The 60,948-nt window shown below is 43.6% G+C and overlaps 7 protein-coding genes and 1 long non-coding RNA gene across 9 annotated transcripts in view; 5 read left to right on the forward strand and 3 right to left on the reverse strand.

Annotated features, from left to right (window-relative positions):
• LOC306822719 (protein SSUH2 homolog) overlaps window positions 1-2,688 on the reverse strand; it is a 13,497-nt gene extending 10,809 nt beyond the window's left edge. The window contains exon 1 of one of the 2 annotated variants that reach the window (XM_079341901.1): window positions 2,547-2,688. In XM_079341901.1, coding sequence (XP_079198027.1) covers window positions 2,547-2,571 — 25 coding nt within the window. In that variant the 5' untranslated portion in view covers window positions 2,572-2,688. The remainder of the gene's footprint in view (window positions 1-2,546) is intronic. The other variant, XM_079341900.1, reaches the window with a different exon arrangement.
• A 2,693-nt stretch (window positions 2,689-5,381) lies between these two features.
• Window positions 5,382-8,351, forward strand: dynlrb1 (dynein, light chain, roadblock-type 1). Its single transcript, XM_079341935.1, has 4 exons — window positions 5,382-5,519; window positions 5,801-5,876; window positions 6,039-6,206; window positions 7,766-8,351. The coding sequence occupies exons 1-4, from the start codon at window positions 5,517-5,519 to the stop codon at window positions 7,807-7,809; spliced, it is 291 nt and encodes a 96-aa protein (XP_079198061.1). The 5' UTR covers window positions 5,382-5,516; the 3' UTR covers window positions 7,810-8,351.
• A 1,491-nt stretch (window positions 8,352-9,842) lies between these two features.
• On the forward strand, window positions 9,843-17,356 carry map1lc3a (microtubule-associated protein 1 light chain 3 alpha). The gene is made up of 4 exons (XM_079341934.1): window positions 9,843-10,036; window positions 14,160-14,215; window positions 14,750-14,856; window positions 15,253-17,356. Exons 1-4 carry the CDS (start codon window positions 9,997-9,999, stop codon window positions 15,413-15,415), a joined length of 366 nt encoding a protein of 121 aa, XP_079198060.1. The 5' UTR covers window positions 9,843-9,996; the 3' UTR covers window positions 15,416-17,356.
• A 1,522-nt stretch (window positions 17,357-18,878) lies between these two features.
• On the reverse strand, window positions 18,879-23,160 carry eif6 (eukaryotic translation initiation factor 6). Its single transcript, XM_079341930.1, has 7 exons — window positions 23,054-23,160; window positions 22,651-22,799; window positions 21,573-21,658; window positions 21,292-21,467; window positions 20,299-20,475; window positions 20,039-20,223; window positions 18,879-19,917 (listed from the first exon to the last, which is right to left on the reverse strand). Exons 2-7 carry the CDS (start codon window positions 22,755-22,757, stop codon window positions 19,908-19,910), a joined length of 741 nt encoding a protein of 246 aa, XP_079198056.1. The 5' UTR covers window positions 22,758-22,799; window positions 23,054-23,160; the 3' UTR covers window positions 18,879-19,907.
• A 2,770-nt stretch (window positions 23,161-25,930) lies between these two features.
• On the forward strand, window positions 25,931-33,314 carry LOC306822740. The gene is made up of 3 exons (XR_013778933.1): window positions 25,931-26,495; window positions 31,664-31,796; window positions 32,659-33,314. It is a non-coding gene; the product is annotated as an uncharacterized lncRNA (long non-coding RNA).
• Window positions 33,315-38,503: 5,189 nt separating this feature from the next.
• Window positions 38,504-39,955, reverse strand: LOC306823032 (nuclear factor 7, brain-like; the record flags this gene model as incomplete). Its single annotated transcript, XM_079342397.1, has 1 exon — window positions 38,504-39,955. The coding sequence occupies exon 1, from the start codon at window positions 39,917-39,919 to the stop codon at window positions 38,504-38,506; it is 1,416 nt and encodes a 471-aa protein (XP_079198523.1). The 5' UTR covers window positions 39,920-39,955.
• Window positions 39,956-43,255: 3,300 nt separating this feature from the next.
• On the forward strand, window positions 43,256-44,647 carry LOC306823033 (nuclear factor 7, brain-like; the record flags this gene model as incomplete). The annotated part of the gene is made up of 1 exon (XM_079342398.1): window positions 43,256-44,647. The coding sequence occupies one exon, from the start codon at window positions 43,256-43,258 to the stop codon at window positions 44,645-44,647; it is 1,392 nt and encodes a 463-aa protein (XP_079198524.1).
• Window positions 44,648-48,175: 3,528 nt separating this feature from the next.
• Window positions 48,176-57,054, forward strand: LOC306823034 (uncharacterized protein; the record flags this gene model as incomplete). Its single annotated transcript, XM_079342399.1, has 2 exons — window positions 48,176-49,552; window positions 55,665-57,054. 2 exons carry the CDS (start codon window positions 48,176-48,178, stop codon window positions 57,030-57,032), a joined length of 2,745 nt encoding a protein of 914 aa, XP_079198525.1. The 3' UTR covers window positions 57,033-57,054.
• Window positions 57,055-60,948: the final 3,894 nt, after the last annotated feature.

Here is a 60,948-nt window from a genome sequence, read left to right on the forward strand (position 1 = left end):
TCTCCAAGATCTTTGAGTCCAGGTGCCGCTGGAACAAGCTTTGAATTGAGTTCTCCCTCATTGAGCGTCTGCGTTGAACCCAGTGTGGACGCCGTGGACGGCGGCCGTTTAGCAGAGAAAAATGACATTAATTTCCAGCTTATCTGCACCCTGACAGTAAAGACCCCACCCCTCCCTTTGTCCGTGCAACGCTAAGACAACTGCAATAACTACATAATGCTATGCAAATACTTTCCCACCCACACTCTGAGTATAAATAGATCATGCATTCAGCTTTTGAGCCCTTCAGACAGGATAATTAACCTCACACACACGGTATGTTGACTTTGTGTGGTTCGCTTATTTTGGTTCATAAGTTTAAAGAGCATGTTTGGTTTATGAGTTGAAATATTTCTTTACCAGCTTGGATCATCGACCAGGACACGGAGACTAAGACGACTTAAATGTACCTTTCATAAAGCCTCGTCCATTATATGTAAAAGCTTCATCACCAAAAAATATGTTAACACAGTTTTCAGTTGGACGTGACCGACTGACGTCAGGTCCTAAAATATCAAACTTATGTCACCTTGACCTCCCTGACTGCAGCTAATGGGCAGCACTGCATACCACCATGTTTTTACACAACAATGTAATATCACATACACACAATAGCACCTTGATTGAGACGCTTCCGAGGCACCGAGCGGCCGAGTGCGTCATGGTTTAGCCGAAACAAACACTTTCACCCCGACGACGGCCGATCCTCTGGGACGCTCTCATTGGTCCTGTTTTCTGTTTTATGCCAGACGGATAAAAATATGACCGAGTGTTTGTTCCAAGCTGTACACAATAACTCCGTCTGAGGGCTAAAAATATCAGCGAGAAGGTGTTTCCTCAAAGAGACGTCGAGATGGACAGAGTGTGAGAACAGTAAGCTGGACGCAGGGAGGGAGAAGGAAGAGGAGAGGGGAAATAAAAAGAGAAGGGGGGGAGATAAAAAACAGGAGCGAACAAAGCCGGACTGATTACTGAGGACTTTCAGTGGACGATGCATGGAGAATACTCCTGCAGCACGCCTGCACCTCTTCTCTTTGCCGGCCTCAAAGGTCACCGAGACATGCAGACTTCACTGACGAGCCGACTTTTAACACAAGACACGAGAATCTCCTGCTAATCCGACAGGGAACTTCAGCTAAAACTACAAATTCAGGGTTCAAACACTTTCGTGTCAGTCCGATTCAGTGACTTGGAGGAAAACTTTCATGACCGTAAATTCTCTCAAATGTTGGAAAGCAGGTTTAAAAATGAATGTTGCTTTAGTGTATGACTCTAAAGACAAGCTGGATGTCATTTCACGTCAGCTCGTGCTCTCTCTGTCGCTCTGCTTTCCTAACACACACACACACACACACACACGTCCTTCTGCTCTCTGCCCGTCAGCACACACAAACTACACTCTGTATGTGTGTGTGTGTGTGTATATATATATATGTCAGTATTTCGCCATGTGCTCCACATACATGATTCGGTGCAGATCTTAAAGAGACTGTAAAGCTCTGTTTTTAAAGACAGTATTCCCGCGGTGCAGCTCACGTTAACATCTTAGCCGTAACTCTGGGATTCAAATATTTTCATGTGTTTCTGGATCTGTGACGACCGGAGGGGAAGTGTTGAAAGTTGTCGGATCTTTAATACGCCTCTGCTAATAACGAACAGCTGTTGGAGTGAATTTTGCGTGGGACACGCCCATTATCTAAAATCAATGGATGTATCGTATCGTGGCGTCTGTATCGTCATGCGTATCTTTTTGTATCCAGCCCTACTCTGTGCACGCGTTGCCCCCTCGTGGAGTGTGTGGAAATTGGGAGTTTGTGTAGGCTCCCCAATTTCGGACTGTGGTGCTCGCTGTGGAAACAGGACCATGAGTGTCAATGAATGGCGGCATATTGCGTGGCACCAAAGACCAAATTCTTACTTGAAAATGTGAAACTTGATTAGTTGAACTGCCAAAAAATGTTATTAGAATTTTTATATTTTAAAAAAAGTAGTTTTTTTGTTGTTGTTTCTAATCTTTTTCCATATAATACAATCCATAATAACCAGAGTGCAAATTACGTAACATTTAATGATGCAGGCAGCCAAATCATAAAGTCTTATCTGCAGAGCACTGAACTCAGAGAACCAGAGACTTAAAGACGCAGTGTTTCAGCTGTAACAACATGAGACCCTGAATGCAACACTGTGCAGAGTGATGAAGCAGTGTTAGGAAGTTATTAACGTGTCTGAAACTGTGGTTAATACTTTAAAATACGGTCTTTGAACGCATCAAAGTACTGTAGAACTTTTTTAAACCTGAACGAGTTTACCAAAGTTGACCTCAGGAAAAGTCAAAGTAAAGCAGAAACAGACGAGTCTCTGCACGGAGGGCTGAAATGTTACAGGACGAGAAGGGATGAAAACATGAACACAGAAAAACACACAGAAAAACAAACCAAAAATAAACAACTGGACACGAGGTCAAAGTTTTTTCTTTAGTTATTTAAAAAAACACACATTTTTCTCACCTAGAAAGTCTTCTCTATCGTCCATTTGTCTGCAGCTTCAGGCGTTTAGACGTGAATGAATCCTCCGAGCGTAAAGAGGTTACAACTCGGTTACTACAACGATGACAACACGAGGCGAGGGCAACTTCCGGTTGGTATTTTCACAACAAAATTCTAAATGCGTGTTCAAAACGGTTCGTTGTTTTTCAGTGTTTTCCTTTTGGATTATTTAAAGCCCTTAAATTAGATTTTTTTAAACACACACACACACACACACGCACACACACGCACCTACGCACGCGCGCGCGCGCACACACACACACACACACACTTTCTAAAACAGTGAGGGCAGCATTACTGACTTCAATACTTAAAGGGGGGGTGCACTTTTTAATAGGGTTATTCCATTCATGTACCTACTTATCTGTAGGGATGTAAAGACTAATTGTGAGGCAGTGAAACATCGATTCAAAGGTGTCATGGTCTGAATCGGTTCTCTGATAAATGAATCGCAGTGATCTTGTGCAGCGTCAGCAGCTGGAGAGCAGAGGAGGTTGGCTGTAATATACAAGCGTTACCATGGCAGTGGAAACATTTTGGCTTCCAAAGACAGAAAATAAAAGACACAAACTGTGAGTAAATATTACAAGAAAACAGAGAACTTCACGCGAGCTGCTGTGAGCCTTAGTCAATAAACACTGGTTGTTCCTCTGTGAATACTTTATTAAGTGCCTCTTATATTCTCATTGTGTTGCTCATGTACTTTTGTCCTTTGTCTTTTTACTGTCTTGTCTGTTGTCATCGTTCTGACTTGCTGCACAACAAATCGTCCTCCGGGGACAAATAAAGTTAAAGTTGAGTTTAGAGCCTGCCTGGTGGTTGTTTAAAATGAACATTTGAACTGGCTCTACCTGTTGAATTGTAATGTTTTCCAGCTCTGTTTCCTTCTTTCTTCACTGCACAGTCAGGTGTTGAGCTGGTACACAAGATCAACTTCAAGTCAACCTAACGACAGGCCGAGAGCTGGATCTGAGTTGGGTTTTAAGCCTCCTGACAAACTGTTACCCGGCGCCCACCTGGCTTTTTTATAAATGGGTGTGTATGTGACTTCCTGTGCTTTCGCAGCCAGCCTCTAGTGGGCACTCGAAGAACTGCAGGGATTTACACTTGGTTTTTCTTATCTTCAATACATTTATTTTGAAAGCGAACTGTTTCGACTTCCTGTCCAGTCTTGTCCATTTATGTTTAACTTGATGTAGCTGCTGGCCGCGCCCACCTTGTTTACGTCCATACAGATATGTAATCATTGACTCAAACCCTTCAGAAACAAATCTGTGTAACACCATCACTTGAAGAAGCTGCAGTTTTTAAAACCTACAAACTGATTCTGATGGTCTTTAACACATTAATAATCTACTTATTAGATGGTTTTAAACTGGTTTATTTTAGGAAAGGAATGTAAGTGTGGGGTCAGAAACAGATGGCAACGTTGCCTAACATCATTTCTAAGAAGCTTTCTGAAAGTTTTGTTTTTCTGTTGATTGAGTTTGAACTTTACTGCGTGAACAGACTAAAAAGAAACAACCTGTTATTAATGTTAAGGTTATTTTAAAGACCTCATATGGACTTGTTTGTTTTTTAACTTCCTGTAACGAATCATTAGTCTTTAAGGTAAGTTTATTGATATATTCCCTTTCAAAAACCAGACGATTCAAAGTGCTTAACCCAACACATGCAGGCACAAAGAAGCATTTCGTCAATCGCAAGATCATAAGAAAAAACAATCTATACACTTTAAATAATTATGAAAAAAGTTCTGTTTTAAGTCTCCACATCAGTGGTGTTGATTAAAGTTTAAAATAATTATATATTGATTTGTATGTTCAAATGAGGAGTTCTTAACACAGTGTATATTTCATACACAGTTATTTACAGGGAAACTGAAGATATTAAATCACTCCATGATATCTATTATTTAGGATATTTTTGTTGTCTTATTTTGTATGTTTAAAGTTTATGTTGTAATCCATCATTGTTTTCTTTCTGAGCCTTTAAAGAACTTTTTCCCATCATCTCGTAAATTGGAAATAAAGTTCTGTTTTAACTGGATTTCTTCAGCTGTGTGGTCAGTTTTTTTACACAAAGTCTACTTGACCAAATTAAAAAAAACATTCTTCAGCTTTTTAAATTCCAAGTGTTGCTGATAGAGTATGAAAACATTTTTATAAAACATAGGTTGATAGATACTTTATCGAACCCGAGGGAAATTCAAGAAAAAGATCATAACAGAGAAAGTGTTAGATTCTACAAGGAACAAAAACAAACCCATTAAGACAGTTTTCTGGGTGTTTTCAAAATAGAACAAAATGCCTTTGTTGTCATTATACAATTTTACAACTAAATTATTTGGCTTCACCTTACAGTGCACACAGCAAAAACCAATGACAACAGAAGAAAAATATAAAAAAGTAACTCTCATTAAAGAAAGATGGACTATGTGTGGTAGGAGTTATATACAGTTAGAAGTATAATAAATTATGGATAGATATTGCAGAAATATAAAATAAATATTTGCATTGCATGAAGTAAACAATTGCAGAAATATAAAATATAAATATTGCATTTCTCTGGTCATATAATAAAGATATTTTACAAGCAGCTTTATTTATTTCTTTTGTGTGTTGATGCTGTTTGACCTTTGAATATATACATGAAGTCTTTACAAAACAAATTCATTGTAACTAATATTTTTTGTGCTTTTTATTTATTTATTTATTTTACCGAAGCAGAACAAGCTTTTTTTCATTATTTATTTATTTTTATTTTTTTCATTTTTTGTAATGGAACTTGGACGCAGCGTTGCGGCAGCTGACCCGGAAGTGTACGTCACTCGTCTTGTCATAGCAACCATAGCTGCTCAGTTAGCTGTTATTGTTGTTGCTGCGCTCGGAGACGCGTTTCTAACTCAGATTTCTCCACATTTGATCAGAAATGGTAGGAAGCGACGGCTGCCCCGTGTTTCTTTTTAAACACGCCCATGTTGCTCCGAACACTGCTGTCAATATTTTTATCTTAAAGAGTTTAATATCGGATCAATGATGCTGTTCGGGCGTTGTCAGTTTAGCATTGTGGAGCTAGCTCGTTAGCCTTGCAGAGAGAGAGATAGAGAAAGGCTGCAGCTTCATGTTTGTTTTGTTGGACTTTATTTCTCAGATATGTGATTAAATATTGTGTTTCTTTTTGTTATAAATTAAATCCTTCTTCCTCGTTTCCAGGCTGAAGTAGAGGAAACTCTGAAGAGGATTCAGAGTCAGAAGGGAGTTCAGGGGATCATCATCGTCAACTCAGAAGGTCAGAAGACTCAAATAAAAACACTTGGACTTATCTCTGTGTCCCCAAAAATACACTATTTAACTTTTCTTCACCGCTGGTTACTGTTTACTTTACTGTTCTGGTGACTCAGAAACTCTTTAGCCTGAATGGAGATGAACTCTCTCTCTCTTTCTCTGTCAGGTATTCCTATTAAGACCACCCTGGACAACGCCAGCACGGTGCAGTACGCGGGACTCCTCCACCAGCTGGTGATGAAGGCGAGGAGCACGGTGCGAGACATCGACCCCCAGAACGACCTCACCTTCATGAGGGTTCGCTCCAAGAAGAACGAGATCATGATCGCTCCAGGTGAGAGCGGGGAGAAACGCACACCTGTCCCACCCAGCACGCAGGAAGTGAACATTTTTATCTCTCCTGTTGACGTCCAGACGTCTGTCTTATATACCTGTGCAGCTTTAACTCTGAAGCTTTAGGGTTCAGTTATGACTGAAATGTTTCTGCACAAATATCCAGATTAATGTTTGAAAACACTTTGATAAGGAGGCAAATCCAACTCATCCTGGCAACACCATTTCTGTGATGTGTTCAAGGACTCTTCACTCTTTCGACAGACTGAGCTGATTATATAATGGCTGTCATGGCCGACCTTTGACCCTGCGGAAATAAAATGTTCAGAAACACAAACGTACATGACCAAACCAGAGTGTAACAAAGATCCTCGATGTCTTTGTTTCGCCTCGAGGAAACTGTCTTTAAAAATAAAATAAGAATCAGCCGTCTGAGATAATTGAAGTCAGTCGTTACACAGTCTATATGTCCTGATGTGCATTAAAAGCATTTTAACTTCCCGCTGTCTTTAGTAACCGTGTTGAACAAAACGCTGAGTTTAAAGTTGAGCTGAAGCCGGGATGGTTTTTAAATTGCTGCTTTGTTTGAGCGTCGCAGCCTGGAAGCACAAAGAGGGACATTCATCCTCCTCTGAAGATACCAGCGTGATCGTCCGGAGTCAGACTCCTGAATCCTCGGGTTAGCTTCATGTGCAGAGGGGAAACCTGAGAGCTGCAGCTTTCAGTTGACTTGTCTGTGTGTTTCAGGTTAACCTGAAGGAATGTGAGCCGATGGATAAAGAACATTTAACAGCTAATAAACATGGATGCTGGTTTGTTAAAGGTTCAACAACAATAAAGTAAAGACGCTTCAGAGGGTGTGAGAGGGAGAGTCAGTGACTCTGACCTCACATCATGAGCCGTGACCGTCGAGTACACTCGCACAAAATATCTGAGAAACACAACCTGTGCGTTTCCTTCAGTGACATGCGATCCAATCACGACACTCTGCATCACACACGGGCGGCGTTCAGCTCTGTGTCACGCTGCTCCCTGAAGAGTTAACGTGACGATGGCGCTCTCACGCTATGCTGAGGAGTCCGACTGTACTCGGTGTTTTTAATATTCCCTTTGCAAGCAGGCGGAGAGATTCATCCACTCATGTGCCGACACAGACGGGACGCGATTGTTCGTCGTGCTTCCTCGTCTGTAAGGAGAGATTTCAGGCTTCACTATCGTTAAACCGTCCTCACACTGTGTGCAGGTCGGTTTGGTTTTCAGATGCATTTTTTTGGCTGAGAGTCTGCAGATGACAACTAGCTCTAAGCTAACTCTGCTTCAACACATGGAACAACAACATCTATGTTTAATATTGTAAGAGCAGGAGGTGAAACGGAGGAAAGATCTGACAGTCAGCATGGTTTTGTTTAGGGAACGATCTCGTGGAATCAACACGTCTTGTTTTGTATCAGCGGCTGATGTTTGAAACTCGACATCATTATGAGTTCAGATCTTAAAGTGTGAAGTTGTTTCTGACCATGTAAGAGTTTAAAATCTCTCTCTCTCTCTCTCTCTCCTCAGATAAGGACTATTTCTTGATCGTCATTCAGAATCCCTCAGACTGAAGGAGAAGCACCGGCTGCGCTGCTCTTTACTCTCTCTCTCATATCAAAACCGCCAAGCGTTTCTCTTTGTCTTGTTACGTCTGAAGAACCCGAAGTTATCCCGAAGCTTTCGCTGCACCAGGAAGTGAAGGTGGCTCATCTGCACGCCATGCTGTCACTCTGCAGTGCAAGTCTTTTTCTTTTCTGTCTGTTAGCATTCCAGCGTGTTCCCTCTCAACACGCATCCTGACGTCACGTCTCTGTGTTCTTGTTTTTTTTCTGCAAAACCCGAAGAAGTAAAAAAAAAAAAAAAACTGGACGAGTACAAATAAATTAAAGAGAGAGGCTGCAGCTCATCGAGAAGTTTGACGGCTGTTTCTTTTTCTCACGGTGGGAGACTCGGGTTTGTTATTTATTTTTTGGTAAAAGAACGTTCAGGATTTTACCGCTGAGCAGAGAAAACACACTAAACTGAACGTCTCTGCTGTCGCTGTAAGACGTCTCTGATGGTTCTTTCTAACTCGGTAAGAAACAACAAAAAAATTAAAAAAAAGTCACAATGCTCATGTGTCCTGTTCTTTGTGTTTTATAAACAGCAGCTTTATAACGTTTAAAGCACACTGACTGAACACTTCACGGTGTGTTGGCGACGTTATAAAAAGCATCTTTAAGACTCTCACATCATCCTTAGTCTCAGCTGTTACTGATCCGCACATTCAGCAGGAATTCTTTTGAGGTGGTGTTTCTAGTTTACTGACGATCACAAGTCCCCGAATTCAGACGACAGAATGAAACGATGAGCCGAAAGATTCTGAGCAGAACTGCAAAGAAAAAGGGAATGACTAAGTCCTTTAACTGTTGTACTTTCATAAATCAATTTAAGTGCTAATGGCCTGGTGGTCATGTCGCCCGATGTACAGAGGCTGCAGTCCTCTTGGCAGTGGCTGAAGGTTTGAATCTGACCTCGGCCCTTTGCTGGATGACGTCAATGTGTCCCTCTCTCTTCAGCTGTCCTGTCTAATAAAGCCAAAAAACAAACAAAAAAACAACCCCTGAACGTGAATAAATAAAGATTTACTCTTTAAGTCTAACTGGATAAATGGAGATCTTAAGGTCTGATAAGATGCCTTTTTAGGTGAGGACTGAGGAGGCGTTAGTTGGTGCAAACCAGAGTCAGAGCACAGGTGCTGACAGGAAGTGATCAGAGGCAGAGCACAGGTGCTGACAGGAAGTGATCAGAGGCAGAGAACTGGCGCTGACAGGAAGTGATCAGAGGCGGAGCACAGGTGCTGACAGGAAGTGACCAGAGGCAGAGAACTGGCGCTGACAGGAAGTGATCAGAGGCGGAGCACAGGTGCTGACAGGAAGTGATCAGAGGCACAGCACAGGTGCAGTGCAGATAGGAAGTGACCAGAGGCTGAGCACTTTTTTCTTACAATAAAAGTTAATATCCATTTACATGAGGAGAACTTATATGAATAATATTATTTATATGCCAAAAGAGCTTGTTAGAATTTGGAAAGTTTAACTGGAATAAAAATCCAAAGACACCCTCAGTTTTTCGAGCCAGTTAGTATGGACTACTGTTTTCATTCAATGATGATGAAGATGATGGTTTCCACTCAAAGTCCAGGAATAAACTGTAGTAAATGCTTTTACAGGTAGTGTCAAAAACACAGACAACAGAGTAGACAAAACTAGAAACTCAATCATCTTTAGATCATATTTAGAGAAGATTGTTGAATGTCTAAAACGTGTTCTAAATTTGTGTGTGTGTGTGTGTGTGTGTGTGTGTGTAATAACAGCTTAGTAATGACAACTGAAGGCATGAAACTTGCATCACTTCCTGTTAGCGCAGCGTGACACAGCACTTAATTACCTTTATGTGGCGTCAATTAAAAAGACGCGTTCGGACATTGAACACTTTAATAAATTGGTTTATTCATAAATGCAATGATCAATAATAGTGACGATAATAAAAGTGTAACAGAGAGGGGCGGTAATAATGGGCGCACGTCCCCTTTAAATCCACCTGATGACGTCACCTCCTCGGTTTACTTGCTTTTGTTTGTCGCGAGCTGTTTTGGCTTCAGACTGAGGCTCGAGCAGCGACCTGAAAACAGCGCAGCGTCTCTGCGATAGAGCCGCTCTGTGAGCAGATAAACTGCGCAGTAAGAAGCTTGTATCTGTGTAATAACACCGAGCGAGATGCCGTCCGACAGACCCTTCAAACAGAGGAGAACATTCGGTGAGAAAAAACGTTTTTATTTATTATTTTTAACGCGCTAACGGTCACCGAAGAGCCGTTAGCTGGCCTGCTAGCTCACCTAGCTCAGCCCAGTTTGTTATGAAGAGTAGTTACATGTTGTTATTGTGCTTTTATGTGGTGTTACAACTGCTTTAAATCCACTTTCATGGTTTAGACACACATCAGCACGTCCCACAACCCTACAGCAGTCAAGTTAAGATGTTTTAAATGCATTATTTAGCCCTAATAAAGGATGGAAAATAACAATAAAAGCAGCGTTAATCCTTCGACGTGGTATCTATTAGCTCGTCTCTCTGCCAGTTATTGTTAAATTAAAGGCCAACTGGGTCACTGTCACTTTAAGCTGGGTAAGCCTTGAAGCCATCGAGGCCTGTCATTACACAACTGGCTGACTTTAAAGGTGAGCTACCCCGACTTTAAAGCAGTAAACATAGTGTGTGCTCGAAGAGAAAACAACAACATGGGGTGACACATTACAGCAACAGCACACGTGTTCACTGATTTATGTTGTAACATGAAGCCTGTGCAGGGAGGAGCTCACACTCTGTGCATTACATAATAATGTGGTCACAACAACAGGAAGAAACTACTGTGTCACTGTGACTTATTCACTGTGTTGATTTGTTGGATTATAACATCTGGATTTTTGGAATATGCCCCCTTTCACAATAAGAGACTAAACAAACACATGCAACCTTTAAACACACCTCAAAACAGAAACACCAAGTCTGTTACCACCATGAACCTTTACCTTCTGTTATTCTCTTGTATGACTTTGTATTTTATGTGTAATGTGTCTCTGTTACCTGCCTATAGGGACAACAGTTTGAAAATAACACTTCTGCTGTAATCTGACATTTTTACAGCTGTTCATTTATATGCACTACTGTCCCGAACAAATAAATAGAATTGAAGAAATAAATCAAGTTGACTCCATTGAGAGAAGTTGAAATTATGATCCAACAGAGTTTGCACAAAGATAGTCAACATTTCATTAGTTTTTGAGTACATTATAGGGTTAAATAGGGTTTCAAAACTCCATAAAGTAAAAAAAAAATGGATGTCTGCTTAGGACAACACTATACTTAGATATGATACAGTTAAATTATTAAATTACCCTAAATTTTCGGTTAATTACCATAAATTCCCATGGAAAGTTTCCGATTTGGAATATTTCCAAAGTTCCCCAGCGTCACTTCACATTGAAAGTTTCCGGGAAATTTACTGGAAATGTACCGGAACGTCCCACCCCTTTGCTACCCTGGTTTTAAAACAAAACAGTCTCTGTTAAGTATAATTTATGTGGAGGATAATTTTAAACAATTGAGGGAAATTAAGTCTGAAGTGGTTACTGGAGAAATAGACTTAATTGGACCAGCTTTAGGAAACAGGCTCTGGAAAAGTTTAAGCTATCGTGGAGTTATTGCACCTTTCCATACAGCAGGTGGTGACACGCACCTGTCAAGATGGTTTGATGCAAATATTTACACGAAGAAGTCACAACCCTACACTAAGTATTAAGGTTATTATTGCTGAAGAAAAACAAGATAATAAAACATTTAGTCATAATAAATAAAATATTTACACTAAAATATCTGAATTAATTCAACAGATTAAACCTAGGATTTGTATTTTTTGTTGTTGAGTACTGACATTACCTCAAATATTTCCAACAGTTAATCAAAGCCAGATTAATCCTCCATTTTCTAGTTGTAACGGGACGTGTCTTGGAACGGCCAACGACGTGACAGACACGGCGTGTTTAGCTGTGGAAAATAACATAAAACCAAAAGCACTTTTCAGACAGTTTTATTTAAACAAAAGTGCCGTGAGTAAACCCAGCCTTTGGATTCAGGGACAACGTAACGATTGGTGTCCCAGTCTATGATTGAAGCACAGCTGGAGCTCCACACACACACACACACACACACACACACAGCGCTGTCTCGTCTCGGTTACACCCTCTGAAGACAGTGCAGAGGGGATGAGCTGCTACTGATGTAAATTATTCTCACATACATCAGCTCGTCTGTAAACATGGACTCTTCCTCGGGTCGGTTTCGCCCGGTCATCTTGACTACAGTCCACTCAAGAGTTCGTTATTGTCGGGGGTGGAGGTCGAGTAGCAGAGAGAATCACTCCCGTGATTCCCCGCCAACCTCGGCATCTTTTGTTCTGGTTTTGATTGAGAGCCCCCTGGTGGAGGAATTTATAAACTGTAATGTTTTTTTACAAAATAAATTAAAACACCATAAAATGGTTAATTTTTGTCTTTGATACGAGCGCACAGCCTCTCGTTACGATTTGTCTCGGCCGTGTCAGGTTCCCTCCGGACGAGTTCTTTGACTGAAGAAGACTGGAGAACATTTTATCGGGCATCTTTAAAGAACTTTCTTGATACCATTCTCTAAACAACTTGTGATACAAAGACCAAACATTTTAGACACTAAATCTACTAAAAACAACAACCTGCCATTTTAAACTGACCCGTTTACCTGAGTTGTTGTTCAGCTCATGGCTGTGTGCCTGTTGCTCTCTGCCACGCTGACACACATCACTAATAAATTTAACAAATACTAAAGCTTGCCCGCCCAGAGGGAACAGATGGATTAGACTAATAGGTGGATTAATTAGTTTAATAAGTGCTCAGGTAAAGAGACGTGTTTTCCTGACAAAGATGGGCCAGCCCGTTGAGAGAAAACCTCTCTAAGTGTTGTTGTTAATCTTGAAAGTACTCCAGCAATGTGTGGGACATTATGAGCCAGGTGTACCCATGAGGTTTGAAATAAGACATAAATACCACATTGTGTGTTGTTACAGTCCTGCCAGAATTCACATTTTCTGCCCTTAACGGAGCAGCAAGAAAAAACATCTGAAGACCAGAACAAAGGAAGCATTCACACTTCACACTGCAGCTCCTCAAAGCAGTTTGAGCTTTGAACCCGGCCACTGTCGCTGAGCGTTTCTCTGACAGGGCTTTTAAAACCACAGGCTGTAAAATAAGATAACTAGGTGGGAAATGCATCACAAAGCTGAAGAGGGGAGCCTGGTGCAAAAGGCAGGATTCATACTCAAATGTTATGAACACTCACAACGAATAGTCACACACACACACACACACACACACACACACACACACACACACACACACACACACACACGCCTTTTAGAAATCGTTTCATCAAATCTCAAACAAACTGAGTTTTAAATTCTGCTGTTTGCACCTCAAGAAAATCTGCCAGAGTAAGACACGTCAGAGAATCTTATAAAACTAAGAAAACCAACATCAGCATGTTTCTAAGAATCATATTTATAGTTTAAATAGAACCAGACTGATTAATCATCAAGCCGAGGATATCGGACGTCATGAGCATATCCAGTGACTATTGGTATCGGCTAATTCAAAATCTTTTCCACGCGTGTTTGATAACTGCATTTAAGGATCAACACAATAAACATGTTTATTTATCTCTACAGATTTAAAATCTATCCAGTAAACATATCAGCTGATATATCTGTAGCAGATTTTGGCCCCTCCCTGTTATTGATATCGGCCCCCAAATATATCTATTTTAATGTACATTGTCCTTTTTTAAGGGGATTTTATAGTTATTCAGTTGAACCTTGACCCTGCGTTTCTGTTTTATCTTCAGCTGACTCTGTTGAAAGTCACTGGAATCAAATATACATCCTGAATTTACATTTTCTGAATCTATGTAGGAGATAAACTGAATTCTCTCTCATTCTGTGTCTTACTGGTTGAACATTAAACGTGTTCATGACAGTGAAATGTGCTTTTAATCCTCGCTCTGAGAACTCGCCTTGTTTCTGCGTTTTTATTCTCTGAAGGGCTGATCCAGGATATTCAAATCCACATTATTAATATTAGAAATAATGACTGATCAGGACGTTGACGCGGTCGTGGTGTGTTCAGACTCTTCAGTGTTTCTCCACAAACTAAAAATAGTGACACACACTGAACTCGTCTTAAAATAGTCTCTTTCTTCCTTTTCATGTCTTTATGAAAACCCTCTCAGGAGATTTAAACCTTGTTGTCCTTGTCAGCTTGCTGTTGATGATTTGTGTCTCTTGTCTTCCACAGCTGACCGGTGCAAAGAGGTCCAGCAGATCCGTGACCAGCACCCCAACAAGATCCCTGTGAGTCCTTCTAATCACATTTTTACTGCGACGCGCCTCGCTGATTTTTAAGACTCCGCAGTGCAGACTTTTCTTCTCCGTGTTGTCTGAGAGGTTTCTGCGTGCGTTTGAAAAGCACGTAAAAAAAAAAAGAATCTCGTCTTTTGGATTAAACGCAACTCGCTGGAGTGAAGAAAGCAGAGGGGTGATAGTCCTGTTGGGGGGGGGGGGGGTGGCGGCTGCTCAGAGGTCCAGTTTGATGGGATAGCAAATACACAAGTGGGTCTGTACAGTTAATATGAAGCTGCTGTCAGTTAGCGTAGCTTAGCATCATGACTAGCTTAGCATCATGACTATAAACAACAAAGACAAAAAGGAAGAAAATCACACCAGCGGTGGCTTTGAATCTCATAATCATTGTGTCAACAAGACGAGAACTCGCTGCCTCCAGCTCAAACGTTCTGCCTCTCACAGCACACGTTCCTCAAAGTGGCGTTCATATTGTGAAGTCAGCGAATAGCAAACTGTTTGTCTGTGTTTCCTGACGGCTCACAGGTGATCATCGAGAGGTACAAGGGAGAGAAGCAGCTGCCCGTTTTGGACAAAACCAAGTTCCTGGTGCCTGACCATGTCAACATGAGCGAGCTGGTCAAGATCATCAGGTACACACACACACACACACTGAGCATACAGAGGCAGCTGAGGTCATTTAAGTTGATGTTTGCCGTGTGTGTGCTTGTGTGTGTTTAACACAGCAGAGGTGTAACATGACGAGTGTGTGTGGCAGCTTGTTGAGGAAGTGTTCCACTGTATTTACAATCACTGACGTGTCAAAGTCGGGGTCATAAAACAGATCGGCAGACTCTAAATTCAGACTCTACGGTCCTGCAGAGACACCGTCACACATGTCAACAAAGGTCAGAGGTCACAGTCACGTCCTGATGTAAAGTCAATCTGCAGTCAGGGCCAATAAAATGAGAGCAGGGTGGAGGGTGCTTCGTTTTCTTATGTTTGAGAGTCTGACTAACTTTCCTTTCTCTCTGTCTCGCCGTCGGCAGGCGTCGTCTGCAGCTGAACCCGACTCAGGCCTTCTTCCTGCTGGTGAACCAGCACAGCATGGTGTCCGTGTCCACGCCCATCTCTGAGATCTACGAGCAGGAGCGGGACGAGGACGGCTTCCTCTACATGGTCTACGCCTCGCAGGAGACCTTCGGCTGCTAGGGAGGGGGAGGGGGAGGGAGAGCGGGACATCTTCAGGTGCAGGGAGGACGGTGAGAGGCGAGAAGGGGGGGGGAGGGGTACGTGGTGCCAGAACCTGACCAAGAACCACCGACTCCATTATCGTCTCCACTTTGTCGCATTAGAAGAAGCCCACGTAGCAGACAGTAAGTGTCCCCCTCTCTCTCTCCGTCGTAGAAAAGCTCCCTCTTTTTATCGGTCAGTAAACGTAACACTAGCTACACAAGCCCGACGACGCCTCGTGTGTCTCTCCTGCCCTCAGACGTCGTCACACCTGCGACTGTATCTGAGAGTTTCGAGTTTGATTTGTCTCTTTTTATCCCCCTCAGGCGGATGTCTCTTATTTTGAAAAGGTGGAGGGGAAAACTTTGGAGTTAAAACTGATTTTAATCCTTAAAACTATACTCTGTGCTGATTGGACGAGCTGAACGAGAAACAAGGCAGCCGCTTGCAAGCGTTCAGGGCGGCTCTGCGACGTTTGAAACGATCCTCAAGTCAACCATCAGTCCATATTGTCGCTCTCACACAGCTGAAGTAGAAGACTGATTGTTTTTAACTTTTTTTAAATCACTTTTTAGTTCTTATTTCTGTTGAATTCTCGTCTTAGTTTGAGGTTTTAGCCGTTAGCTTAGTTTGTGTTGTAAAGATGGATCTGGGTTTGTTTTCCTCAAACATTTACTGTCACAGCCTGAAGCTCAACTCGCCGCCGGCTGCAGAGTCGCTGACAATCCGGCTGACGCTCACTGTACGCCTCGTTCATTTAGAAACACACACAGGAAAGTTTCACGTGCAATATTAACCCCGTCACACGGCCGCAGACTCCCCCGGTAAAGCTGCTGTAATCTACGTCACACGAGGGAATTCAGCGAGATGCGTCCGAGCCACACGCTGCTACAGACTGACCCCCCCCCCCCCCTCCCCAATTATCACGACTCACCTGTCTTCCTGACGTGCACACACACACATACACATAACCACAAACACATTTAAGGTCACAATCGGGTGAAGGAGGTACAGAGGGACGCACGCCACGCCGACAGGTTCAAAGTTGAATTTTTGTTTGCTTCAGATTGTTTCTTAGAGTAGAATAAAAACACAAACGTACGCACGGAGGACGGACTCATCTAGCGTCAAACTGACATCGCAGGTTTGGATTCTTGGGGGGGGGGGGGGGGAGTCGCCACCAAGTCATGCAACCAGCGTGATTACAGGTCGGGTGTTGAGACACGCCGGACAACACGTTTTCGTCGACACAGCCCGTTCTTGGCGACGCCAGGAAGTAATCAGATCCCAGAAAAGCTTGTGAGCCGAGGCCTCGCTTTAAATATCATTTGGTGGTCCGGAGACGGCTTGTAAGAAAACGCTGCGTGAGTCATGGTAGCATAGAGTCGAGCATTAGACTTTACTAAATGTCTTTAATGTCTGAAATGAATGAGCTTCTTTTGCACATAAATTAATACAAATATAATAAAGAGTTGGCATAGAGTTTTTTTTAGGAATGACTGTATCTACACATGGATCTTTTTGTATCTCCTCTCTCTGTCGGTCTGTCTGCCTTTTGTTGAATGAGACTTTTAGACCACATTAAGGTTGTGATGCACCACACACCTTGCATGTTTTTCCTTTTTTAATATTATAAATGTTTTTTTGATTTTAGCTGTTGGACATAATTGTAATGTTTCCATTTAGAAATGTTCTTCTAGATGTTTCCCAAAAACCAAAAACTGAAAATAAGTGTACGTGTATGTTTGAAAGAAAAAAAAAAGTGTGCGTATAAACGATCATATAATCGAGCTGTATTACAAAGTGTGTGTTTTTTTTTCTTTAGGCTTTCTGACACCGTTCAGACAGGTGTACATAGACGCATTGCTACAACCTTATTCAAAGCATTTGCCAATAAATAAATAAAAAAGTTGCCTTTAAGACGGTTTTCTGCTTGTTTTTGTTTGACATGTTTGCAGCCTGAATTCAGTTTGACTCGTCTTCAAGATCACAGCACGTGATGGATACACTTCAGTGTCCCCCCCCCCTGGGGTTATTCTGCCCGACACTCAGCTGCTTCCACCATCTGAAACAGACTGAAAGCAGCCCCGACCAGCACCATACAGGGAGACGGAGAGGGGGCGGCATGAAATCTGATTGGTCACCTGAAAAATCCCAAAACTTTGATTCGCTATTTGCCTAATCAGAGGCGGGACTTTAGTATAAATGAACCCGTACTTTTAAATTTACATTTTTCTCTCTCTCTATAAAAATGAAAACTTGTGCACACAGCAAACTGACATTAAATTATTATTTTTTTTTTGTAAGTTCAACAGAAATTAAGAGTTTGCATGACTTTTCTGACTTCTTAAATTGTGACTTTGCACTTTATGAGTCCCTAAAGAAAGAAACATACGCGTGGATAGAAACGGTCAATATAAACAGCTGGGTTGTCTGACTGACCTCTGTAGTTCTGTATAGACAGGACTGTAGACTTGAGCACATCTCCCTTATTAGCCATTTTAGTTCAAACTGGTCATAATTGAAATAATTAATGAACACGACTCTGCCGATGCAGCAGCGTTTAGGTTTTTTTTAATTTGCTCATTATGTCTAATGCCGCTCTGTGATGTTTGGATGTACTTATTGTAATTTGAATGAGTGATTTTGATCTTAGTCAGAGAGTCAGAAACCAGAGAGAGAGAAGAGGAGTCAGCAGTCTGATTGGGATCCTGTGCACGCGGGAGGACTTTGACCTGTGTACACGGATCGGACAGAAGAACCTCTAGGCCACCCACACCTTCAGTCTCTAAACTGAACTGTCGCAGTGCAACGTCAATAAAGATTCATGAAATGTAAATATTTTGACAACGCTTACCTGACATCCCCCGTGTGACGTCCCTGCCGGTTCTGTTTGCTCCAGGAGGCGGGGCTGAGAACACCTGTGGGCCCGGTGTTCTCCCGCCACTGAAGCTGACGTCACGGCCTCGTTTAGGAGGAGAGACGCTGCTCTCAAGGCTCCGAGGCTGGTTAATAAACTGTACATATTGTCCAAGTGACCCCCCCACCAATCAGGTCATTTAAAATAACACACCAAGCAGATAAAAAGAGGGTCAATTAGCTTTATTATACAGACAGGTGACAGTATGATCCACGTCAGAGCTCACATGGCGGGCTGTGATTTGAGACAGTAACACAGAATCATCATCTTTCATCACCTCAGCCTGTCGACAGTGGAGCGCAGGGAGAGAACGAACACGTGCTGAACAAGACGTTCACTTTCAGACTGACTCAGACTCTGTTTGTTTGTTTTGGCTCTAAGTTTTTGGACTTGGAGATGGTCTTATTTGAACTGGCCTGGACTCACACGGCTCCAGGACTAACTGGGCCTGAGCTCGGTTATCCTTCACTGTCGCTGGATGCTCGAGTTGCTGATATTGAAAGAAGACTTACATATCATGGCTGCACTGAAGTCTTTATTTTAAACACCAAAGAGAAAAACAGTAAAAGACACACCAACAGATCACGCAGCAGTCGATCTGCTCAGTCAACATAAAGGTGAATTCATGAAGAGGTGGATTTGGCAGCAAGGTCGGACACTTCAGGAGACTTTCTGAATCACTTGAAGAAAAAAAAAAAAGGATTGCATTTTGATCAGGAGCTTTTATCTGCTGCAGCCGTCACGTCTCGTTTCACAGTGAAGAAAACAAACCGTGTGCACCTCCTCAGAGGTCACACAGGAATATTTTAATGGTGATTTATCAGTCAAAAACCGGAGTTCTCATTCTGTCTGAATTTGCTTACAGTTGAAGTTTTGGCTTTTTCTGCTGAGGATACAGAAACGTTTACTTCCTGTGAGCGGCCGGACTAAAGACGTGTCACGCTGCAGTTTCCAACACTGACAGAAGCTTTCCTCTTTTTATGTTCTTGTAACTCAAATATAAATCTAAAAATAAAAGAAACAGGGGGGGGGGGGGGTCAGGGGTCAGGGGTCGGCGTGGCAGAGAGGAGAGACTTTGACCATGTGGGGACGTTTAAAGGACACAGGCACATGTACAGGTTTCTTTTATTTGATCACTGAGGCCTTCGTCCGTCTTCGTCTCCACACTGGGAGAAAACGTTCATGAGAGCGACAGAGACTGAACTCTCACTTTTTTAAAACTCTACGGCCAATCATCGTGACGTGTGGCGTGCACAGCTGCAGGATTTCTCCCTGGGAAACGACAGGTTTGATTTGAGTTTGTGCAGAGAGCTGATTGGACCGGAGGAGATCTGTTTTGTTAAGATTCAATCAAAAGCTAAAAAAAACAAAAAACAAAGGTTGAAAACGATACGAGCGCCGCGGCCGCAGGTGGACGCCGCGGCTCGCACTGTGAGAGAGAGGAGGCGTTTGAAGTGGAGAAATGAGGTCCAGCAGCTCGGCGTCTTCGTGTGTGAGAGCGGGCGATCCTGCAGGCGAGCTCTTTGACGACAGGAACCTTCAGAGGCGACTTTACGCCATGCTGCACAGAGAGAGAGAGAGAGGGCGTTCAAGTACCTGTTCCCTGTGTGTGTGTGTGTGTCTGTGTGTGTCTGTGTGTGTGTGTGTGTGTGTGTGTGTGTGTGTGTGTGTGTGTTGACCACCTGTCGATCAGAGAGTCTCTCATGCTGGTGGCGATGGCGGACGGCTGGGCCGAGTCGCTCAGTCTGAAGACGCTCTCGATGACGGACAGCTCCGTGCTGGTCGTGTCCAGACCGCAGAACGCGCACCAGTCGTTGACCACCATCCCGCCAGCGATGACCTCGCTGCCCCGGTTCACCGTGCCCGCCTGAACAGGAAGAGGGCGTTATTTAAATCAAGACCAAGAGAAGCCCCTCCCCCTCCCCTTCCTCCCGCCACTCACCACCAGCGGGACCTGCAGCAGAGACGACAGCTCGTCCTGGTCCTCGATGGACGTCTTCGGGTGGACCAGGCCCCCCTGGTTACTGAAGGCACAGTACGAGCCCACCAGGACCTGCTCCGCTACCGTCTGACGGAAAACCTCCACCTTCAGGGTGTCAGCGAGCACCTCCTCCGTCTCCTGACCACCGGGGGGGGGGGGGAGAGAGAGACAGAGAGAGAGAGACAGAGAGGGGGAGAGAGAGAGAGAGGGAGAGAGAGAGAGGGAGAGAGAGAGAGGGGGAGAGAGAGGGGGAGAGGGAGAGAGAGAGAGAGGGGGGGGAGAGAGAGAGACAGAGAGAGAGACAGAGAGAGAGAGGCAGAGAGAGGGGGAGAGAGAGACAGAGAGAGGGGGGGAGAGAGAGAGGCAGAGAGAGAGAGAGAGGGAGAGAGAGAGAGAGGGGGGGGAGAGAGAGAGACAGAGAGAGAGACAGAGAGAGAGAGGCAGAGAGAGGGGGAGAGAGAGACAGAGAGAGGGGGGGAGAGAGAGAGACAGAGAGAGAGAGAGAGAGGGGGGGGGGGGGAGACAGAGAGAGACAGAGAGAGAGAGGCAGAGAGAGAGATTATTTATTGTATTTGTCCTCGGGGGGATTCAAAGACACACAGAGCAGATAAACTAAAAGTAGCCAAAGAAAATAAAGTGTTGATAAAAATGTCAATTAAAACAAAAAGTGTCAAAATGTAGTTTTCATTCCAGAACGTCTCCTTCATGACAGTGAACACCAAGAAGCACAAAAACAAGGACTCAGGACAGACATCTCGTCTTCCTGTCACAGTTTGTCTTCTTCTTCTGCGCTCATGAAGAGAGAGAGTCTCTGTACATGCTCGAACCACGAGGCCCAAGGCGCCCTGACTCCTGCATCTTTATGAGATGAAGGACTGAAGAGGATCTGATGCACTGTTGCATCATCTTAAATTGATCGGGAACAGGGGGGGGGGGGGGGGGGGGGTGTCTCACCCTGTCCAGATCGGGGTGGACCAGCGCTACGTAGTCGTTGCAGGCGATGACGTTGCCGAGCGCAGACAGCCTCTCCTCCACTCTCTGGATCCTGACGGCGTCGGGCAGACAGTTCCTGATGTGCTGCAGCTCCTGGTCCGTCGTGTTGTTGGGCAGCAGGAGGCCGTGACGGTTCCCTGCAAACCAACCACACGCTGCTGTGAAGCACCGAGGACGAGGAGGACGTAAAGATCTGCAGGTGACCCCGCGGGGTCACGCCGTGTGTTCAGAGCAGTACTCACCCACGCACATCCGCCCGATGATGCGGCAGCCGGCGATGGTGGCGTGAACCACGGGGATGGTTTCAGACAGCTCGCCCTCAAACACGCTGCAGAGACACAAACACACGGTCAGTCCAACCCCTGCTGACAGCACAGGGAAACCCCTTAACAGCTTGAAGTGAAAGACAACGTTAAAAGGCCGAGTCAGCAGCTTTCCTCTCTCTCTCTGTACGTGTGACCCGGTCGGACCGGATCTGACGGCTCTGGTTCCTTTAGCTGGACCGTCAGAACTGGGTCAGAGCGTTTCAACAGAAGTCAGTGTTCTAGTTGAGCAGCTGACCTACAGCAGCTCTCTCTCCTCATGTGTAAAATCATTATTCTACTTCAGACGGGTCAAAGTCTCCTCGCTCCACTCAGCAGCTTTAAGAAACATTTTAACCAGGATTTAAAAACTCTTCAGTTTAAAAACAGTTTCTGCTGATAGACTTAGACTGAACTTTATTGATCCTTTTGGGATGACTCCCTCAAGGAAATTTATGGATGGATGGAATTTGGGATGTCTGATGAACTAAACACACGTGGTCCTGTTGACGTGTGATACTTTGTAATCATCACACTCTGACACACCTTTACCTGATATAAAGTCAGCAGCACACATTGCACTTTGATGACATCATCATCATGAGGTTACTTTAGTTCACAGCTGACTGCAGGAATCAGGAAGAGTTCAGCCTCAGTATAGAGAATTCAAATGACCTGTGTTTTATTGTTATCTGGATGTAAAATATACGAGCACTACATTTAACTTTACACTGAAATCTCTCTTTCAGTCATGTGAAGCTTTACTGTGTTTGTGTTTATACTCATGGTAAAGTGGGGGGGGGGGGTAGAAGCTGCTGCTGGATGCTATGAGTTCTGTCGGGATCAATAAACTATGTTGCAGTCCAATAAAATCTAATATTCATGTTCTGGCTGACACTCCTACTGATCATTTAAAATCAACACTTTATCTTTTCGTCTCTGATGTGATCAAGTCTGTAGTTTGACACTCCGGGGAGCCTACGGAGACCAGACCCGGTCCTGACAGGTGACAGTTCACCTGTAGAAGTTCTCTGCTCCGCCGATGGCCACCAGGCAGTAAGTGTTGGTGAGTTTGGCGAAGCAGCCGATCTCGTTGTTTTTCTCAAACGCTGCTCTCACGGCCATGATGATGAAGAGGAGGAGGAGGAGGAGGGTTCACTTCTGATTCTGGAGACAAACAACAACAATCACCTTTATGTTTGTACTCGTGGCGATGCAGTAAAACACGACTTTATCACCTGTGACAGTTCAGCTAATCAAACCGAGCTAACAGGCTAACAGGCTAGTTTTACAAAAGTTTTATCATCACAAACGACTCAAACTAACTTCCGGTCCGTCAACACGCAGCCGGGACTTACGTCGCGGTGATATCCGGTTTTAAACTTCTCGTAACGTTGAGTGAAAAGACATTAAAAGTTTACCTGAGTTAGCTTCGTAGCAGAGCAACATGCGCCGTGATGTGATCCTCTCGCTTCTTCAACCCCACGTGTCTACTTCCGCTTCAGGGTCAACGTGATGACGTAGCACGCAGAATGCGATATAAAAACAGTCCGGTCACAGCGAGGAGTCAAAACAGCGCAGTTAGGAGGGATAAAATGTGCGTTTTAGTAGTTTTATTTACGTTTTTACGTCCTTGTTTTGTTTAATCCTCCGTATATTTATTATGTCTGCATTTTTATGAATATATTTCTTTGTGAACATCTCTTGTCCGTTGTTTATGTAAAGTCGGTCTACTGAGGTTGTCCACATTTTATCCCCTAGAGAAATGCTCAAGTTCAGCTGATCTTAATATGAAAAACAATAAACCTAGTTCGCCTTCATTATATTTACCCTAACCTGTTAAAATGAACTTTGGGACGCTGGTGTTGAACCTTTATGGTGATTTGTTTAATTTAAAAAAACAACACGCCAACCATTAACATTATATACACATCATATGTGAGTGTTCTGGAAACATCATTGTAACAGAGCTATCTAGGTGTAATCATATAATATTCATGTATCAGTGTTTGTATGTGTGGACCCTCGTTTACTCCCTATCAGATTTTCCTGGTTTAATGAAGGTTAAATATATTTAAAAAATAAAGTAAAGTTTGTGCTTACTTGATTGGTAGGTTGAATTAAATGTAGGTGTTCAGCTTTTGACATCCAGCTGTTGATGAAGCACAGATTGCACTTTCATATATAATATTCAGTGTGGTACTGTGAATAAGCCTTTGTGTAAAGCCGATATAAAAGAAGTGCCTCAGGGTGAAACAGTGAGTCAGATGTGCAGCCTTCTCCAAGTGGGGCATATCAGGTTTTATAGTTCAATCAAGGACGAGAGAGCGGGACAAAGATGAACAAACAGCAGTAACATATATATGAGAGAGTCGAGGAAAACAGGGAGACTTATTTCCGACAGGAACAAACAATATACTGAATTATGGGTTTAAGTGTGCAAACAGGTGTTTTTGTTTAATAGTGAAAAGTATACTGCCAAATGTTTGAAGAGATTACAGCCTGCTTTTTGAATGTTTTACATCGATAGTAAACAGATGGGTGAATCTGTAGATTCTGTAGTTTTTAAGATTAATTCTCTTTGTTGTATTTTCCTGCCCGCCTGCTTTCCTAACCTCAGATAACCACGCTGCTTCAAACCCCCCCTCATGTTTATAACCCAGAGTACGTGGGTGCGCGTGTCTGGGAGCGCGTGCACGAGCCATGAAAGAGGAGGCGACTTAAATGTCTCAACAAGCCGACCGTCTCCATCCCTCCTCAATAACCTGCATAGCAACTGGACGCGCGGCTGTCCTCCTCCTCTTTCGCCGTGAAGCGCCAGGAATGAAGCTCTGGGCCAATCACGTCGGACATTCCTCGTGACGTCTTGTTTGTTGACACTTTCATTAGCTCGATACCTGTGTGACGTCACTGCAGCAGGTTGGGATGGGGTGGGGGGTGGAGGGGGGATTGGAGAGAGAGACGAACCAGAGCGGAGGAAGGCAACAAAGAGCGTCGAATCATAGGATGAGGTTTCACTCCTTTCTGTTTTTGTCGGCTCAAATTTAACGTCCCATTTTTCCCGACAGATATTGATGAGGGACACTAACACCATCACTGGGAATCTGTCTGTTTTAAAAACGACACCTTACAGCAGTAACAGATTACATTTCTGTTCCTGTAAAAAGCTCTGTTGGTCCTGTTGGGGGAGTTTCTGCTGGCTGCTCCGGGTCCCTGAATGCATCACCACGGCACCAATGAATAAAGAGATAAAAGATTAAAACTGGCAAAGAATCTTGTCTTTATTTATCTCACAAAACTGTTTAATGGATTTAATTTCAGGTGTACAAATGATTGCTGACTCGCTCTAGGTGGATCGACATTTGATTGTGATGTTCAGAGGGAACAACCAAACATTCAGGTCAGAGGTCAGAAAAAAAAAACGTAGAATTAAGTTATGTGAAGTAAAGAATAGGTCAAATGAATTTTAAGACCCAGGGAGAAGTGATTATGAACAGATCCTTCAGTAGCTGTGTTATTCAGTGAAAAAGTAAATAGACCTATCCATCTATTTACAGGCTACATCTAACCCACGACCGAGCCACAGTGGGGATGCTGGAGTCTGTTGGGGCTCCAGGCGTCATTATGTCTGCCACTCCTCTTTCTGTTTTCTCTCCTATACACTGATTAATCTGTGTTTTTCTTTGTTGACTTTCATTGACAGACGTTTGTATTCATCGCAGTAATGCATGCAACGCTAAACTGTCATTGCAAAATTTGCACATTTAATAGATAGATGTCATTTAACGGGGGGCAAAAATGAACAATTAAAACCATTGAGATGATTTCTTCACATCAATTTAAAAAGATTTATTATTGCCAACAGCTACTTTATAGACAAAGAGATTAAACACACCCTGTTGAAACAGACTTCATTTAAACTTTCCACAGCACAGATTTGCAGTGAGTGATATGTTTGACAGTCAAAAGACAACGGGAGGAGATTTCACATCAGAAAAACTCACACGTGTACATTTCATACCAGGAGGGGGCGCTAAGATCTATCTATCTATCTATCTATCTATCTATCTATCTATCTATTTATAGGAAAGACTCAAAAGATGGTTGTGGTGATTCATGTTGCCCCTCTGCACAACTCTACATTCTCATGCTTAAGACATTGTTTGACTTTTCATCAGGCACCATCATGTGGTGAACATTTATTTTTCCAGTCTTCTAGATGAAACTGCTATAGCGTGCTAATTTGTGATAAAAACCCTGCCTCAGGTCCAGCTCTCAGCCCGTCCCATTAGGCTGACTGAAGGTAAGGTTGAGACAGCATTTCCAGCATGGAGACCGCCATTGATGGGACTCCAGCGCCCCCTGCATGTACTGACGGGTGACATTTCACTTGGGGCAGCATGCACATTTTAATTGTTTAGTTCAAACTACAGAGTGTCCACAATCCCAGAAATGTAACACCCTGTGGAAATGTAATTATTTCAATACCACAGCAACAAAATCTGATTTTCAGCTTTAAAAAACGCAAGCAAACTCCTCCACACTGTCTACACTGCACAAGTTTATACACTGGCAACGGAAGAAAATGTTACCAATTCAGTTTTGCAACGGAGTGAGTGTGTAGGAGGTCTGCATTTCAGTCCGGAGTTATTTCCCTGATCTACTCCTCCATTGCCACCAGAGACTGTAAATTGCCACAAGTGAAAAAGTGGACTTGAGCATCGTGTAGTCGGAGTGATCCCTCCTCTCGTGTATAAACGATCTTCGGAGGCAGCAGCTCCGCAGACACGTCGGTCGGGAGATTCTGCCTGGAAACACCGCAAACTAACCGGAACCGACGGCCGACAGAGACGGACGGCTCCCGTAAGAGACGAGGGGGCCGACTAGGTGGGATCAAATTAATGACTGTTCTCGACAGCAGCTAACAGCTTACACACACACACACACACACACACACACACACTCACTTCCTGTCTGTAGGCGGAGCTGTCAGTGATGTAAACATGTCAGCTATTTTCACCCACATAAACATGGGAGGTGAATTAAAACCTTCTGTGGATGAAAAAAGGTTGAAACAGGTTTCTCTTTATCACACAAAAAATAAATCAGGATAAACCGACAACTACTAAAATATATATTTACTTATCCTTTGATAAATCCACCTGGAATAAACAGGACAGTTTATCAGAAATACTTTATTAATAATATGGGGGGGACATTTGCTATTTAATTTCTCTTAAACACAATTTAGAAGCAGGAAATATAGAAATGTGTATAGAATAACATAGAAAAGCAATAAGTACCAAGCAGAGTATACGAAGGAATAATAAGTGTACAAATCAAAGGGAAGTGAATATATGAACAATATATTATAATATAAACGTGTTGAGTGTTTCACATGAACACCGTGTTATCCAGCTTAATGTTTACATCCTGCTTCTGGAGTTCGATGCAATTTAACCAAATTCAGTTTTGGCCTGTTTTACTTTAAACTCTCACGTTGTTCCTTCTCCTGACTTTAAATGACGCTGCTGTCAGTTTGCCTGCACAGAAAGAGAGAATAAAGCTTTCTGTAAAAGTCGAATCAGCCAGCTGAAAGCAACACGCAGGCCTGATTCTGTAAGATCCAGGAATAGAGCTGAGGCAAACTGCAATCAATAATGCAGAGAGACTTTAATCAAGCTGCGGCGGACGGAGAGATTATTTATCTTAATTATTTCCTGGAGGGTGAACCCCATTCATGCTCGCAGTCTTTCATTTAGTGAGGGAAAGAAAAGCAGCACACGTTCATCTCACAGCATCCTCTGAGCTGCTGCGGCCCCGTGTCAGTGGGCGCAACCTACAAACCCTTCAGGCGTCTTTTTAGTCACAGAGGAAGAGCGAGCAAGAAGTGGAAGGAAGGAGATGAATAATAGTGGACCCTGCAGCTGCACACCGTCCTCAGCCAAAGAGGGCAGCAGCACCGGAGACAAGAGGGAGCACAAGTCAAAACAAAAAGACTTTCTGCGAGAGAGGGAGGGGAGGGAGGGAGGGGGGGAGAGAGAGAGAGGAGAGAGAGAGAGAGGGGGGGAGAGAGAGAGAGGAGAGAGAGAGAGAGAGGGGGAGAGAGAGAGAGGAGAGAGAGAGAGAGGAGAGAGAGAGAGAGAGAGGGGGAGAGAGAGAGAGGGAGAGAGAGAGGGGGGAGAGAGAGAGAGGGGGGAGAGAGAGAGAGGGGGGAGAAGGGATAGAGAGAGGGAGAGAGAGAGAGAAGGGAGAGAGAGAGAGAAGGGAGAGAGAGAGAGGGGGGGAGAGAGAGAGAGAGAGGAGCTATATTTAGCTCAGCTCCTCTGGCCGTGCCAGCTGGGGAGGAGAAGAGAGGAGGCCCGATGAATGCTGATTGAGATGTTGAAGTTCATGAATGAAGCGTGTGCAGCTTGGATTCACTTGTTGTGGAACGCTTCCCTTTTAAATCCACAAACAGCTCGGCTCCATGACACACATGTAACACTGCAAAAACTCCAATCTGAGGACGTCTGCTCGTCTCATTGATAGTCAGAAATATATCTCACATTAACCGGAAAAATGCAGATGAACATCTGCTGTGTGTTTCCTTTAATGTCATGGAGTTACATGTGTCGGGCGCTCGGAGGATCGCAGCCACTGCAGGATAATTAGACTAAAACAGTTACTAGAAGTGCTTTCACACTTGCACAAAACTGCTGACGTTTTCATGGCAGCTTTCGTCTTTATACCGCTGCTACCTGTCATTTATTTTTTCACGGTTGGTTCGCGGGTGTAAAAGGAGCAGCATGAACATAAAGATATGAAACATGTTGAATCGCTCTCGCTGTATTTACCTGAATATTTCCTGCGGGCTTCGGAGGGCTGGAGGGAGGTGATGCGTGTAAATGCGTCTTTTCTTTTTCCCACTGAAAGACCGAGGGCTGACACTCCGCCGCCATTTTCAACTCTTTATCAGACATTATTCTTCATTAGAAGTAGCTCGAATACGAGTGGTGTGCAACAGCGGTGTGACGGACTACCGCCCCCTGCTGGCCTGGGGAGTTATTTTGCTCTCACGCATGTGCAGGATGTACGTGGTGGTCGGCTGTAGTCTCGGCGGTGCGTTCATGTGCATCCAGGACGTGAGGCGACGCCAGGTCTTAGTCGTGTTTAGTGTCAGGGCCTTAAAGTGCGGCTGGAAAATGTGTTTGCGTCACAAATTCCAAATTTGTGGAATATTTCAGGAGTTTTGTGCATGTTTGAAAACACCTTAACACTCGCCCTCACTGTCAGCGCTCTGCGATGGTACGCCTTAATGTCCGTCCAGCTGATGTTATATTTGGGTCTGGAGTAAAGGTTCGACCCCTCATCAGCTTTTATGTGAACATTATCACAAGTTATTGCTCCGCTGTCCGGCTGGAACGCCACCGCCCTATCCCATTTGTGAGGCAGTTAATTTCTCACGTCGAAGGGCTTGCTTCACGTTTTACTGCCGTCCATAACTTCCACTAATGTTTCGACACTGAGCTGGTCGTCTGCGTTCGTCACTGTGCTGTGAATGTGTCAAAATATTCAGAAGCATTTTGTTCCTGTTGGTTCCAGGACGGGTGACAGGAACGTCCACGCAGCCCATAATGATGTCAGGCTCCTGCATCAGGCAGTGTGTGTGTGTGTGTGTGTGTGTGTGTGTGTGTGTGTGTGTGTGTGTGTGTGTGTGTGTGTGTGTGTGTGTGTGTGTGTTAGCCTACAATAGCTGTTTTCACATTGACACTTGTGACCCGTAGTATCTACAGTCCATGTTCATGACGTCTGTGTCAGTCGTTCTTCGGGTTGCAAAATTCCGGGAATTTTCAAAGTTGGAAACTTTTTATGGGAATTAATGGGAATAAACTGGGAATTTACAAAATTCAAAGTTGGCCTAGAACCCTGGTCTACACTGTGAGCCCAGAGCACAAGACTATTGAAGCTACAGATTTGAGCCATCAGACAGGTCATTTCAATACTAAATACTGTATTGAGGCTGGACTTCCTGATTCCTGCAGACAGCTGTCAACAATGAGGCAAATCTCCGTCAATAAATGCATCCTGTAAAGTGTTGATTTGAAATGATCAGTAGGAGTGTCAGCCAGAACAGGAATACTGGATTTTATCGGACTGTGTCTAAAATCTCCGACATAAGCGCTCCGATAAGCAGAGCATTTTCTGCTCCAGCACTTCTATCCAGAGGTGACTCTGGTTCATTAATCTAATGTACAGTATTTGACTCACTTGTAGAATACTGTAGATATCATGTTGAACATTTCTCTCACTCTCTTAGTTAATCATCACTGGATGAAGCCTTGTCTAACATTCAACACTACACAAGAAGTCATTAAAGTTTGTATGATTCATGCTGATATCGTATCGATGTCGGCCGATACTCCAGGCTGCAGTATCCCTAAAAGTAACGATTCCTGCTGTGAACTAAAGTAACCTCATGATGATGTCATCAAAGTGCAACGTGTGCTGCTGACTTGATGTCAGGTAAAGGTGTGTCACATGCCTGTGTCGTTCATCATCAGCAGCTGAAGTAGAAGGAAGCTTTCCCAGCGCGCTCTGCGATGCTGTGAAGAGTGGAGCAGAGTAAGACGATCCCGTCGGCTTCATTCGCTGATTGAGTTGAGTTTGACTGAACCGGCGCCGTCGATGGATCCATCTGGAAGGAAAAGGAATTAGAGATGTTGACGCTGATAACTGGAGGAGCGTTCTTCTTCTCTTTCTCTCAGAGCGTGCTCTCTCTCTCTCTCTCTCTCTCTCTCTCTCTCTCTCTCTCTCTCTCTCTCTCTCTCTCTCTCTCTCTCTCTCTCTCTCTCTCTGTCTGTCTGCGTTTTAATCTGATCGTCCACCGCTGCGAGAAGTGAGGAGCATCTCTCAGGTTTTCTCGCTCAGAGTTTTAAAGATGATTGGTTATTAGATTGTGCTGAGTGTCTGCTCTCCGACTCCTCTTGCATTTGGCCGGTTCTGTCATGTGAAGGCCTTAAGTGGATTTTTATTTGATTCGTAAAGTCGATGTGGGATCGTCAGACCCAGACTGAGTTATCCTGCTCACAATATGGCAGCAGATTATGTGCACGGACTTTACACTCATATGAAAAAGCAAACATGCAGGATCTAGAGACGAAACCATCCCTTAAAATACAGTTAAAAATGTATAAAACATGGGGGCGCGCGTGCAGAGCAGAGCCATGTAGCGAGGCTCTGCTCCTCGCGCGGGTTTGCGTCCGGCCTGTGGCCACTTTCCCGCATGTCTCTCCCTGCTCTCTCCCTCTCCACTCTATCCACTGTCCTTCCCTATCAAATAAAGGCATAAAGGCCAAAAATAAACCTTTAAAAAAAAAATTTTTTTTATAAAACATGGACAATTTAAATCAGTAGAGCTAAAACATATACTGCAGTACACGTTCTCACCAGCAGAGGGCCTCTCGTTCGACTGTTGCAGCTTAAAAAGAAAACCAACCTTAACAGATGACGACTTACTAAAGAAATGAGGAGCCACCGGAGGGGCTGTTACATCGAGACGGTAAAACTGAACAGAAGTTGCGCGTTGATGACAAACAGGACAGACAGATATATAACCGCCGAACAAACTTTAACAGTGGAAAAAAAATCAACCCTTGAAGAAAAGTCAAGATATCCACTATTGAACACTGAAATGGGAATAAACATGAAAGTAAGCGTCTGTGAGATCCATAACCGATGTGCCAGACTGCTCGCGCTCAGTGGCATTTTGAAGTTAATATTTGTTTCGGTCCAAAATCAGATGGAGCCGATTGAGATCCATCCGACACCTTTGTTTCCTAAGAGAGATTATATAATGCATGTTTACAGTCAGAGAATTTAAATAGAATAATCATATCATGTGTTTATAAAAATCATCACTCAGTGATTGACCCTGCATAGTGATCTTCATCACATCGTGTGCTGAGACTGTTTCAACAGGAATACTGTGTCCAGGTGTTCCCGAGCTGAGCTCATTGGTGTGTTGAAGGCGTGTGTGTTTTGTCTTACAGGTTCGACTTGTTGTGTTGGTGACTTTAATGATGGGAGGAGGGCAGAGCAAAGAGAGACAAGAGGAAACTGAAACCCAACATGACGTGTCCGACAACACCGACGTCCCAGGATCAGAATCTGCTGCTCCTGAAGGTACTTTTATTTCACTAACGTAAACATAATTACACTGATGGTTCCCAACTGTTTAGGCTGGTGACCGATACAAACAGCCACCAAGCGGCTCACATCGCTACAGTCAAAGTTGGGAATAGTACAAAAATATCCAATCCTCACAGTCCTGCTTTTCTACCCTTCAATTAGGGTACAAATCCGTCCCTAAAGGGTGGAGCCAGACACACTGCTGTCTGTTGATTGGTCGAAAGAATCGTCACTTCCGTGCGACAGTGGACAAGCTCAAAGTTGGCGTATTTAAAAATCTTGTGGGTTTCGAGAGAGAACTTACTTTTCTTTCTTTTTTTTCTTTTTTTTAAAGTCAGATTAAATATATTTTTGGTAGAAACAACAACGAACACAGGATTGAAAAAAGCTCTGGATTGTGATTCTGTCTATTTTTGTGCATTTCTTCATATTTCTTTCTTATTGTATTTTGCGTTTTGGAGTTCATGAGAGTACTTTCAAGACTGTTTGGGTTTTTTTTTCTTCTTTTGTTTTTGCAAATTATTTTGAGATCAGATTCGAACCCGCAGCTGCTGCAATGAGGGCTATAGCCTCTGTACACGGGGTGTGCGATGTACCCGCTAGGCTACCCGACACCGCTCATTGTAATGTATTTAGATATAAGTAGAAAGTCTACAAACCTTACAAAGAAATCCGTTAATAATCTGCTGTAAGATTTGAACACTTCCTTCAGACTACAACTCATCATGTGAGCATGAAGGGGTTAACTTCAACTTTACCATCCTAATAAATAATCATCCCTCCAAAAAACTGTCAGCGCACGTGTTGTAAGATTTTTAAATTGCTGCATTAAGTGAATTGCTGTCACTCCGCACAGACACCCCAGGAGAGCTGCCCCAGTGCCAGATGGGAAACAGGAAGGTGGACAACATGTGTTTCATGATCTCGTGCACCAACTGGTACTGAGCTGAACTGAAGGAGCTGCATCACCAAAAACAAGCCGATGACGCCATCGACAAAGTCCAGCATGCTTGGGTGGACTTCCTGGATTGTTAATGAGCGGTTGAAAGATGAACTTTTGACATAGTAAATGGACCTGAGCTCAGACTGTAGCGTGCTAGTCTAGTCATCAGCTTTCACACCCTGATGGTAGAGGCTGCTGAGTGGTGAGAACATCAGAGGTAACTGTTTCCATTCATACGCCAGAGGACTTCCTCAGTACTGCAGAGGAGCCCTTGAGCAAGGCACCGAACCCCCCAAAAACACTGGTTAGCTCCCCACTCTGACATCTCTTCATTAGCGCATGTCCACAGGTCCTGTTAGTGCATGTGTGTGATTCAAGCCTCAGCGTGTGAGAAGCATTAGTTAAAGTCTGTGGTCATGCAGCAGTCACAGGATATCAACATGTTAAAAAACTGAAGTGCACTGAATGTAAACAATACAAGACTAAATGCAAAAATAAACCTGAAACAAAGTTAACTGTGTAAATTGTTTGTGTGGTTTACTGTGAAATAAAGATGTGTTGGTGGACGACTGATGAGGTGAGCGTGACATTACCTCGATGAGCCTGCTGGATGCAGTTTGAACTGTCAATGTAAAGTTCCAAATGGCTGAATATATAAATAACTTCTTCCATCTTTCTTTCTGTAAAATTATTAAAACCATGAATGGTGCACATGGTACATAGTTAATCCATGCGTCCATATTTTATATATATATATATATACATATATTGATACTCTATTACTGCACCATAGTTCTGTCACGTCTGTTCATTACATATATGTATCATGTCTGATCACATCTTTGTCCGATCACTGTTCACTTATATCTTCTCTGCACTACAGTTCTGTTTATACCTGTTTCAACAGTCATCATATACACCTGTTCACATGTCTGTTTACATCATATACACCTGTTCACATGTCTGTTTACATCATATACACCTGTTCACATGTCTGTTTACATCATATACACCTGTTCACATGTCTGTTTACATCATATACACCTGTTCACATGTCTGTTTACATCTGATACACCTGTTCACATGTCTGTTTACATCATATACACCTGTTCACATGTCTGTTTACATCATATACACCTGTTCACATGTCTGTTTACATCTGATACACCTGTTCACATGTCTGTTTACATCTGATACACCTGTTCACATGTCTGTTTACATCTGATACACCTGTTCACATGTCTGTTTACATCTGATACTTGCATGTCTTTCTACATCTCATGTCGACGCTGTTCTAACTGTGACTTGAGTGTTTTAACTTTTGCTAACATCTACACACTTTAATCTCTGCTGTTCTTCATATCTAACTCTGATTGGATTCTAACCTGTATTAACACACTAACATCCTGACACTTATTCTAACCTGTACTAACACACTAACATCCTGACACTTATTCTAACCTGTACTAACACACTAACATCCTGACACTTATTCTAACCTGTACTAACACACTAACATCCTGGTACTTATTCTAACCTGTACTAACACACTAACATCCTGACACTTATTCTAACCTGTATTAACACACTAACATCCTGGTACTTATTCTAACCTGTACTAACACACTAACATCCTGACACTTATTCTTCTTTTACACTTTGTTCTTGATGATAGGTTAAAATGTTTTTGTATAGTTGCACTGTCGTTGCTGCTGTGTGTGCCCTGAATTGTTTGAAAGTTTTTTGAATTTGAATTTGAATTTGTAGCAGCCGTCGACCAAGACAATGAGGAAGCGTGGAATTCAAGTCATCTCATGTCGAGCACCGTTGAACTAGAGAAGAAGGCAAATAAGGCCAAAATTCACAATCTCAAGCAGTGGATTACACTTCATCATAAATAAACATTTTACCATTCATTCATAAACATTGTACCTTAAACCCATAAACAATAACACAGACATCACAACAGGCCTGATTCAAATACGACGCCAAACAATATTGCACAACCCCTTATAGCAGTGAACCTCGCTTTTCATTCAGAAATTATTTAATTAACACCTCAACAATTATGCAAAGCATGCACATACCTCGCGCCGCATGACGAGGGTGCAAACTTTTCATCGGACAGGAATCTCCATAGAAGCCCAAACGAACCTTCATGCTTGTGTCAAAAACACCACCCAATAAAACTCAGTTTTAGTGTCACGTTCAGCAACAATGAATTACTGTGACAAACAAACAAAAAAACACTGTACATACCATAAACTCTGCTTAAATTCCCCCGTCTGCTGCTCACTGTGAGACAAGCCGAGTGTGCGCTAAAACACACTATTCATGTTCCAGGGTGGCGTTACGTTTCGGACCACTTAAAATATTGTGGCGAGCTGCATGGAAGAATGACACATGGACCAAGAGTTGGTCTTACTTTGGCGCACACTGCCCCAAGCAGGTGCTTTTATTTAGACAGAACATCAAGAACACAACAACACACTGCCCACAGCAGGAGGTCATGAACATCAATACCCCAAACACTCATGGTTTAACCCAGAGTCCCGAACACCCATAATGCTTTGCAGCACCCAGTCCCCGCGATTGGCTCTATGATCGCTACATAGCCCCCATCTGAGGGGTCAGTCGTCCTCTGCGACCCCTTCAGCCAACACAAAGTCCCTCAAGCGTCCAGGCCGCATCTGGCGCCGAGCGGGCCATGTAGGACCATCAGGAGCCGGTCCAGGTGGAGGGTCAGGGCACGGAATGATGTCATCACCTCCCTCATCAGCAGCAGGTGGAGCAAAAGGGTGATATGGGGAGAGCCTGTCCTGGTGCAGCACCACCATGTGACCCCTACCAGGCATCCGTACCCGGTACACGACCTCAGACAAACGGCCCACCACATCACCGGGCCCCTGCTAGTTGCTGCACAGTTTTGGAGAAAGTCCCTTCTTGCAGACAGGGCAGTACACCCACACCTTGTCCCCTGGTGCAAAGGCCTGTCCTTTGCAGCGGGTGTCATAGGCCCTCTTCTGCCGGACACCGGAGTTTGCCTGGGCCTGGCGGGTGTAGTCATGCCCCACATGCAGACACTCCCTCCGTCTGCGGAAGTAGTCCATTTCTTTTCCGCTGGTGATCTCAGGTTCCAGCGGGGCGTCCCTTCTGGGCGGTGCAGGCATCACAGCAATGCACGTGTAGCTTCACATCTCGTCGACAACCCGGCCAGTAGAACCGGGCCCGGAGGCGGTGAAGGGTCTTGGCATTTCCATAGTGCCCTGCACCCACCTGACCATGGACAACCTGGAGAACTTGGGGGCGTAGGTCCCAGGGCACCAACAACTGCAGGAGGTCGTTCCCTCGTCCAGGAGCCTGCCACCTCTGGTACATCACTCCATTACGGATCTCGAAGCAGCCCCACTGGGAGTGATAAGCTTTCGCCTCAGGTCCCAAGGCGAACACTTCTGTCCACGTAGGTTGCTGTCCTGCCTCCAGCCAGCCTCTCACCAATGCAAGAGTTACATCATTCTCCTGCTGTTCCCTCAGCTGCTCAGCGGTCAGCGTGAGCCACCCCTCTCCATCGCTGATAGGGCAGGCAGCCGCCGCCCTCTGGACTGCCTGGCTCCGCTGGGTTGCAGCTGACCGACGGTGTCCCCCTGGCTGGTGCTTCCTCTCCCGCCCAGACTGGAGCTCCACAGTCTCTTTGCCTAGGGTGACTGTCCTCTTCACCACGTCAACTTGGGCTCCCCAGTGGCTCAGCAGGTCCGATGATACACGGGTCCCAGATATTGGCAAGCCAGAACTCGTGCACCACCTCCTGGTCTCCAGCCCCGACCATCAACAGCCTCTTCCCCTCCATGCTAGTCTTTTCTCCGGTCACTGTCATCAGCTGGGTGCTGGTGGGGTTCCAAGCTATGAAAGGTGGGCCTGTGGTGTCAAGGAGGATGCCTGGTCTCACCATGGAAATGGTTGACCCCGTGTCTATCAGGGCATGGCAGGTTTGACCATCAAGTTGACAGTTCAGGTACAGTCCTTTTGTGTGGCCACAATGGCCCACCAGTGTACATCTGCCTTGGAGGGGAGTTGGAGGCTGGAGTGGCGGTCCCCTCACTGGGCCACTACATTACACTACATACAGCTGCACGTCTGCGGCGAAGTTGCCCTGGCTTTCTCCTCCCCATCTGTTACGAATGGCCAGCTGGTCTCTGCTGTGATCCGTGGAGCGCTACTGTCCAAACCGTCTCTGCAGAGCTGTGGTCAGGTTGCTGAGGTCTCGCTGTTGTGCTAGGGTGAGGTCAAGGAGCACTTGAACTGCCTTCCCTTCCAATGCCAGAGCCAGGTGGGTGGCAGCTTCCTCGTCGTTCCAGTCACTATGCAGTGCTGCGAGTTGGACTTGGGAGAGGTATGGCGCCAATGGCGTTGTCCCATTAAATCGTGGCAGCTTGACTGGTGGCGCCGCCACAGGTTGTGACCAACCTCCTGTGGTCAATGATGGGGGAAGATCATCTGCAGCGTTGATCTCCAGCGGGTTGTAAGCCGGAACCATCACGGCGTCGGCTGTAGTCACCCTCCCGGCCTCCAGGCAGCGAGGAGGTCGCGGCGCGCTGGAGCCCCCTGGAAGATCATCAGGCGGCAGCATGGCTGTAGCTGTGCTGCTCCTCCCGACCTCCAGGCGGCGATGAAGCTGCTGAACGTCGCATCCCTCTCTGGTGGACTCTTTGGCAGGCAGCATGGCTGTGACTGCACTGCTCCTCCCAGCCTCCAGGCGGCGACAAAGCTGTTCGGCATCACGTCCCTCTCCGGCAGGCTCTCTCTTCCGGCGCACCAATTCTCAGAGGGTAGTTGCACTCTGCTTCATCGCTTGCTTAATTTCTGTCTCAACATCGCCATCTCGCTTCTGACACCAATGTGGCAAGCTGCATGGAAGAATGACACATGGACCAAGAGTTGGTCTTACTCAGCGCACACTGCCCCAAGCAGGTGCTTTTATTTAGACAGAACATCAAGAACACAACAACAACACATTGCCCACAGCAGGAAGTGATGCACATCAATACCCCAAACACTCATGGTTTAACCCAGAGTCCCGAACACCCATAATGCTTTGTAGCATCCAGTCCCCGCGATTGGCTCTATGATCGCTACAATATTATCCCGCTTATCTGGGGTCGTGTGGCAGCAGGCGAAACGAGTTGCCTCAGACATCCCTCTCTACAGCCACCTTTTCCAGCTCCTCCTGAGGGATCTGAAGCTATTTCCAGGCCGTAAGGGATATAATCCCTCCGGTGAGGGAGCCAGGAAGCCTCCTGATCAGTTGCCCGAATGACCAACCAAACTACTTTTTTTATTACTTTACACAAACTTAAAGCATTCACAGATCTGTGTGCAGATCCTTCTATTTCAATGATCAAAAGAGTTCATCCTTTAAAAAATTTCCAAATTTAAGTAAATGACAAAAGTTAGAAGATATAAAATAATGATGAACAATAAATGACACACATTAATGGTCAGAACAGGATATGTTGTGCAGTAAGAGTCAAATCAAAGTGACATGGTAACAGTAGAGTCATCTATACAGCAAAGAAGTGACAGTTCAGCAGTGAATAGAAACAAACATTGATGTAGAAATGTGACATAAAGTAGAATAAGACATGTGACAGTCTGAATTTGGTGTTGTGTGAATGAAATCAATAAGAGTCCTTGATGTGGTGGTGTCACCGCCACTGTGGGGAAAGTTAGCGTCCATGTTGAACAAATTCTTCCACTGCTGTTATACAAGCTGATGGTCGTCGGCACAGCAGTAAACTGCTCTGTTCACACTGATTGTTGAAGATAATACCTTCAGTTTATCTATGGTGTTAATGAATGGAAAAAGATTCTCCGTGAACTTTTCTCTGAAAGTGTGTATGTGTGTTTCTGCATCAGCATCAAAGAAAGACAGAGTTCCTCTGTCCCAGTCCAGCATTACTCTGACTTTCTGAAGCTTCTTCTGCACTCCAATAGCGATGGCAGGATTAGGGGATGACCTTGTAGAATAACCAAATCCAGCAACGAACCCTATTCTCCAATGTCCACTTTGGTTACCTCCCTTTCTGTGGAAAGATTCTGTTATCACACCCAGTGTCCAACCTTTACTTTCTCCAACATCAACATCCCAGCTGTGAATCCCTGAGTTAAAACCCTCTGAACCCAAGACAGAGACAAGTAAATCAAACCTCTCTGGATTATCAGGAAGCTGCTTTCTCTCTCCAAGTCTCCCACTTGTCAGATCATCAGACAGGTTGAGGTATTGATTCGCAGAGTTTGGATCCAGAATCACAGGACAGTAGGAGACCATGTCCTTCATCTTGTTCCAGATGTTGAAGCTCAGGTTGCCCAGATGTTTGGCCTGGTCTATCAGAGCTCCTGGGGGCAGCATTGGATCCTCCAGTATGTGGCGCTGCTGGACTCGTTGCACTGCAGCCTTGTAGTTTCTCAAGAATGAGGCGTCTTCAGCTCTCAGCTCCTCCTCTGTGGCTCTGACTGTTTCTGAGAGAGCATCTATCTCTCTGCTCAGAGCCTCCATCTCCTCCTTCATCCTCTGACTCTTCTCCTCCTCTTCCTCCCTCAGCGCACACAGCCTCACCTCCTCTTCCTGTTTTAGAAACTGCTGAAGCTTCTTAAACTCCTCCTTAATCTGCCCCTCTGTGTGCCGGGCCTGCACCTTAATATGGTCTGCTGTTTGATCAAACTTCGCTTGAACTAGTTTTAAACGCCTTATTTTCTCCTTTAAAGGCTCCAGATGTTCCTGAAGTTTCTTCTTGTGTTGTCCTGCTGCTTCATCAGTGGGTCTGAACGTGTGGTTGGTGTGTGTTTCTGAATCCCTGCAGACCAGACACACCGGCTGCTGATGGTCCAAGCAGAACAGTTTGAGTTTCTCCGAGTGCAAAGAGCAGGAATCCTCTGAAGATGTCTGATCTCGCTCCAACAAGAAGGTGTCACACAGGTTCTTCAGGACCCGGTTTAAAGGTGGAGAAGTCTGTGAAGAAACTGTCTTACAAACTGGACACTCGCGTGATGCTTTCTGTCTCCACCAGTTCTGCAGACAGTCTCTACAGAAGCTGTGTGTACATGACAGAAGAACAGGCTCTCTGAAGACTTCATGACAAACTGTACAGGAGAGATCCTCCTTCAATTTGGAAGCCATTTAGTCCCAGAGTACAGCTGAAAACACAACAAACATAAAGTCAATGACCACACCTCTCCCTTCATCACAAACTTTGCTATTCAGCCTCTTACCACTACATTAAATGCTGTTCTAAAAATAGACCAGCAGTGACGTTGCGACCGTGTTTACTTTCGGTTTTCATGAAACGAAAATAAGGAAAAAAATACAGAGGATATAACCTTGGTGTCCTCAATGGTGGCTACGGCCCTGTTTGCTAACATGTACTTTTTTCTTTGAATCCTGTTTGTTTCATAGTACAGGATGAGAGTTCAATAAAAACCTTTGACTCAAAATCTGTTTATAGAAAGAGTTCTCACAGTACGCTTCAAATATACTTGATGTAAGATTAATTACATTAACATTTCCTGTAAACTATGGACAGTGGAAAATAGTGACTTTATATACAACTAAAGGTTGGCATTTGAAAACAGGCACATTCAGCTTCATTATGAAAAAGCCCTTTTTATGATTTTTATTTTTCCCCATCAGAGCATCACTAATTTCTGGGATAATCTGTCTGACAACATAAAGCTTTGGTTCCTGTTGTTATACCTACTTTCAGTGTCTGTAGAGTCAGCAGTTTGTCGTAGCAGAGTTGTAGTTTTCCTCTTTGGTTGCTGAACTGACTGTCACACTCTACACCTGCCACGTCTCAGTAATTTTCCACTCACCCTGCCTCGGCTCCACCCTGCCTGCTGGCCACTCCCATCTCAGTGCACCTGTGCACACAACTGGCCATTCAAAACCTTCCTTTAATTTTAATCATATATCTCAATTATGGAGGCTTTCAACATACCAGTACCAGTGCTTGTGCATTAACTTATTTGGACAGTGCACCTGGACAATGAGGCTGATGTTGGGTTTTGCAGAGCCTCACACGGGGCACCACAATGTTGGGTTCTATAAGTGAAATTTGGTCATGAAATTAACATGAATAAATATCTTTATTTAATTATTAATATAAATCAACAATTGTTATGAAACTGAGTTTAATAAACCTAGGGGCACCACTCTGACATCAGAGAACAAGCAAATACTACAATATCAGTCTCAAATTAATTACTAACATTATTAATAATTAACAATATTTGTGTGTGTGTGTGTGTGTGTGTGTGTGTGTGTGTGTGTGTGTGTGTGTGTGAGAGAGAGAGAGAGAGAAAGAGAGAGAGAGAAAAGACAAGATGGTGGACAGGGACACTTTCATATGGTCATATGGAGAACAAGGGAACCCAAGTGGCCGTCCCATTAAATAGCTGAAGCTCTCTGAGCTGAGTTTAGTAACTATTACAGTAATCAGTAATTTGATTCAACGGTATTCTGGTCTTTCTGATGGTTGAAGCAGTTAACTGAAAGTAAACTAGCTTAGCATTGAATAAAAACATACAGTGGTGAACACAGTGGTTCAGCAAAATAAAACAAATGGATCAGCTTATAATAGATTAACAGAATGGGACATCTTGTCAACAATAATAGACAATTATCAGTGGTTGTAAAAGAAACTATTTCTAAAAGCTATTTCTGCAAAGACCAAAATCTCGTACTATGAATCACTCCTGGTGATTGTTGCAAGGTTTGTTTGCCAGATGTGTGCACAGGTGCACTGAGTTGAGAGTGGCCAGCAGGCAGGGTGGAGCCGAGGCAGGGTTAGTGGAACATTAGACACTTCAGACAAAATTAGACACTTCCTGTTGTAATACCTACCTTCAGACACTGAAGGTAGGTATAACAACAGGAACTAAAGCTTTATGTTGTCAGACAGATTATCCTAGAAATAAGTGAAGCACTGATGGGGAAAAAAAAAATTCATAAAAAAGGGCTTTTTCATAATGAAGCTGAACGTGCCTGTTTTCAAATGCCAACCTTTAGTTGGATATAAAGTCACTATTTTTACTGTCAAAAGTTTACAGGAAATGTTAATGTTGCTTAGTAATTTTGCATCAAGTGTATTTGGAGCTTACTGTGAGTCCTGTTTAATAAAACAGCCTTTGAGTCGAAGGTTTTTAATGAAATCTAATCCTCCTGTGTTGTGACAACAAACAGGATTCAAAGTACATGTTAACGGTTTGTGATGAAGGGAGAGGTGTGGTCATTGACTTTATGTTTGTTGTGTTTTCAGCTGTACTCTGGGACTAAATGGCTTCCAAATCGAAGGAGGATCTCTTCTGTACAGTTTGTCATGAAGTCTTCAGAGAGCCTGTTCTTCTGTCATGTACACACAGCTTCTGTAGAGACTGTCTGCAGAACTGGTGGAGACAGAAAGCATCACGCGAGTGTCCAGTTTGTCACACAGTTTCTTCACAGACTTCTCCACCTTTAAACCTTTAAAAGGGATTGTCTTTTCTTTGGGAGATTAATGGTTTTTATACCTTAGTGGATTCACTGTTTCATTCTGTATTTTAATGTAAAGTTTTTCTCAAGACATAGAGATTACTGAGTAAGATATAATTACTGATGCACACACAATACAGGTAATGATTTAGATAGATGTGCAGATCTACAGAAGTGAGTGCTGGAAAGTTTTGCATTGGATGAAAGCCACTTGTGTACACAGGTGCACTGAGTTGGGAGTGGCCAGCAGGCAGGGTGGAGCCGAGGCAGGGTGAGTGTAAAATTACTAAGACGAGGCAGGTGTAGACTGTGACAGTCAGTTCAGCAACCAAAGAGGAAAACTATAACTCTGCTACGACAAACTGCGGACTCTACAGACACTGAAAGTAGGTATAACAACAGGAACCAAAGCTTTATGTTGTCAGACAGATTATCCCAGAAATCAGTGAAGCTCTGATGGGGGGAAAAAAAATCATAAAAAGGGCTTTTTCATAATGAAGCTGTACATGCCTGTTTTCAAATGCCAACCTTTAGTTGTACATCACATCAATATTTTTTGCTGTCAATAGTTTACAGGAAATGTTAACGTAATTAATCTTACATCAAGTGTATTTGGAGCTTACTGTGAGAACTCTTTCTAAAAACAGATTTTGAGTCAAAGGTTTTTATTGAACTCTCATCCTGTACTATGAAACAAACAGGATTCAAAGAAAAAAGTACATGTTAGCAAACAGGGCCGTAGCCACCATTGAGGACACCGAGGTTATATCCTCTGTATTTTTTTCCTTAAGTTTTGTTTTAATGAACACCGAAAGTAAACACGGTCGCAACGTCACTGCTGGTCTATTTTTTAGAACAGCATTTAAATGAATCAGGGCAAAGATGCAATGTAGTGGTAAGAGGCTGAATAGCAAAGTTTGTGATGAAGGAAGAGGTGTGGTCATTGACTTTATGTTTGTTGTGTTTTCAGCTGTACTCTGGGACTAAATGGCTTCCAAATTGAAGGAGGATCTCTCCTGTACAGTTTGTCATGAAGTCTTCAGAGAGCCTGTTCTTCTGTCATGTACACACAGCTTCTGTAGAGACTGTCTGCAGAACTGGTGGAGACAGAAAGGAGCACGCGAGTGTCCAGTTTGTCACACAGTTTCTTCACAGATTTCTCCACCTTTAAACCGGGTCCTGAAGAACCTGTGTGACACCTTCTTGTTGGAGCGAGATCAGACATCTTCAGAGGATTCCTGCCCTTTACACTCGGAGAAACTCAAACTGTTCTGCTTGGACCATCAGCAGCCGGTGTGTCTGGTCTGCAGGGATTCAGAAACACACACCAACCACACGTTCAGACCCATCGATGAAGCAGCAGGACAACACAAGAAGAAACTTCAGGAACATCTGGAGCCTCTAAAGGAGAAAATAAGGCGTTTAAAACTAGTTCAAGCGAAGTTTGATCAAACAGCAGACCATATTAAGGTCCAGGCCCGGCACATAGAGAGGCAGATTAAGGAGGAGTTTAAGAAGCTTCAGCAGTTTCTAAAACAGGAAGAGGAGGTGAGGCTGTGTGCGCTGAGGGAGGAAGAGGAGGAGAAGAGTCAGAGGATGAAGGAGGAGATGGAGGCTCTGAGCAGAGAGATAGATGCTCTCTCAGAAACAGTCAGAGCCACAGAGGAGGAGCTGAGAGCTGAAGACGCCTCATTCTTGAGAAACTACAAGGCTGCAGTGCAAAGAGTCCAGCAGCGCCACATACTGGAGGATCCAAAGCTGCCCCCAGGAGCTCTGATAGACCAGGCCAAACATCTGGGCAACCTGAGCTTCAACATCTGGAACAAGATGAAGGACATGGTCTCCTACTATCCTGTGATTCTGGATCCAAACTCTGCTCATCCACACCTCAACCTGTCTGATGATCTGACCAGTGTGAGACTTGGAGAGAGGAAGCAGCTTCCTGATAATCCAGAGAGGTTTTCTTTTGTTTTCTTTGTACTGGGCTCAGAGGGTTTTAACTCTGGGATTCACAGCTGGGATGTTGATGTTGGAGACAGTAAAGGCTGGACACTGGGTGTGATAGCAGAATCTTTCAACAGAAAGGGAAAAAACCAAAGTGGACATTGGAGAATAGGGTTCAGTTTGGACCATGGTTACTCTGTAAAGTCATCCCCGAAACCAAACACTCCTCTTGTAGTGCGAAAGAAGCTCAGGAAAGTCCGAGTGAGGCTTGACTGGGACAAAGGAACTCTGTCTTTCATTGATGCTGTTGATAAAACACACATACACACTTTCAGAGAAAAGTTCACTGAGAGTCTGTTTCCATTCATTAACCCCCAAGATAAACTGAAAATATTACCTTCAACAGTCAGTGTGAACAGAGCAGTTAGAGATTAGGATGATTAAACGTATTGTGTTGTTTTCTTGAGATTAAACCTCTGAAGAGTTTTTATGGAGATATTTTGAGTGAAAACTGTTTGTAAATGATGAATTATACCCACAAACCTGTATAAAGATCCACACATGCCAACGTTTTAGCACATGCAAAACTAAGGACCTCTGTGCCGACCACTGTCAGCTTGTATAACATTGCAGTGGGAGCCTTTGTTCAACATGGACGCTAACTTTCCCCACAGTGGCGGTGACACCACCACACCCAGGACTCTTATTGGATTCATACTACACTACACTGCATTCAGACTGTTACACTGTCACATGTCTTATTCTACTTCATGTCACATTTCTACATCAATGTTTGTTTCTATTCACTGCTGAACTGTCACTTCTTTGCTGTATATATTACTATGGCGTTACCATGTCACTTTGATTTGACTCTTACAGCACAACATATCTGGATGTCCTGTTCTGACCATTAATGTCTGTCATTCATTGTTGATTAAATTTGGGGTTCTTTTAAGGATGGGCTCTTATGATGCCTACGATATAACAATCTGCACACAGACATCAATGCTTAAAGTTTGTGTAAAACAATGAAAAAAGTATTTCATGTTTGCTATACAACAGTTATTCACTGAGACTAAAGTAATTAAAACAATGCTAGTTTGATAAATCAAGTCTTAAAGTAACCTCTGCTCTGTTAATATGCATTCTTCTATGTTCTTGCTTTCTGGCGTACCCATTGAACGTCATCTTTAGCGGTCAAGTTATTGTCCCAATACACAAGTTCGCATTCTGCCAAGAACGGTTAAAATTTCCGAAAGTGTTCTCAGCACAGCCCTTTTTCCAAGGATGCATCGGTTGGTGACTTGCGTGAAATTCTGAGTGGAAATATCCCAGCATACAATTCGGTATCAGCTGGGCCGCCTCTCGGTAAAGCATATACCAATCGTAGCCACAATTAATGCCCGGTTCATGTTTTTCATTTAATTCTGATTTACAACGTGAAGGATAAAAGTTGCTATTTAATCCTTTCCTATGTTGTTAATAGAAATCTGACTCCTCTAAATAATTACCTCAAATCTTTCTGCGCATTCTTTTGATGGGATGAGAGGAATGACTGAAGACGTCTCTTTCAGGTTAACAGAGTTTATTAACCTGATGAATCAAGAATAGAAGTTACAGAGTCTCTGGGTTCAACACTATGTGTCCCTGACAACAGACAGATACCTGGTCAGTTCATGAAGTCTGAGCCCCGACTATCTTTCCCTGAACCCTTTTATACATTAGACAGAGATAATCTAACCAAATTATGCATTTGAGAATGTGCGGTGTCCTTCCTCCGATTGGGCAGCTTTCCAAATTATGCGCCTCCTGATGTTTGGTTCCGCTTCTCTCATTGGTGCATCATACTCCCGAATCCTTTGTCCTTCTATTGGGGAAGACACTTCCTACCTGGCCTGTTTCTTATCACAGGAAGACATCTAGTCTAGTAATCATTTCATTTTAAGCAACAAACCATTTGAGTGATTATCTATCAAGGCCCACTGAACCTATCAATGTGGATGAGTGATTAACTATTCAGGGCCTTAAACTAAACCTATGTTTGATTTGGTGGTGAGTGATTCAGTTTAAAGGGCCACATCAAACACATGTTGGAATGTGCACTCACTTCTGCAAGCCCTCTTCACAGAATACCTTTAACCTTTGAACTAAAATCTCAAACAATTAGATTAAAACACTTAGAGTAAAACATGATATAATATAAAGGTGAACAACAATCATTCATACAATGGATATCTAATCATTCCTTTGTATTTGGTGATCAAACCTTTATTCAATAATACATTAATGTAGTAAATACTTTGATTATAAGTAGAAAGAGGCCTATTATTCTAATAAAACTCTCATTTACTGCTCTTGTTATCTTAACATCCACCAACCATTAAACCCCACAAATTAAAAATGACGGTTGGTTTATTATATATGGCCGACAAACCAGGCTCGTGAGGATTAAACCACAGAGGGAAAAAAGACAAACGTTAAATCAGTAGTGAGCAACTGTCCTTGTTATTGTTTTTAAACAGTTATTTCATTATTGATGTAAATCAGCAATCGGATGCACTTGTTGAGTGGTTTACTGTATATCCAACAGGAAATATCCACCTCAGCAAGCTTTGCTCTGCTGAGGCGGGTCATGCAATACCCGGAAGAATGCATCGTCCACCCCAAACAGTCAGTTGTGTTTTTATGAACTTTTGAGCTTGCAAGAAAGCTCTTCCAAGAATAACTTCTAAGAACAACTCTACGAGAACGCAAGTCTGTTCTTAAGCGTTCTCGATATTGAGAAACGGCCAACAACTGCTACAACACCTCCACAGACTGGCACAGGAATAAGTTCTAAAACCCAAAAGTGAGACGCTATGGTGCCCCGTGTGAGGCCGTACAAACCAACATGTTGGTGCCCTGTGTGAGGCCCTCAATGAACCACCTTTGTTGCATTGTTTACATACAGTCATCCACATTTTAATCCTTAAAAAGGGATTGTCTTTTCTTTGGGAGATTAATGGTTTTTATACCTTAGTGGATTCACTGTTTCATTCTGTATTTTAATGTAAAGTTTTTCTCAAGACATAGAGATTACTGAGTAAGATATAATTACTGATGCACACACAATACAGGTAATGATTTAGATAGATGTGCAGATCTACAGAAGTGAGTGCTGGAAAGTTTTGCATTGGATGAAAGCCACTTGTGTACACAGGTGCACTGAGTTGGGAGTGGCCAGCAGGCAGGGTGGAGCCGAGGCAGGGTGAGTGTAAAATTACTAAGACGAGGCAGGTGTAGACTGTGACAGTCAGTTCAGCAACCAAAGAGGAAAACTATAACTCTGCTACGACAAACTGCGGACTCTACAGACACTGAAAGTAGGTATAACAACAGGAACCAAAGCTTTATGTTGTCAGACAGATTATCCCAGAAATCAGTGAAGCTCTGATGGGGGGAAAAAAAATCATAAAAAGGGCTTTTTCATAATGAAGCTGTACATGCCTGTTTTCAAATGCCAACCTTTAGTTGTACATCACATCAATATTTTTTGCTGTCAATAGTTTACAGGAAATGTTAACGTAATTAATCTTACATCAAGTGTATTTGGAGCTTACTGTGAGAACTCTTTCTAAAAACAGATTTTGAGTCAAAGGTTTTTATTGAACTCTCATCCTGTACTATGAAACAAACAGGATTCAAAGAAAAAAGTACATGTTAGCAAACAGGGCCGTAGCCACCATTGAGGACACCGAGGTTATATCCTCTGTATTTTTTTCCTTAAGTTTTGTTTTAATGAACACCGAAAGTAAACACGGTCGCAACGTCACTGCTGGTCTATTTTTTAGAACAGCATTTAAATGAATCAGGGCAAAGATGCAATGTAGTGGTAAGAGGCTGAATAGCAAAGTTTGTGATGAAGGAAGAGGTGTGGTCATTGACTTTATGTTTGTTGTGTTTTCAGCTGTACTCTGGGACTAAATGGCTTCCAAATTGAAGGAGGATCTCTCCTGTACAGTTTGTCATGAAGTCTTCAGAGAGCCTGTTCTTCTGTCATGTACACACAGCTTCTGTAGAGACTGTCTGCAGAACTGGTGGAGACAGAAAGGAGCACGCGAGTGTCCAGTTTGTCACACAGTTTCTTCACAGATTTCTCCACCTTTAAACCGGGTCCTGAAGAACCTGTGTGACACCTTCTTGTTGGAGCGAGATCAGACATCTTCAGAGGATTCCTGCCCTTTACACTCGGAGAAACTCAAACTGTTCTGCTTGGACCATCAGCAGCCGGTGTGTCTGGTCTGCAGGGATTCAGAAACACACACCAACCACACGTTCAGACCCATTGATGAAGCAGCAGGACAACACAAGAAGAAACTTCAGGAACATCTGGAGCCTCTAAAGGAGAAAATAAGGCGTTTAAAACTAGTTCAAGCAAAGTTTGATCAAACAGCAGACCATATTAAGGTCCAGGCCCGGCACATAGAGAGGCAGATTAAGGAGGAGTTTAAGAAGCTTCAGCAGTTTCTAAAACAGGAAGAGGAAGCGAGGCTGTGTGCGCTGAGGGAGGAAGGGGAGCCGAAGAGGCAGAGGATGAAGGAGGAGATGAAAGCTCTGAGCAGAGAGATAGATGCTCTCTCAGAAACAGTCAGAGCCACAGAGGAGGAGCTGAGAGCTGAAGACGCCTCATTCTTGAGAAACTACAAGGCTGCAGTGCAACGAGTCCAGCAGCGCCTCATACTGGAGGATCCAAAGCTGCCCCCAGGAGCTCTGATAGACCAGGCCAAACATCTGGGCAACCTGAGCTTCAACATCTGGAACAAGATGAAGGACATGGTCTCCTATTGTCCTGTGATTCTGGATCCAAACTCTGCGAATCCACACCTCAACTTGTCTGATGATCTGACCAGTGTGAGACTTGGAGAGAGGAAGCAGCTTCCTCATAATCCAGAGAGGTTTGATTTTCTTGTCTTTGTCCTGGGCTCAGAGGGTTTTAACTCAGGGATTCACAGCTGGGAAGTTGAGGTTGGAGACAGTAAAGGCTGGACACTGGGTGTGATAGCAGAATCTTTCCACAGAAAGGGAAAAAGCCAAAGTGGACATTGGAGAATAAAGTTCAGTGACCAAGGTTACTCTGCAAGGTCATCCCCACATCCTGCCATTACTATTGAAGTGCGAAAGAAGCTTGAGAAAGTCAGAGTGAAGCTGGACTGGGACAGAGGAACTCTATCTTTCTTAGATGCTGACGCAAAAACACACATACACACTTTCAGAGAAAAGTTCACTGAGAGTCTGTTTCCATTCATTGGCCCTAAGGATAGACTAAAGATATTATCTTCAACAGTCGTTGTGAACAGAGCAGTTAGAGATTAAGATGATTAAACGTATTGTGTTTTTTTCTCGAGATTTAACCTCTGAAGAGTTTTTATGGAGATATTTTGAGTGAAAACTGTTTGTAAATGATGAATTATACCCACAAACCTGTTAAAGATCTACACATGCCAACGTTTTAGCACATGCAAAACTAAGGACTTCTGTGCCGACCACTGTCAGCTTGTATAACAGCAGTGGGAGCCTTTGTTCAACATGGACGCTAACTTTCCCCACAGTGGCGGTGACACCACCACACCCAGGACTGTTATTGGATTCATACTACACTACATTCAGACTGTTTCACTGTCACATGTCTTATTCTACTTTATGTCACATTTCTACATCAATGTTTGTTTCTATTCACTGCTGAACTGTCACTTCTTTGCTGTATATATTACTCTACTGTTACCATGTCACTTTGATTTGACTCTTACTGCACAACATATCTGGATGTCCTGTTCTGACCATTAATGTCTGTCATTCTTTGTTGATTAAATTTGGGGTTCTTTTAAGGATGGGCTCTTTTGATGACTCCGATATAACAATCTGCACACAGACATCAATGCTTAAAGTTTGTGTAAAACAATGAAAAAAGTATTTCATGTTTGCTATACAACAGTTATTCACTGAGACTAAAGTATTTAAAACAATGCTAGTTTGATAAATCAAGTCTTAAAGTAACCTCTGCTCTGTTAATATGCATTCTTGTATGTTCTTGCTTTCTGGCGTACCCATTGAACGTCATCTTTAGCGATCAAGTTATTGTCCCAATACACAAGTTCGCATTCTGCCAAGAACGGATAAAATTTCCGAAAGTGTTCTCAGCACAGCCTTTTTTCCAAGGATTCATCGGTTGGTGACTTGCGTGAAATTCTGAGTGGAGATATCCCAGCATGCAGTTCGGTATCAGCTGGGCCGCCTCTCGGTAAAGCATATACCAATCGTAGCCACAATTAATGCCCGGTTCATGTTTTTCATTTAATTCTGATTTACAACGTGAAGGATAAAAGTTGCTATTTAATCCTTTCCTATGTTGTTAATAGAAATCTGACTCCTCTAAATAATTACCTCAAATCTCTGCGCATTCTTTTGATGGGATGAGAGGAATGACTGGAGGCGTCTCTTTCAGGTTAACAGAGTTTATTAACCTGATGAATCAAGAATAGAAGTTACAGAGTCTCTGGGTTCAACACTACGTGTCCCTGACAACAGACAGATGCTGGATCAGTTCACGAAGTCTGAGCCCCGACTATCTTTCCCTGAACCCTTTTATACATTAGACAGAGATTATTTAACCAAATTATGCATTTGAGAATGTGCGGTGTCCTTCCTCCGATTGAGCAGCTTTCCAAATTATGCGCCTCCTGATGTTTGGTTCCGCTTCTCTCATTGGTGCATCATACTCCCGAATCCTTTGTCCTTCTGTAGGGGAAGACACATCATGCCTGGCCTGTTTCTGTGACTTTATATTTGTGTACAGTTTGTCAGTCATATCAGTAAAATGTCCAATCTAATTGTTTAAACATCACTCGTAAACAGTCTAGAAATAGTTGAAATGTCAGCAAGGTGAACATATTATAAAGTTTATATGAAGTTATGGGGCCAAAATAAAGTAATTTTTGGTTTTCTATTTTAAGAATGTAAAAAACAAAGTGGGTTGTTTGCATAATAGATGCATGCAAATAAATACTAGTGATCTACGACAGCTAACTCATTTCCTGCGCTCCTTGAATTAATCAATGCTCAAATTTAGCAATATAATATGTCGATATAACAACAAGAAAAAACACTATAAAACATGAACACATTTAACTACATAAAAACAAAGCAACAACAGTGAGGACTGTGGGGTGATACTGAATGGGCTAAGAAAGGATGGGGCCGTCTTCTCTCCTGTAAAACACACCCTATCTAATCTCTCCTTTAAAGATACTGATCAACCCAGTGCACAGAGTCAACAAGCACACAGACCAGAGCCCCACTCTTCCAATCAACAGCCAAAACCCAAAATGAATCTTCTAGCAGTTAAAAAAGAACTCCTCCTCTTAACTATGCAAATGTATAGTTCATTTGTTTTAAACCTTTAGACACATTTTAAAAGATTTTCTCCTCTCCTTCAGTAAATGTTCCACTATTAATGCCTATTTAATAACACTAAAATTCTATTTATCAATCACATCAAACAAAATAATTATACAGGCCTTCACACACGATTTACCACACAGCACACAAACACACATCTACCCAGCACAGCACTCACACACACATCCAAAAACTCCACCAGCACACACACATCTACTCACAGGTTTACCAGGTAGAGCTAGAGGTGTTGCTCAAAATACCGGTAACAGGGTAGAAGAAAAAACCCCTACCTTTCCCCTTTCCACTCTCTGAACCAGTGAGAGAAAAAAGAAAAGGAGGTGCGATGGACGAAAAAAAATATATATTTCTAAGTATTTGTACTTAAGCGAGCAGAACTTAAGTTCAAATTAACACACAACAGAAAACACTATATACACGTGAACAGCAGAAAATGTATAGACGCAATGCCCTTTTTGGAGTCCTAATTGGCAAACTTCGACAGCAGACCTAATGACAACTGCGGCCAGTCACTGGGGGTTCTATCCCAGACTCACAAACAGTTTTAATACACTTCTGCTCATTCACCGCCTCCCCAATGATCCCACACACAGTTCTCTGTCAACTGAAATGACCAGCGCTCAACCTGTTGCCTTCTTTACATCATTCAGTGTCAGAAGAAAAGACCCAGCCCAACATTTATCCCAGCCAGTCTCTCGCCCCTGGTTTCCTAGTTAGTCTCTCGCCCCTGATTTTACAACCAGTCTCTCGCCCCTGGTTTCACAGTCAGTCTCTCGCCACTGACTTCTCTTCGTACGGCCTTCTGTTCGATCGCTTACTTGTATTCTTGATTCAATTTTCTAAATTTAGACATCCGCTTCTCTCATTGGTGCATCACCATCTATACGCAAACCAGACAACGATAATTTAGATTTTCCAATGTGCACAATTTTATGGAAAAGGTTTGTGTTCACCTTTGGTTTTTGTGAGGTCTCTCGATGTCTGGATAGGTCTGGACGTCGTACCATAGACTTCAATGCAGTCGTTCTACTACCTTAAGAAATTAATACATTTGAATGAAACGTATTTCAAAAGAATTTCATAAATTAATCAACTTCCTCCATCAAACCTCATCCCCCATCGTCGGGGTCACCAAGTGAAGGATAAAAGTTGCTATTTAATCCTTTCCTATGTTGTTAATAGAAATCTGACTCCTCTAAATAATTACCTCAAATCTCTGCGCATTCTTTTGATGGGATGAGAGGAATGACTGGAGGCGTCTCTTTCAGGTTAACAGAGTTTATTAACCTGATGAATCAAGAATAGAAGTTACAGAGTCTCTGGGTTCAACACTATGTGTCCCTGACAACAGACAGATACCTGATCAGTTCATGAAGTCTGAGCCCCGACTATCTTTCCCTGAACCCTTTTATACATTAGACAGAGATTATCTAACCAAATTATGCATTTGAGAATGTGCGGTGTCCTTCCTCCGATTGGGCAGCTTTCCAAATTATGCGCCTCCTGATGTTTGGTTCCGCTTCTCTCATTGGTGCATCATACTCCCGAATCCTTTGTCCTTCTATTGGGGAAGACACTTCCTACCTGGCCTGTTTCTTATCACAGGAAGACATCTAGTCTAGTAATCATTTCATTTTAAGCAACAAACCATTTGAGTGATTATCTATCAAGGCCCACTGAACCTATCAATGTGGATGAGTGATTAACTATTCAGGGCCTTAAACTAAACCTATGTTTGATTTGGTGGTGAGTGATTCAGTTTAAAGGGCCACATCAAACACATGTTGGAATGTGTAATCACTTCTGCAAGCCCTCTTCACAGAATACCTTTAACCTTTGAACTAAAATCTCAAACAATTAGATTAAAACACTTAGAGTAAAACATGATATAATATAAAGGTGAACAACAATCATTCATACAATGGATATCTAATCATTCCTTTGTATTTGGTGATCAAACCTTTATTCAATAATACATAGTAAATACTTTGATTATAAGTAGAAAGAGGCCTATTATTCTAATAAAACTCTCATTTACTGCTCTTGTTATCTTAACATCCACCAACCATTAAACCCCACAAATTAAAAATGACGGTTGGCTTATTATATATGGCCGACAAACCAGGCTTGTGAGGATTAAACCACAGAGGGAAAAAAGACAAACGTTAAATCAGTAGTGAGCAACTGTCCTTGTTATTGTTTTTAAACAGTTATTTCATTATTGATGTAAATTATTGATGCGCATTGTCTTTGTGTCCTGCCTGTCTGTATACTGCTACTGGATGCCTTGAATTTCCCTCGGGACCAATAAAGTATCTATCTATCTATCTATCTATCTATCTATCTATCTATCTATCTATCTATCTATCTAAATCAGCAATCGGATGCACTTGTTGAGTGGTTTACTGTATATCCAACAGGAAATATCCACCTCAGCAAGCTTTGCTCTGCTGAGGCGGGTCATGCAATACCCGGAAGAATGCATCGTCCACCCCAAACAGTCAGTTGTGTTTTTATGAACTTTTGAGCTTGCAAGAAAGCTCTTCCAAGAACAACTTCTAAGAACAACTCTACGAGAACGCAAGTCTGTTCTTAAGCGTTCTCAATATTGAGAAACGGCCAACAACTGCTACAACACCTCCACAGACTGGCACAGGAATAAGTTCTAAAACCCAAAAGTGAGACGCTATGGTGCCCCGTGTGAGGCGGTACAAACCAACATGTTGGTGCCCTGTGTGAGGCCCTCAATGAACCACCTTTGTTGCATTGTTTACATACAGTCATCCACATTTTAATCCTTAAAAAGGGATTGTCTTTTCTTTAGGAGATTAATGGTTTTTATACCTTAGTGGATTCACTGTTTCATTCTGTATTTTAATGTAAAGTTTTTCTCAAGACATAGAGATTACTGAGTAAGATATAATTACTGATGCACACACAATACAGGTAATGATTTAGATAGATGTGCAGATCTACAGAAGTGAGTGCTGGAAAGTTTTGCATTGGATGAAAGCCACTTGTGTAAACAGGTGCACTGAGTTGGGAGTGGCCAGCAGGCAGGGTGGAGCCGAGGCAGGGTTAGTGTAAAATTACTAAGACGAGGCAGGTGTAGACTGTGACAGTCAGTTCAGCAACCAAAGAGGAAAACTATAACTCTGCTACGACAAACTGCGGACTGTACAGACACTGAAAGTAGGTATAACAACAGGAACCAAAGCTTTATGTTGTCAGACAGATTATCCCAGAAATCAGTGAAGCTCTGATGGGGGGAAAAAAAAATCATAAAAAGGGCTTTTTCATAATGAAGCTGTACATGCCTGTTTTCAAATGCCAACCTTTAGTTGTACATCACATCAATATTTTTTACTGTCAATAGTTTACAGGAAATGTTAACGTAATTAATCTTACATCAAGTGTATTTGGAGCTTACTGTGAGAACTCTTTCTAAAAACAGATTTTGAGTCAAAGGTTTTTATTGAACTCTCATCCTGTACTATGAAACAAACAGGATTCAAAGAAAAAAGTACATGTTAGCAAACAGGGCCGTAGCCACCATTGAGGACACCGAGGTTATATCCTCTGTATTTTTTTCCTTAAGTTTTGTTTTAATGAAAACCGAAAGTAAACACGGTCGCAACGTCACTGCTGGTCTATTTTTTAGAACAGCATTTAGGGGTCGCCGGTGGCGTAGCGGCAGTGCGCGCGACCCCATGTATTGAGGCTCAGTCCTCACGCGCGGGCGGCCCGGGTTTTCCCGCATGTCTCTCCCCACTCTCTCTCCCTGATTTCCGACTCTATCCACTGTCCTCCCTCTATCATTAAAGGCAAAAGGCCAAAAACAAATCTTTAAAAAAAAAAAAAAAAAAGAACAGCATTTAAATGAATCAGGGCAAAGATGCAATGTAGTGGTAAGAGGCTGAATAGCAAAGTTTGTGATGAAGGAAGAGGTGTGGTCATTGACTTTATGTTTGTTGTGTTTTCAGCTGTACTCTGGGACTAAATGGCTTCCAAATTGAAGGAGGATCTCTCCTGTACAGTTTGTCATGAAGTCTTCAGAGAGCCTGTTCTTCTGTCATGTACACACAGCTTCTGTAGAGACTGTCTGCAGAACTGGTGGAGACAGAAAGCATCACGCGAGTGTCCAGTTTGTCACACAGTTTCTTCACAGACTTCTCCACCTTTAAACCGGGTCCTGAAGAACCTGTGTGATACCTTCTTGTTGGAGCGAGATCAGACATCTTCAGAGGATTCCTGCCCTTTGCACTCGGAGAAACTCAAACTGTTCTGCTTAGACCATCAGCAGCCGGTGTGTCTGGTCTGCAGGGATTCAGAAACACACACCAACCACACGTTCAGACCCACTGATGAAGCAGCAGGACAACACAAGAAGAAACTTAAGGAACATCTGGAGCCTTTAAAGGAGAAAATAAGGCGTTTAAAACTAGTTCAAGCGAAGTTTGATCAAACAGCAGACCATATTAAGGTCCAGGCCCGGCACATAGAGAGGCAGATTAAGGAGGAGTTTAAGAAGCTTCAGCAGTTTCTGAAACAGGAAGAGGAGGCGAGGCTGTGTGCGCTGAGGGAGGAAGAGGAGGAGAAGAGTCAGAGGATGAAGGAGGAGATGGAGGCTCTGAGCAGAGAGATAGATGCTCTCTCAGAAACAGTCAGAGCCACAGAGGAGGAGCTGAGAGCTGAAGACGCCTCATTCTTGAGAAACTACAAGGCTGCAGTGCAAAGAGTCCAGCAGCTCCACATACTGGAGGATCCAAAGCTGCCCCCAGGAGCTCTGATAGACCAGGCCAAACATCTGGGCAACCTGAGCTTCAACATCTGGAACAAGATGAAGGACATGGTCTCCTACTGTCCTGTGATTCTGGATCCAAACTCTGCGAATCCATACCTCATCCTGTCTGATGATCTGACCAGTGTGAGACTTGGAGAGGAGAAGCAGCTTCCTGATAATCCAGAGAGGTTTGATTTTCTTGCCACTGTCCTGGGCTCGGAGGGTTTTAAGTCAGGGATTCACAGATGGTATGTTGAGGTTGGAGACAGTAAAGGCTGGGCACTGGGTGTGATAGCAGAATCTTTCAACAGAAAGGGAGGTAACCAAAGTGGACATTGGAGAATAGGGTTCAGTTTGGATGATGGTTACTCTGCAAGGTCATCCCCACATCCTGCTATCGCTATTGGAGTGCGAAAGAAGCTCGAGAAAGTCAAAGTGAAGCTGGACTGGGACAGAGGAACTCTGTCTTTCTTTGATGCTGTTGATAAAACACACATACACACTTTCAGAAAAACGTTCACTGAGAGCCTGTTTCCATTCATTAACACCCAAGATAAACTGAAAATATTATCTTCAACAGTGTGAACAGAGCAGTTAGAGATTAGGATGATTACACGTATTGTGTTGTTGTCTCGAGATTAAACCTCTGAAGGGTTTTTATGGAGATATTTTGAGTGAAATTTGTTGTAAATGATGAATTATACCCACAAACCTGTATAAAGATCCACACATGCCACCGTCAGCTTGTATAACAGCAGTGGAAGCCTTTGTTCAACATGGACGCTAACTTTCCCCACAGTGGCGGTGACACCACCACACCCAGGACTCTTATTGGATTCATTCATACTACACTACACTGCATTCAGACTGTTACACTGTGACATGTCTTATTCTACTTCATGTCACATTTCTACATCAATGTTTGTTTCTATTCACTGCTGAACTGTCACTTATTTGCTGTATATATTACTCTACTGTTACCATGTCACTTCGATTTGACTCTTACTGCACAACATATCTGGATGTCCCGTTCTGACCATTAATGTGTGTCAGTCATTGTTGATGTATGTTGTTTTGTATCTTTTTGATTTTGTCCTGAACTGTTTCAACACTTAAATTTGAGGTTCATTTAAGGATGAGCTCTTTTGATGCCTACGATATAACAATCTGCACACAGACATCAATGCTTAAAGTTTGTGTAAAACAATGAAAAAAGTATTTCATGTTTGCTATACAACAGTTATTCACTGAGACTAAAGTAAATAAAACAATACTAGTTTGATAAATCAAGTCTTAAAGGAACCTTTGCTGTGTTAATATGCATTCTTGTATGTTCTTGCTTTCTGGCATACCCATTTAACGTCATCTTTAACGGTCAAGTTACTGTCCCAATACACAAGTTCGCATTTTGCCAAGAATGGTTAAAATTTTCGAAAGTGTTCTTGACACGGCCCTTTTTCCAAGGATGCATCGGTTGGTGACTTGCATGAAATTCTGAGTGGAGATATCCCAGCATGCAGTTCGGTGTCAGCTGGGCAGCCTCCTCCTCCGCCTCTTGGTAAAACATACCAATCGTAGCTACAATTAATGCCCGGTTCATCTTTTTCCTTTAATTCTGATTTACAAACTCTGATTTGATGCTTTTGTTATCTTAACATCCACCAACCATCAAACCCCACAAATTAAAAATGACAGTTGGCTAATTATATATAGCCGACAAACCAGGCTCGTGAGGATTAATGCACTTCACTCACTCTTTGCCAGATTGTCTTAGCTCCCATGCCTAACTCTCCAGCACTTATTCCCGGATTGCCTACCTGTTATCGACCCGACCTGCCTCCAACCATCGTCTCTTGTCTCAGCCCCTGTAAACCTACTGGCCTTCTGTTTATGACCACGAGTATTGCCTGCCTGTTCCCTGTTCCTTGTCTGCCTGTGGCTGGTTGGCGTTTGGACTGTTCCGACTCAACCAGAAAGACTCAACAGATCAGCTTTGCCTCTCCAGCTCACTTCTTCTGGTCTGTTGTCTACATACGTAACCTGATAAATAAAGACCGTTTAAAAAGGAAAACACTGGTTCATTTGTGCTGCAATTGGGTTCACTCCATACCCGTTACAGTACAATCTGGCCAGCTATGGACCCAGCACACTCACCACTTAGTCTCCTCGAGACGATTGAGGGCGTCCTGCAGCTGCAGAGACCCATGGACATGTGCTAGCAGCTTTAGCCGAACAAATGCAACAGCTAGCAGCCTGCATATCCCAGCTTTCTCCATCTGCTGTCTCTGCTTTCTCTCCTGGAGAATCGGCTTTTACTCCTACACCTGTATCGGTCTCTTCACTGCCCAGGGATGCTCCTGAGCCTTGGGTGGGAACCCTGGAGCGTTACAACGGTGACCGACAGACTTTTCTCACCAACTGATCTCTTCTGTTCACCCTGCAGCCCCGCACCTTTGCCACGGAACCAGCAAAGGTAGCATTTGTCATCAGTCATCTGACAGGCAGAGCTCGACTGTGGGGAACAGCTGAGTGGGAGAGACGGTCTCCAGCCTGTGCCTGCTTTGACTCTTTTGCTGCTGAGCTTCGCAAGATTTTTGGGTTCGAGAATTGTGGTTCTGAGTCAACAAGGGGACTGATGGAATTGAAGCAAGGCACGCAAACGGTGGCTGATTATTCTATTGATTTCCGCACCAGAACCAGCCAAAGCAGTTGGAACAGTCCAGCCCTCTGTGAGGCCTTCCTCCACGGTTTGGCTGACTACATGAAAGATGAACTGATCTCACATGACACCCCCATCACCTTGGACGGGGTGATTGAATTGGCCATCCGCATTGACTTACGCATCCAGGCCCGTCAATGAGAGAAGCGCCAAGGGGGGGCCCAACGCTCTCTTCCACCTCGCTCCCGTGGGGGTGCTACTGCAGCCAACTCCACCCCACTGCATCAGCAGGTTGAGGATCCTGAACCCATGCAGTTGGGTCGCACCCCACCCTCTCTGGAGGAGAGGGAGTGCCGCCGCAGGTCCAACCTCTACCTCTATTGTGGAGCAGCGGGACACTACATCTCCAACTGTCCAGTAAAAGCCAGAGCTCACCAGTTGTAGGGGGGACCCTGGTGAGCTCAACTGCCTTGTTACCTCCCCAGACTCAGAGACCTCTGCTCCAAGGCCGTCTTCTTCTTCCAGATGGCTCCCACTCCTTGGCTATCTTCATTGACTCTGGGGCAGATGCCAGTATCATTAATGAGGAGGTGGTCCTTCAGCTGGGGCTCAAGAGGGTCCTTTTGCCTCGTCTGGTTCCTGCTAGAGCCTTAGATGGACACATATTGGGTACGGTCACTCATCAGACCTCTCCTGTCCACTTACTGCTTTCTGGTAATCATCATGAGACCTTCCAGTTTCACATCCTAAACTCTTCTCACCTGCCTCTGATCCTGGGGTTTCCGTGGCTCCGTCTTCACAACCCTCACATTGACACGGGGGCCGCTCTGGAGTGGAGCTCTTCCTGTCATCAAAGGTGCCAGCAGCATGCCTCAGCTCCGTTTCACCCCTCCAGCTCCAACTCCAGTTCTTCACCTGACCTCTCAGGGGTGCCACCTGAGAACCATGACTTTCGCCAGGCCTTCAGTAAAGCCAGAGCCACATCTCTGCCCCCACATCGCCCCTATGATTGTGCCATAGATCTTCTGCCTGGTACCTCACCTCCCAAGGGGCGTCTGTACTCTCTCTCTGAGCCCGAGAGAGAGGTCATAGAGACTTACATCAATGAATCCCTGGCCGCTGGTATCATTCGTCCTTCTTCATCTCCTGCTGGAGCAGGTTTTTTCTTTGTCAAGAAGAAGGACAAGACATTAAGACCCTGCATCGACAACAGAGGACTGAATGATATTACCATAAAAAACCGTTACCCACTGCCACTCATCTCCACTGCCTTCGAACTGCTCCAGGGGGCTACCATTTTTTCCAAACTTGACCTGCGCAACGCCTACCACCTCGTCCGCATCAGAGAGGGAGATGAGTGGAAGACGGCATTCAACACCCCAACTGGACATTACGAGTATCTTGTGATGCCGTTTGGCCTGACCAATGCTCCTGCTGTCTTCCAGGCAATGATTAATGATGTGCTCAGGGACATGCTCAATCGATATGTAATGAATCTTACATCGAGTGTATTTGGAGCTTACTGTGAGAACTCTTTCTAAAAACAGATTTTGAGTCAAAGGTTTTTATTGAACTCTCATCCTGTACTATGAAACAAAAAGACTAAGAGACTCAATTCTCGTCAGGCCCGCTGGTCTCTGTTTTTTGCCCGTTTCAAAATCACCCTCTCCTACCGTTCAGTCACACACCTCATCAGTCTAACAGCTCTCACCTGCTGCTCAGCCACACACCTCAACAGTCAAACTGCTCTCACCTGCTCATCATCTCCAATCAAGCCAGTATATATGCAGCTTCATTTCACTCACTCTCTGCCAGCTTGTCTTAGCTCCCATGCCTAACTCT

Source organism: Symphodus melops (genome assembly GCF_947650265.1).
Source record: "Symphodus melops genome assembly, chromosome: 4".
Taxonomy (NCBI): Eukaryota; Metazoa; Chordata; class Actinopteri; order Labriformes; family Labridae; genus Symphodus; species Symphodus melops.

Excerpts from the sequence above, each read along its gene's own strand:
- eif6 (XM_079341930.1), bottom strand. The coding sequence starts at position 22,757 with ATGGCCGTGAGAGCAGCGTTTGAGAAAAACAACGAGATCGGCTGCTTC. Across the intron at positions 20,476-21,291 it reads TCCACCCCGATCTGGACAGG|GAGACGGAGGAGGTGCTCGC; the intron begins GTGAGACACCCC and ends CCCGGTGGTCAG. Across the intron at positions 20,224-20,298 it reads TGCTGCAGGTCCCGCTGGTG|GCGGGCACGGTGAACCGGGG; the intron begins GTGAGTGGCGGG and ends CTTCCTGTTCAG.
- dynlrb1 (XM_079341935.1), top strand. Across the intron at positions 5,877-6,038 it reads CATCATCGTCAACTCAGAAG|GTATTCCTATTAAGACCACC; the intron begins GTCAGAAGACTC and ends TTTCTCTGTCAG. Across the intron at positions 6,207-7,765 it reads CGAGATCATGATCGCTCCAG|ATAAGGACTATTTCTTGATC; the intron begins GTGAGAGCGGGG and ends CTCTCTCCTCAG.
- map1lc3a (XM_079341934.1), top strand. The coding sequence starts at position 9,997 with ATGCCGTCCGACAGACCCTTCAAACAGAGGAGAACATTCG. Across the intron at positions 14,216-14,749 it reads AGCACCCCAACAAGATCCCT|GTGATCATCGAGAGGTACAA; the intron begins GTGAGTCCTTCT and ends GACGGCTCACAG. Across the intron at positions 14,857-15,252 it reads GAGCTGGTCAAGATCATCAG|GCGTCGTCTGCAGCTGAACC; the intron begins GTACACACACAC and ends CGCCGTCGGCAG.